Source organism: Engraulis encrasicolus, chromosome 17, assembly GCF_034702125.1.
Source record: "Engraulis encrasicolus isolate BLACKSEA-1 chromosome 17, IST_EnEncr_1.0, whole genome shotgun sequence".
NCBI classification, from domain to species: Eukaryota; Metazoa; Chordata; class Actinopteri; order Clupeiformes; family Engraulidae; genus Engraulis; species Engraulis encrasicolus.
In genome coordinates, this window is record NC_085873.1 from 15,611,021 (window position 1) to 15,682,505 (window position 71,485).

The 71,485-nt window shown below is 42.4% G+C and overlaps 4 protein-coding genes and 1 pseudogene across 6 annotated transcripts in view; 1 reads left to right on the plus strand and 4 right to left on the minus strand.

The window, feature by feature from the left end:
- hexd (hexosaminidase d) overlaps positions 1-7,653 on the minus strand; it is an 11,183-nt gene extending 3,530 nt beyond the window's left edge. The window contains exons 1-8 of the mRNA XM_063221174.1: positions 7,315-7,653; positions 7,082-7,197; positions 6,872-6,959; positions 6,630-6,794; positions 6,063-6,246; positions 5,284-5,355; positions 4,498-4,696; positions 1-77 (exon numbers count right to left, since the gene is read on the minus strand). The exon at positions 1-77 is cut by the window's left edge and continues 6 nt beyond it. Of these exons, the coding sequence (XP_063077244.1) occupies positions 1-77; positions 4,498-4,696; positions 5,284-5,355; positions 6,063-6,246; positions 6,630-6,794; positions 6,872-6,959; positions 7,082-7,197; positions 7,315-7,389 (976 nt within the window). The 5' untranslated portion in view covers positions 7,390-7,653. The remainder of the gene's footprint in view (positions 78-4,497; positions 4,697-5,283; positions 5,356-6,062; positions 6,247-6,629; positions 6,795-6,871; positions 6,960-7,081; positions 7,198-7,314) is intronic.
- A 3,242-nt stretch (positions 7,654-10,895) lies between these two features.
- On the minus strand, positions 10,896-22,581 carry LOC134467877 (E3 ISG15--protein ligase HERC5-like). Of its 2 annotated transcripts, XM_063221850.1 has the most exons (24): positions 22,336-22,581; positions 22,118-22,232; positions 21,945-22,021; positions 21,578-21,799; positions 21,342-21,433; positions 21,091-21,221; positions 19,440-19,567; positions 18,720-18,787; positions 18,035-18,153; positions 17,869-17,928; positions 17,658-17,763; positions 17,251-17,443; positions 16,890-17,047; positions 16,277-16,351; positions 15,715-15,810; positions 15,505-15,594; positions 15,177-15,284; positions 14,506-14,649; positions 14,012-14,178; positions 13,804-13,861; positions 12,683-12,753; positions 12,157-12,340; positions 11,765-11,867; positions 10,896-11,586 (listed from the first exon to the last, which is right to left on the minus strand). In XM_063221850.1, exons 1-24 carry the CDS (start codon positions 22,550-22,552, stop codon positions 11,375-11,377), a joined length of 2,994 nt encoding a protein of 997 aa, XP_063077920.1. In that variant the 5' UTR covers positions 22,553-22,581; the 3' UTR covers positions 10,896-11,374. The 2 variants fall into 2 exon arrangements, with proteins under 2 accessions (XP_063077920.1, XP_063077921.1); XM_063221851.1 differs by lacking the exons at positions 15,177-15,284; positions 15,505-15,594; positions 15,715-15,810.
- A 4,903-nt stretch (positions 22,582-27,484) lies between these two features.
- Positions 27,485-31,735, plus strand: LOC134467635 (uncharacterized protein K02A2.6-like; annotated as a pseudogene).
- A 1,796-nt stretch (positions 31,736-33,531) lies between these two features.
- On the minus strand, positions 33,532-53,743 carry LOC134467274 (circularly permutated Ras protein 1-like). 2 transcript variants are annotated; one of them, XM_063221175.1, is made up of 21 exons: positions 53,652-53,743; positions 53,052-53,121; positions 52,347-52,532; positions 50,028-50,210; positions 49,509-49,700; positions 48,477-48,557; positions 48,225-48,298; positions 46,926-47,120; positions 46,287-46,328; positions 44,507-44,596; positions 43,182-43,333; positions 42,309-42,390; positions 38,765-38,895; positions 38,126-38,210; positions 37,693-37,799; positions 37,146-37,264; positions 36,284-36,395; positions 35,388-35,528; positions 35,036-35,126; positions 34,794-34,826; positions 33,532-34,388 (listed from the first exon to the last, which is right to left on the minus strand). In XM_063221175.1, the coding sequence occupies exons 2-21, from the start codon at positions 53,110-53,112 to the stop codon at positions 34,263-34,265; spliced, it is 2,283 nt and encodes a 760-aa protein (XP_063077245.1). In that variant the 5' UTR covers positions 53,113-53,121; positions 53,652-53,743; the 3' UTR covers positions 33,532-34,262. The 2 variants fall into 2 exon arrangements, with proteins under 2 accessions (XP_063077245.1, XP_063077246.1); XM_063221176.1 differs by lacking the exon at positions 53,652-53,743 and having other exon boundaries at positions 52,510-52,532; positions 53,052-53,072.
- A 952-nt stretch (positions 53,744-54,695) lies between these two features.
- On the minus strand, positions 54,696-69,363 carry LOC134467878 (protein kinase C and casein kinase substrate in neurons protein 3-like). The gene is made up of 10 exons (XM_063221852.1): positions 69,012-69,363; positions 66,818-66,886; positions 66,206-66,362; positions 62,759-62,994; positions 61,648-61,803; positions 59,951-60,126; positions 59,513-59,633; positions 57,213-57,280; positions 56,687-56,766; positions 54,696-55,547 (listed from the first exon to the last, which is right to left on the minus strand). The coding sequence occupies exons 2-10, from the start codon at positions 66,884-66,886 to the stop codon at positions 55,435-55,437; spliced, it is 1,176 nt and encodes a 391-aa protein (XP_063077922.1). The 5' UTR covers positions 69,012-69,363; the 3' UTR covers positions 54,696-55,434.
- Between the last annotated feature and the right edge of the window lie 2,122 nt (positions 69,364-71,485).

Consider the following 71,485-nt stretch of genomic DNA (forward strand, 5'->3'; position numbering starts at 1 on the left):
TGAGTGTCTGAAGACAGGATGCCAGAGAGGGGAGGGCCACTGGCAGCAGCTCACAAAGCACTGATAGGTGGTCGTACCTGTGACAATGACATTACACAGGGGACAAAGGCAACCTTAGGCATGCACTATTACAGCAACTGTTGACAAAGCTATCATTATAGAAGGTCTGCCATAATAGGAGGAAATGGATGGAACATGCCCAGACTATACAGTAACACAGACGGGTCATTCCAGCTGGAATCAGCAAATTTCTGAAAAATCTCCCACTCGACCCCCTCGGATTTGCCTGAAAAAAATGTATGTGATGGCTTAAACATCCAATAGATCATATCCACAATATCAGAACTCAGCTCTGGATACTTTTGGCACAAAAAATCTGTAAATAAGTACACCCCCTACGCTTGTTTTAGCGACATTACATGAGTGACCATGTTCAGACTCAATTATCTCCAGAACTATTTGTGTCAGATTCATTATATTTTCAGGGCTAAGAGTCCCAGACCTGAATATCATATATTACAATTTGCAGCACTGTAAGTCAAATCACACCGTAATAATGTGCCTCTACTTTTTGTAGATATCATATGTTCTAGGGTTTCCAAATGTCTGTAAAAACCTCAAAGTTCTACATGTAAGGTTCATCCTTGGTAAATGGTCTGATATGTACCATGACTTCCACATCATAGTATATCTAACAAAAGGCTCCAATGGTTGTTGAGATACAGAGGTCCAAAGATGGGAACAAATTAATTTGCACCAATGTTTGGAGCAATATTTCCAATCTATGACACTAGTTAGGAACTTTCTGTTTGGTGTTTCTGAAAGAGGATGTTTTTTTTAACAACATATAAAAAAATTGGGATGGTGTTTTGCCTCATTCTTTTTATAACGGACTTCAAAATCTCAATTGGCTACAATTACTTGAAGCTATGAGGACCATGTCACCAACCGACTTGTCGCAACTCTCAAATCCATGGCTCTGATGTCACCTTAATAGTGAAAACAAGATGGCTACCCTGTGAATGACAAAGCAAATTCTAGGGAAACCATAACAATTTGTAAATGAATTGATTGATGCCACACAGCAAGAATAGCACATTGCACATGGCTTTGATAGACATTAATTATTTTAATTGTAAAATCATAATAATAATCATCATCATCATTTTAGTAGTAGTAGTAGTAGTAGTAGTAGTAGTAGTGGTAGTGGTAGCGGTAGTAGTAGTCTTGGAATAAAGTGATGAAATAGGAGAGGATTAAAGAATTGTAGCACTCTTGTTTGCAACAAGGACTCCCATCCTAACTAGTCTTTCAATCAGCACCTGTAACTTTATATTTGCTATGAAACTTGTGTCTTACTCGTTAAGTTATCAGCTGTATTGCAAAATAACTTAATTCATACTGGCTAGAGATTCCCTCAGACTGTTTTGACAGCATGGTCCTGGAGTTTTAGTTAGAAAAGTTTGCTTGCATGCAGTATTCAATATCTGGTGAATAGTGAAGGCACAGAAGTTCATATTGGCACCAGACAACCATGTGGTTCTTGTCGCATTGTTGCGATCTAATTCAGCTGCTTGCAAAATTATAATATTATACCACTGCAATGCTGACAAGTGGATTGCAGGTGAACAGCAGTAATTACAACAATCATGGTTTGGATATGTGTAGACAATGTTCATTACTTGTAAAGTTCAACATCACATTGATACAGGTGAAATGACGGAAGCCGAAAGGAAGCTTTGCAGCATGCAAAAGCGTTCAGATATGGTGGTGGATTGGGGGCGGGGCACAGTTCTACAGTCAGGGTACCTCTGTCGTGGTGACTGTTGGCGGGGGTGGGACTGTTTTATGGTCGCATAGGAAAGTAAAAGTTGATTAGAGATGACACATGGGAGGAGACGGTTTGTAAAGAGGTATCCTGATTGTAGAACTTCCCGCCCCCCATCATCCTCCCCTGACCGAAGTGCCCTGAGCATGGTGGTGGTATCCTTACTGAAATCAATACCTATGTTGTCATTGTCCTTCAAGGTACCAATTTCGTTGTACCTGTACAATGACAATAAAATTTCATTCAAAGTTTCATTCAGGTGTTCCTCATTGAATTGCCAATGATGGATGGTTGCACACAACAATATGAATGCAGATACCTAATGCACCATCAATGACAATGGCAAGCTACCTTATAAAGTCAACTCATAAGATGCAGCTAGTGATTGAAAGTTAAGTGTGTATAAAATCATTTGTCACAGGCCAGAGCATTGAAAGTTCCTGACTTGTTTAATACATTTCATTTTTTTTTTCAAATATTAAATCACCATCAAGGAAGTCAAGGTTGCATCAAGGAAATCATATCAACACCTTGTTTTATTTCCAGAGGTTGTTTTTTTTATGACTTCTCTCAAAATGGTACTTCTCTCAACCATCTTGAATTTATTGCTAACGTAGCGCCAGTGAGAACATGTTGCGTAGTCACTTGATCATCTGGCCGATAGTACACTTAAAAAGATGAGGCCAGAATCCCTGAAAAAAAATCAGAAATACTGAGCTGAACAAACAGCTTTGCCTGGGCCCGGGATAAAGTCGTCTGAAGAGACCCCTTCCCAATACATGCAATGTAATGAGTATCCAATCTTGATTCCCCCATGTCCTTGGCCCAGAACAATTCACCACTTCCGCTTCCCTCTGCACTATTTGATCACAGGCTTATGTCACACCGCAATGCGCTTTATGATCATTAAAAGGAATGAGGCAAAACACCATTCTATTTTTTTGCTATGTTGTTAATGAAAATATCCTCTTACAGACACAACAAAAAACAAGTTCACAGCTGGTGTCATACTTTGGAGGTATTGCTCTAAAAAATGGTGGGGGGGGTTTTCATGACGCCACTTTGGATGGATTTGAGGGATGCATGCCACACTGCATTGAGATTTGAAAAGGCATTATACAAATAAAGGGGCAAAACACCATCCCAATTTTTAGATATGTTGTTAATAAGAATATCCTCTTCGAGAAACAACAAACAGCAAGTTCACAACCGCTGTCATATATTGGAAATATTGCTCCAAACAATGGTGTTTTGTTTCCTTCCCTTGATGCTGACTTCCTGGAACTATTTTGGAACTATGCCATTGGCTCCATGAGCCGCCATCTTTGTGTGAAAATGGAACCGGAAAATCAAGGGGATTGGCCACCTTCTTAAGATGGAATTGAGGGTTAAGTGAGATATACTGAAATACTGAGCTGAACAAGTATAAAATCACCTATTTGGTATCAGAGATTTTAGGTTTTAGTGTACACTGACTTGGCTATTCATTTTAGGTGTAGTAAACCCAATTTTTTTCTAAGGTAACAGGGCTCCTAAGGTACACCTGCATGTCACACAGGAATGAGTTTTTAAAATTCATTATAAAAATAATGGGGCAAAACACCATCCCAAATTTTAGATATGTTATGAATAATAATATTATCTTTCAGAGACACCAAACAGCAAGTTCACAACTGGTGTCATAGATTGGGAATATTGCTCCAAATAATGGTATAAATTAGTTGTTGCCCATTTTCAGACCTCTGTATCTCAACAACCATTGGACCCTTATATCAAATATGATGTGATGTGAAAGTCATGGCACATATCTGACCATGTACCAAGGATGAACCTTGAATGTTGAAATTTGAGGTTTTTATGGACATCTGAAAACCCTTGCAATTTTAATTTCAAAGAAAAGTAGAGGGTCAGTATCAAGGTGTAATTTGACATACAGTGCTGCAAATTGTAATGTATTTTCATCAGGTCTATGACTCTTAGCCCTGAAAAAATAATGGACCTACCACAAATAGTTTTGGAGATAATTAAGTCTGAATATGGTCACTCAGGCAGTGACGCCAAATCAGGGGGAGGGGGTGTCCTTATTTACAGATTTTTTTGTGGAAAAAGTATGCACAGCTGAAATCTGCAATGGTGTTCTATTGGATGTTTAAGCCATCACATATATTTTTTTCAAGCAAATCCGAGGGGGTCGAGTGGGGACCATTTGCTGATTCCAGCTGGAATGACCCAGACATGTAAGGACAATTTTGGGTGTGCACACTGTAGACAAAATCCTCTTCAAATGTGATGTGATGTTCTGGGTGTTGTAAATGCCGCAGTGAACCCTACTACTAAAGAACTTGATTTTAATTCAATTTGAAAAGTGTAGTAGTATCAATTTATTTTACAGTGTGTATTTACATATAATATTGTGTAATTTGATAACACATACAAAACTCTAAACCTACGGTACATAATAGTGCATGCTGTTAAATATGTCCTAACACAGCATCTTATTAATGTATCAGAGACTAGGGGTATAAATAATAATCGATATGAATCGATGCATCCATCCTACAGCCGACGATCGAATCGAATCTTATTGTATCGTATCGTGGGGCATTCTTAAATATCGAAAATAATCCAATCGCTACCTTATGAAATCAACATTGAATCAAAAGCATTACCTCTGCCAGCCAGTGAGGGCGATGCCCTGCAGTGTCACCGCAGCTGGCCGGCTGGACGCCACCTTCAGCCACTGCAGGTGGTTGTCCACATGTCTCTGCGTGGAGGGGACGCAGGTGTGGACACACGTGGAGCCTTTGAAGGAGCTGGCTGTCCACAGCTGAGAGAGGCCAGACGAACTGTACTTGTCCATCAACAGCACTGGTGGAACAAGAAGAAGAATGGGAGGCTTCAGTTTAAAATGCAAGCACAGGCTGGTGTTGTGTTGATATGAGCCACCCTGTTGAGCTGAGCTACCGTGGGTCCATTTCAGTCTTGTACCTTCCATCCTCTCTTTTTTGCTTGTGGCCTCGAACTTCGCTGATGCCCCCTCTCCGTGGAGAAAACCAAGTTGAACTGCTAAAGTTAAAGTCGAACTGCTGTCAGCCTTGGCACGGGGCTTTTCCTCATTCAATAACTCGATTGGCAATGAGAAAATTATCTTTAAATTGTGCTTATATTGTCCGTGATGCACTGCCTGGAATCACAAGGTCACAAGCAAAATGAAAGGCCAGGAGGTACTAGACTGAGTTGGACCCCGAGCCATTAAAATGCATTACAGGCCCTCAGGGTTAGGGTTAGGGTTATGGTTTACAGCTATGTTAACAGCTGATTGGCAGGTCATCTCAACGAAGCAGTCCTATCTCGACAGAGCACCAACATTATGAAGTTCTTAGTAAAACACTAGCACCACAAAAAAATAGCCAGTCCGGCAAAATGTGTGTCTTCTTAACATACAGCATATCCACCTGTGTTTTCCACATCCAAAACAGGACTGTAATCCCAAATCATCGGCTGGACAAGTCCCACAAGACCGCTCTCTGTAGTCAGACAACAACAAGATATTTTTAGATACGTGTTCAGACTCCTGATGTGCTTTGAATTCATATGATGACATTAGTAGATCATCTGCAATGCAGACACTCCTTCATTTCCCTGGTACCTTGGCACATTCCACAAATATGATCGCCTCTCTTGAATTACATCGAAATAATTTATTTTCATAAGATGGATAAAGAAACCCTTACTTTAACTAGTGTTGCACCGATACCATTTTTTGGCCCCGATATGATACCCGGTAACCGACTGTGCAGTATCGGCCGTTACCGATACCATACCGATACTACTCTGTTTGAAATGTATATATATGAAAAGTTATATAGGCTACTACTTGGATGTAACATCATTGCTATTATGGCTTTGTCAGGCTGCTGTCTACTCCAGTAGAACTTTTTATACCTTTTAAATACCTATGATATAAAATAACTAAGTTCAAGGCTGTGTTTAAGAGTCATACGAGCATCTGTAAATGGTATCGGTGCCCTATTTGTTGGTATCGGCCGATACCGATACCACCATTTTAGTGCAGTATCGGGGCCCCGGCCGATACTGGTATCGGTATCGGTGCAACACTAGTTTTAACAAGATAATTTCAGATATGTGTTTAGAGTTCTGTTGTCCTTTGAATTCACTTGATGGCATTTGAAGAGCATCTACAAAGGCAGCAGCTCCCTCTGTTCCCCGTTACCTTTCAGCGTCTCCAGGCTCATTCCTCGGAGCATGTCGTCCCACATGATCAGACTGAGGTCCGGGTGTCGATCCCGCACCGCCTTGGCCACCCTGGTCACGTGACCCAGGAAGAGCTGGTGCACGCTGCGGTTAGGAGAGGTCAGCCACTGCCGCGACTCCTCTCCCTGGCCCAGCAGGTAAACCTGCAGAATTGTATGTGTTACTTACATGTAATGTTATCTATGGTGGTTTGCAGGGTCTACACTTTACATGAAGAAGGTTATGAAATGTCTCAAAATGGCATTTTCTTTTCATTTGTTGTCTGCTTGTGTAATTGTCCCACTACTAACATAACAGTCTGTAAATGCAGGCAGTGTCTATTCTGCTGCAGGGATACCAACATGAAACACAAAAACACAAAAACTTCTTGTTTTTGTGTTTTGTTTGTTTGTTTGTGCTGTTGTTGTTTTTTCCCAGAAGAAAACGCATATCATGAATATCCTGCCCTGCCCACATATGGTTCCATAATAAAAGTAGGCCTACAGCTAATGATAACACGGATAGGCTAAAATGATGCTGCTCGTACCTCGTCCGCTCCCAGGTGTAGGCTGCTGCTGCCGGGGTGGAGCTCCATCACCTGTCGCAGCATCTCCAGCACCAGCTGCACCGCGCGTTCCTTGTGCGGGTTCAGCGTGCCGAGACAGTGGCCGACCTCGCGCAGCTCACGGAACGCGCCATGCTTCAAAACAAACTGAGGACAGAGAACGTCATGAGACAAAAACAAGTCTTGGTGGTGGAGAATTATCAGGAAATAGCAGAATCACCCACCTCCATGTGTCCAAATGTTTGGACCAGCGGAATGACTTCCAGGTTTCTGGATTTGGCAGTGTCCTGCAAGATAGCGATCTCTTCTCGGCTGCATAAGACAATTTTATGATGCACATCTTATGAGATAATAATGAGCTGTGCGACCCTGAGCTACTAGGCTAAGCCAGAGTGGGGTAAATGAGACACTTATGAGACTTTGCCGTAGCCTACCTGTAAGGTGGGTGTGCCGAAGCTCGGATGCTCTCCAGATCTCCCTCGTAGGGAAACATGTCCTCATATTCAATTAGCAACCCATTCGCACCCAGGTCAGCAAATAAGTGAATGAGCTGTTGACATGAACACAGTTGAGAATTAAGATACAAATGACGGAAACGGGCAATACAGGCGAGAGAAGAACCACTGTACAGCTGTTGTCAAAAAAATGGATTAATAAAAGTTCATACCTTGAGCAAATAGTCAAATTTGGGGGGTGCGCCTTTCAGATCCAAATGCACAAGTTTTTTCCCCAGTGGCGACATGGTGTCCGCTGGTGATGAGGTCTGAGACTGGGCTCGGCTGCTCCTCTGCCTCAGTGAGATTCAGCTGCTGTGGCCAGCTTTCATTATACAGTTGCCTACTCTACAGACAGGCTGGTTGGCTGATGGTGCCTGTCACAGTCCACAAGAACTCCCCTTCTATTCAGTTCGTGTAGCCTACAGTCAGTACAGGCTGTAAGTGCAGCCGGGGTAGCTATACCCATGTGATGTTCAAAATAAAAGCATGTATGTCTCCATTCTATATCACACGCTCTGTTTTAGATCTACACTAATACATATTCACATTTTTTTTTAAACCACACCATAACAACAAAAGCTATGGTGGGTGCGTAATATGTCAACAGTCTACCCGTGTACCCAGGCTATTTTAACAAGTTTAATGCCAAGGCGCAACGCGAATATCTCACTTACCATTTTCTCCACCAGAGGGCCCGGTTTTTTAGTAGGCCTAACTACACTTTCACAGTGGATGAGCAATGATAGAAAACACAGAGAACACACACAAAAATCTAATCTGAATGCCACCTTTCATCCGATTTGCCTGTTCTCCAATAAGCCAAATGAAAGCGATCAGCTTTTTTTTAGAAGTGTGGAGACTGATGAAAAGTGCATTTTCCAAAAGGCACTATTGGATGTGGATGTTGAATATCTGGTGGAAAGGCCTACTTAATGAAAACAAAATGGCATTGAATAAGGCTTACATTCCCATTGATTGTTTTAATATAAATCACACAGGATATGCAATCATATTGCTCAAGTGTTTGAAGATTAAAAAAGAATTTAAAGGTGCACTGTGTAATGTGTTTATTTCCAGAATCCATGCTGCTCATTCACAAATACTTACCACCACCATCAAATTATATGGGAAAATTGCACTTTTCATACATGAAAACATGGATCTTCAGGTCTGCCATTTTGAATTTCCAGAAATAGTCATTTTTCTCTGATTGAAATTTTATGACTTACACTTTGCAAAATGTACCCAATCAACTTAGGGTGGCCAATCAGATCTATCCTTTGGATATCTCTTGAGTTAACGCCAGCAGTCACCGACAGTGCCAAAACCTTTAGTAGTTGTAAACTGGACTGCGTTTCCCAATAGGACTCAAGTAGTAGGCCTATGAGGCATGAGGTGCCCCATAGGCAATATATCACATCACTATGTTTATTATACATAAAATTATTCCAAAGGCCAATTTTTTTAATTGCATATGCAAATAAAATGTGTGGGCAAAGAGCATGTGTAACCGGTAGGAATTTCACTCTGCGTTGTATAAGTTGAGATGTAATAAAGACTCCAGACAAGATTGCAGATCCAAAGCTTTAGTGATGTGATCTTAGTTGCTCCTGCAGTCTCTGCTTGTAGCAAAGCATCTTCTGTGTTTATCTCATCTCGATAAGCATAGAAATATGAATCAGACAAACGGAAATATTAGAGGGGGATAGAAGGAGGGGGGCAGGAAACTCCATAGACACCCATGACAGGGAAGAAGGCTACTGTAAGTCTACTGTAACCAAGGTGTGTCAAAATAAAAACCCATCTTTGTGTAATTATACTAAATAAAGAAAGGGGCTAAAAGCACACTGTTACACATGTGTGTGGTAAAATAGTGCACCCCCCCCCCCCATTTAACCATCTGAGTACTCCTGATCCATGTTTTAATTACACATGCCCATGTTTGATACACAGACCTGAGTGGTGCTGAAGCTTTGACTGTGCACTGGTAATGAACCAATCTGAGACTCTGTAGAGTCCGTAGCACATGCACAACTCGTGAACACAATCAGGATTTTATGTAGATTGCATGTATATAGCACATACATGAAAAACATGGGTTAAAAAATCAGCACAGGGACATCCAATGCCAAATTGAGACTTTATTTTACATGGTGGCTGATACAACACTTGGAAAAGAAAATGAACACTGAGCACTAACACAAGCATACTAGCACAAATTATAAAAGTAAGTCATAAAAGACAACAACTGTGATATGGAAACCAAGAAAAACTCAACACTATACCGCTGATTCTGATGTCTCCATCTTCAGAGTTGGTCATCTTTAAAGGGTTAAGCCACTGGAATTTCATCAATTAACGTACCTTTTATAGTGTTAGCACACAAGATTTGGTGAAAATCCATTCACCTGCTCAAATGCAATTTCGCAACCATAGCCAGTCAACGGAAAATATTCCTCTGGCCCACCAATTATACAAACCCCAACTCCATAGAAGTTGAGACACAAGGTAAATTGTGGATAATATCAAAATACTGCCATTTTCAAAACAGAAGAACAGCACAAAGAAACACATCATCCATCGAAACTGACCAAAACCATTGTTTTGGGGGATATTCATGGCTATGTAAAAACAACACATCTCAAAAGAGTTGGGACGGGGACAATAAAAGGCAGCAAATGTCGAGGAAGACTAAGTACAAAACAAAAGACAACACTTAACAGTTAAATACATTAACCGATGAGATGATTTTATATAAAAAACAGTGTTAATTCCTATCTTGGACATGATTTCACCAGCTTAAATGGTGGGTGTATTCCTTGTAATGCTTTGCAATGTTTTCTTTTCTGTAGTGCTTACAGGTCTTGACCAAAAGCCCACCATTTTATCACCTGCTGGTCCTTATGATGGAGCCAAACTGTTAAAACATAGTAGAGAATGCAATTTGTCCTTACTATGTGGCAGTAATCGAAGATCTCCCTTCAAAATATAATGCATGAGTGGCTTTTCATGCTGTTTAAAACCCATTTATACCATTCAGCACTGTATTTAACTCTACAGATGAGTGAGAACATCCTAACCAATGCACTACTGCACCCGCATGCCATCATGGAGGCTGACTTTTGAAGCTAGCACTAACACAAGTTGGATGGTCCATTTTCACTGTAGCACAGGATGTGCAATACTCTATTATTGTCAAAAAGAATTGACTTCTACAACTTCTGTAAGCAAAGGACAGTTTCCCATGTCTTCTGGGTCTATTTCAATTGAGCTCGGGTGCATAGGAGAATGTTACACCCCTGTATTATTTGCACACATGAAACATTCTTACTATAGTCAATTTTCAATAGCTGTAGAGTGCTAGAGTGAGACTACAGCCAGTATATATTTAATGATGTCATGAACCTATACAATGATTTTAATGACAAAATATGTCTTATATACACTCAATCATGGTAAATCAAAGGGAATTCAAAAATGTATGTAATAACTATGGTAATTATTCCCTCTGCATCTTTAATTCTGAGTGACTCAGCCTCTCTGTGATGATCTTATACCTGGACACCTATATTGTCCGTCAGTACAATTCATTTTGAAATGTTCTTCTTTGTTGTTTTATCTTATTTGGATGTTTACTACACTTCACTGATCCCCGTCCCAACTTATTTGAGACGTGTTGCATTTATCAAATTAGAAATGAGTACATATGTCCCCTTAACACTTAATATGTTGTCTTTTCACTATTCTCCATCTAATGAATAGATTGAATGTTTTGAAAATGATAGCATTTTGATTTTATTCACTGTTTACCAAACGTTCCAACTTCACCGGAGTTGGGGTTTGTAGATAAAGATGTAAGATTATAGATATAGATAAAAGGGCAAGTCGGAAAACATAACTGCTCACCATTTAATTTTTAGTCACATTATATAGTATCTAAACTTAATATGCTTAATTCCTGAGATGTACAAAGTACTTTGTAGACATACTGTTACATATGTAAATGTAACGCCAGTAGTAGGATATTAGTTGCAGCCATGTAACATAACATCATACTACTAGTGTTGTATTTGCATTTCAAACAATATTTCTACTTCTACTTCAAGTCTGTTTACTTCATTGTTATTATAAGCCCAACTTCTGTACGTTTTCAGTTCCTTATCTTTAGTTAAAACTTAAAGTGCATTAATGAAAGCTAGTCAGGGAAGTGCGAGTTGGAATTTGTGGGTGTCAGTCCTCCCAAAAGCCTCTTTTGTGGTGCAGAGCATCAAGGAGCCTGGATCGCAGAGTGTCCTTGCACTCGTAAGGGTGAAGCATTAGCAGGGAATGGCACGTCAGAGCTTCTGGGAGGTGATCTGGCGAGGAATCTGGAAGGACCTGCACTCGCATCCTAATCTGCTTCATACCCAATATAGGCACCCGGTCAAAGCCTGTCAAGAACACTGAAGAAAGGTGAAGAGTGAGAGCTTATTGAGCATTTCCTAAATGGGTCTCTATGAGTGAAATGGGGCTGTGTCTATGAACCATGCTCTGGTCTTCTGATGTACCACAGGCCTCCTCTTTTACAAAACACGTGTGATAATAACAAGGAGAACAATTTTAACATCTGTCAGTACTCACAGAGAAATGCTATTTTGTCATCCTCAGAGAGCTCGTTGAACACCTCCCAGAACAAAACCATAGTTGGGTGACTTTCATTGAATCCATACTCGTACTGTGCATTCTACAGACAGATTCAGTAACATGTCAGCAACAAATGAGAAGTGACATCTCAGTGTCAACATCACCATCTCAATGAGTGAAAACAGAGAATACAAACTGATATCATATTAACTCTAAATTAATCTCTAATGAATATGGGAATGAATGGAGATATAGCCGAGGCCTGACTCTAACCTGGGTCCTCATGGGCAGCTGTTGTATAAGTGTATTGGGACACTGCACCCACAAGACCCCTCCATTCCCATTCATTTACATGTTAACAACTCCCCTTGTAATGTTTTTACCCTCACCTGTCTGAGTATGTCCCAGTCATAGTCCTCTCTGCCCACCAACATCTCCTGGAGTTCCTCGGGGTGGAACATCTCCACTGTGTCTCTGGCACACACTTTGAAGAAACCCCTCTTGAACTCCTCAAACACCTCCTCCACTGACTTGCTTAACGCATAGTCCACGTAAGCCTGCACAAACTGCTTCCTGTCAAATATCAATCAATCAGTATTATTATAGCATATTATCATACATAACTGTCATTCAATGTGCTAAAGAGTAAAAAAAAGAGAAGAGAGAAGAAGAAAAACACATTGTAGAAAGTATTATAGATAGCAGATAACTATTACCAAAGGCAGATGAAAATAAAGCTCTTTTCTTTTTAAAACAAGATTCGGTCAGTTTTGATTTGGACAGGAACCTGGTTCTAACATTTGGCAGCGTTGCCTGTTGTTGGAAAATCACAAAACCAAATAAATCTCATCCTGCTGAATCTTTTTTCTTTCAGGAGGCTTTAGGTCTCTGTGTTGTGCACTGTGATTTACTCACTTGTTAGAATTGGTGACAGGTTTTCCAGCTTCCTGAGGATCTAGCTCGACCTCTTTGTTATCCCAGATTATCTGGCAGAACAACATTAGACAGTTTGGAAGGAAAACACATATTGTTATCTACAGAGCCCGGCACAAGATGCGTCGTGTTTCCACGAAATTAAATTAATCTATAACGGTAGTGGTGCCGTCACGATAAAGCCCCGTTTTTCGTGGTTGGGCCACACTTCCGCGGCCAATGCATTTGAATGGGCTGTCCGACTCGTGGTTGATTTACGATTGATGGACCTGTCAAGCCTCTGGTGGCAAGCCACAGGGCCATTTTGGAAGACCAGGAAGATGTAGGTACGGTGTAGAGAAGCGAACATTGCATTGGAAAACACACTGTCCAACTTAATTGGTTTTACTTCATAGTGTGATGGGGCATACATGCTAATGTATCCCTTCACTAATAATCTTTCCCTAATCAGTCTTGTGTCGGAATTGAGTCATCAATCGTAAATCAACCACGAGTCGGACAGCCCATTGAAATGCATTGGCCGCGGAAGTTGGCCCAACCACGAAAAACGGGGCTTTATCGTGACGGCACGACGAATGTTATAGATTTTAGATCCGTGATTCGTGACCACGTGATGATATAGCGTGCAATAAGGTTATCTACACAAGGGTGAGCAATCGCGTGCCTTGTCCCCAACTCTAGTAACGCTACACTTGGCGTTTCTAAACTACCCAAGCAGCTCGCAGAGCATTGAAAGTCAGTGACAAAAAGGCAAGGCAGTAGCTACCCTTAGAACCTAGATCATACTAAGAAATAGGCAGTTACATTTTTTTAAAAATTAATTTGGAATTCGTCCTTTTGAAGAGTCTACTACGATACTGCAAAACACCTTATGAACAGTGGCAACAGTATTACCTGTAGCCCCTTAATGCACGCCGTACCTCCTGTGGCACACTGTAATAGACATTGAAAGTTAACTACTATAGTACTACACAACTATGGCTGTGCAAAGGGCCTTTGGTGATACATCACAACTTGGTCATTGCCATTCTAGTAACAGCTAATTTATAATGCCGCGCCTTAAGGGGTTAAAAAAGAATTTAAGCACTTTGGTCATTACTTACAGAGAAGACAAGCTCCGAATCTTCCACATCCTCATCTTCCAAAACATGCTGAAGACTCCTGGCAAATACAGCTCAAGTGAGTTTACTTTCATAACTGTGGAAAATTACTCATTCAGAGCTCAATCATTCATTGTGATCATTTAATCATTGCAATTGATCAAGTTTGCCTGGTTAATAAAGTATTATGAGCTTGACCTAAAACACTTACTTGGCAACAGATGAGTGTATTTCAGCCAGATCCTCCAGGGTTGGTGGAATATTTAGGAGCTTCCGGAATAGAGCAGATGGAAAGGGCAGGTGCACCAGGCTCTTATTGTACAAAGCCAGGCCGCAGAGGACACCGAACAGGAAATACATCTCCAACTGAACTGTGGGCTATTGGGAAAAAAAGAGTTAAAGGATGGACAGATTTTGATTAAAAATGAGGTTACAGTGATGGCGAACAGTTTGAGAATCTTGTTGCACAACTCCTTTTGACAGGTGTGTAGTAGCCACAGGGTCGTATATTTTACAAAGCAAGCTCCTGCACACCTTCCTTGATTGCAATTAGGAATTACTAGTCTACTTTTGTACTGACCACCATCAGGCAACTTTTAAGCTAAGCATTTCAACTGCAAATGAGGGCAGTGTGTGGATTCTTGCTATGTGAAATTAGTTATATAAGGGAAAGCAATATTAAACATGTCAAAATATTTGAAATACCTCAGAAGGGAACCAGACCAATGTTTCTTGGTCGTTTTGTGTAAACATGTTTGAGCTGTACAGTTCTCTAAACACATTTAAGAAGAAGTCCCTCTTGTCGACATCCGATATCTTCGGTTGCATGTCTTTCTCCATGAACTGAACCTACAAAACAACAAATATCTGTCACAAAGTATGTAAACTAAACTTCAAGTCCAGGATGAAAATTGCTCAGTGCTCCTATTTCATCCTGTCTTGGTAGATGTAGAATGGCCAGATTTAGGCTAATCAAGGCCCATGTATTTGTACTGTAGTTAGTAAGCTAACAAACTATTGACATAATACAGTCAGAAAGCAGAAGCAAATAATTAATTCAGCTTATGTAAGAGTCAAATCCTGGCAAGGCTGAGTCTACAGACACTAATACGCCTAGGAAAGGATTGCTTTACCAAAGCAGCCAAGCAGCGCTTTGTAGTTTCCCCCTTCAGTCATTCTACTTGTACACAGCTTGGACACACCACAGTCTCTCTAACCACTGTAGAGACAGACAGCCTGCTCCTAACCTTCTAGTGCTGTTACATCTTATGGATGAGGCAATTTTTTTCAGCATTTAATAGATTTTTTTTTAAATTACAGTATATGAAAGATAAAAACTGTTTAGTGTTGCTTTAAGATATAATGAACTGTCTTACCCCCAAAAATTTCCTCAGGTCACGTGAATTTGCTAGTTTTAACTGACTGAGGGCATCTTCCAGGAGATGTGTGCGTCTCAGATTAAGCACAAAGCACGATTCATTTGCCTGAAATTAATTTAAACATAATATTGCCTTATTTTTCCAGTCACTTTAATAATGTTTTTACAAAGGGTGGAAGAAATTTTACATTTTTAAGATATATTTTTGCAATAATATACCATACTATTTATACTAAATACAATATATACAGTACATGATAAAAGTCTACCTTGCATTCTGTATCTTTGATTACATTAGAACAGATGTAAAGTATGGATGTACTTACGCTCATATATTGAGGACGAAAGTCTAAAAGAGTTTGCTTGTCCTTAATATTAAAAATGCATGGGCTGGACATCAAGCGAAGCATATTGTTCTGAAATGTGGTAAATATTGCATTGAAAAAAAACGTTTCCATTGTAATAATATTATAATAATATTCTTTAATAATATAGTACCTATGATAACTGTTGAACATTAAAATCAATCAGCCTACCAGATATGAAGCCATCATGTTCTGTACTGAGACAAGTTCATGTTGCCACCATGGTAACATAAGATGAGCTTGGCAAGCAACCCATCTGTCTGTCAACTGGGAGGATAAACAACGCTTAAACTACAACCCAGAGTATTTTAAAGGCAAGAAAACCCAACAGCAACTAAAATGTGATTCCCCTCACATTACAGGTTACTGGTTGGCATGGTATTGTATGACATGATATATGGGTCAGTGATGTTTCAGCAGTAGCACATGTCAGGGCTGCGCAACAGCCAGTGCCACTACTGTATGGATTTTGTTTGTCTGTTTTTAGTGGACTATCTAAGAAGCATATTCATTGCAGCATATCAACTAGTAATTCATTTATGGGCATTAGATGCCGTTGCGCCACCTGACAACTGAACCCAAAAAACGCCTTTGACCCATATGCAGTTTTTAGAAAATGTAATGCATTGAAATACATTTAGCAAATACTTGTTTTCAGAGATTAGTAAACTCCTCATCACAGAGTAGGAATAAGTGTATTGTTTCGTAATGTTATCAAATCATATCAAATTACCTCTTTGCCGAGAGAGCTAAATTCCTTGACACGGAAACACTGATCTTCAATTCTTCTCTTTCCTCTGCGCACTGTCTGTTTGAAGTTGAAAATGGGAGAATCATATAGATTACCAATTACCATTAAAGCAACTAGTACTTTAGCCTAGTAAACCAGCGTCACCCGCTGGACGCCAAAATTGTTTGGCTGCGAGTGGTCTGGCATCGCATCGTTTGAGTGGTCTGCCAGGCTTGCCAAGAATCTGGCAAACCAATCACAACACAGAGATTTGTTTTGAATTTGTTTTGAATCAAAGCGGGCAAGGTTTTGAGGGAGTGACGACGAAGCTTGCAACGTTGGGAAAGCACATCAACGAGAAAGATAGCGCTGATCGGTCAGAGCGCCGGCCTATAGGCACAGGCACGGTTTGAAAGACAACGGGTTGTTGTCATCAACAATCTTCGGATGTATCGTTCATCGGGGCCAGACTAAATCACACATCCAATCTCACATTCAGGCTGGTTTATCAAGCTACCAGTACTTGTCATTTCTGTTTTTCATTTTGTTAACCCTTTTTTAACACTATTTTCCAAATAGAAATGATACAAGTGCATAGGAATCTATGCTTATTCACCTCATAGACCCGCTGTAAGACAGTTACTGTTGGTTGTAATGCCAGTATGTTGCTCTGGGCTTGTTTTACCCCGTCTTCAAAAACTTTTCCTGCCACTTTTCGGAACACCTTCAGCAGTGTTCTAAGGTATGACCCAGGAAGTTTGGACCAAAGCCTCTCTGCAGGAGAAAAAAACATTGTCCTGTAAGTGGTGCATAAGCTGTTTGTTTGTTTGTTTGTTTGTTTGTTTGTTTGTTTGTTTGTTTGTTTGTTTGTTCAAAGACATGTCTGAAGGTTAGGTCTAGTTTGTGATGTTGACATTAGATGTAAACTTGATGATGACTCAAGCCTGAGTCTCACAGAAATCTGAACTGCCATTCACCAAGAGCCTTGAGCGAATCAGGATGAAGCCTGAGAATGGCCTCGGCCAATGAGACGGCGAGCTGTGTCCCCTGCTGCTGTTTGAGCAGCACCCTGAGCAGTTCAGGGAGGATGAGGTAAACCCTGAGGCCCTCCACACCTGCTGGCCTGGAGCTCAGAGACGGAAGCAGATCCTGACACACCACCCGCTCCACCTGACACACACACACACACACACACACACACACACACACACACACACACACACACACACACACACACACACACACACGTACACGTACACAAACACACACACACACACACGCACACACGCAAGCGCGCGCAGACACACAGCATTTGTTAGTAAGCTGTAATGCTGAACCTGCGCTAAGCTGGTCATAGAGATTGTATGCGTGTGTGGACACCTACTTCAGTCAAGACATCTTGCTTTCCCCCCAGTTTTTCGAAAGCCAGGCGTGCAATGGACAAGTCCAGGCCAGAACTGTCCTTATTGGTCAGGAAATGTTTGTCAAAGCTAAAGAAAAGGTTTACTTAGTTTCAATGAACTTGACTTGGACAACAGATTAAAATAAATTAAAATATTTCTTTGGCAAGATCTTTTGCAATCCATTGTTTGTACCTTTTTTCCACAAAGCTTCCATTTATGCATGATGCGGACGAAAATACATTCCTTATTTCCCTGAAAATGAGGAAATCTGGGTGAACCTATTGCACTTCTGAAGAGGGAAATCTTGCATTTGTAAAGGACTTCTTACAACTGCAAATACTTATCAGGATGAACTTACTTCATGATTTTCTTCCATGTCTGCAAATTAGTTTCAGAGGTCCATCTTGTAACTATTTGCTCATCTAATGTCAGCAAACATTTGCTTTCCCAAAGATGATGAGATTTAATTGGGCTTGACTGAAAAAAAAGAAAAAATATAAAATGTATTTTATCAACATGGCCATAATTTGGGAGATATGCAAGACCCCCACCCCCGCGCCTCCTCTCACACTTCTAATAGGGTAGTTTATTACCATCCAAAAACTATAATGATTAAATCCTCATAAACACACCCCAGACTTCCCACACATTCAGGCCATGCTCTCCACTCACAGTGCTGCATGCACACAATACATGGGTTCTAAATGTTTGTTTTCTCCTGGCTGCGTGACACTAGCTGCGCACAATTCAATCTCTGATAGTTGAAAACCACTGTCGGTCAAAAAATTAGCTAACATGGTTAACTCAGGTTAACTCACGTGGTCAGCGTCTTGCCCCTCCTCACAATATTGTGTTTATAAACACGGTAAACCCATGTATAGAGCCCAGCTGTCTTAGGCCACTTCACATCACATACCGATACCGGTATACAGTACACACAGTACACATAAGCTTATAGCCTTATCACAACCACCATCTTCACAACACTCACAGTACTGAACACATTCTCCCACAAAAAAAAATAATACATATTTAGGTCCTACCTTAGCGTGGCAGAAGGCAAAGGAACAATCCCCTCCAGCAATAACTTTCCCAAATAATTCAGTGTGCTCTGTTAGATTTGAAATAACAAAACGAGCATGAGGTCCATAGCAGGTTAAAGTAAGGACAGTAGGGTTTCCCCCAGCACTTTATAGATAAGGTGGTCACCTTGACAACAGACACTGTGCCTACCACACAAATCCTCCCCAGGTCCCCGAAATGATCAATATTTTATATGTATAAGATACAACTTTTGCATTTCTGAAGTAAAAGAAAATCTCAAGTGTGAGATAAATAGTTTGTATTGTGAAGGTCATTGGTCAACAAAAATGGCATTTGTTTCCTGGGGTTTTCCCATCATGCTGAATGTCATGAAACTGCACAACACAGGCTTTCCAAAGTTGATTAGGCCTATAAGTCCAATGTCTCTGGTATGTGGAAAGAGCAAAACCATCCACAGGTTTGGGTGTTAGGTGAATTATCTGTAAATGCGCTGCCCATATCGCTTGTCGTGAGCAAAATGAGAATTTTTCATTAAGAGAATGCTTGTCAGGCGGGCTATCTAACAATGGACTGACTTCTAAACATAAACCACATAAACATTGGTTGACAATAACCACAAATGAGATAAACATATATATATGATATTTGTTTTTAAGTATATTTCCCTCGGACTAATGAATGATACTCTCCTACGGTCTATATTCCAAGAACGCACTTACCTGGGGGAAAAGAGACATACTGAGGGACAGAACAGGTTGACCCCAGTCCATATCCAAGCTGCCCCTGCTCACCACGCCCAAATGTGAGGATGGAATTGGTGTGTCCTACCACTGCTAATGTATGGTGCCTTGGTGGAAGAAAGAACATTTAAAGATCAGTTTCAAAACTAATATTTCGGTACAGAAAAGAAATGCACTGGAGTGAATACAAAAGCGGATTCCAAAAAAGTTGGGACACTTTGTATTTTGTGAATAAAATCAAAATGCTGGCATTTTCAAAACATCTAATATGTTAATAAGGTATAGCATTATGTACAGACAACATATCAGTTGTTAAAGTCGAGCAGAATTATTGTTTTGAGGTAATTATGTGATCATTTAAAATTAGACCCATGCAACAAATCTCAAAAAAGTTGGGACAGGGCCAAAACATGTTGTAATAGTTGGATAATTCTAAAAATTACACAAGGAAGAATATTTTAAAAGGAACTATATTGACTGCCAACATGAATGCACAAATAAAATACCATCACAGAGACGCTGTGGCACTCAGCAGCAAATATTTTGAGGGACTAATTACTTATCTATTACACAGAAAGATTGAATTATCAAAATTGCAGGCATATAAGGCCTATTTCCATAATGTAGAGTTCTGTGTAATCATTGCACGAGTTATGAGATCATGACATACTTGTGGTAAATAAGCAAACTATGACACTCCAACAATGACAGCTCTCGAAAAATTGACCATAAACACAACACTTGATTAATGCACATGATGCAGACATCAATGAGTGTTGCGTGCAGAAAAGTTCATTCTATGGACCTAGTAGACATGTGAAACTGTCCTCTGATTACAGAATGGAAAATATTTAATCCTTTTTGAAAATTATGGAGTCATGCACCCTCCAGGTTATATAGAAAATGAATACTTCAGCTTGATTTAGTGGTCAGTCTGAAAGACAGCAAATATGATGGTAAGGGGGTGCAGAGGTGACTTGGTTAGGGTCTTCTTACTCATGTAGAGCATTAAAATGAATGTTAAATGATACATACAGACTTTTAACAGCAGACATAGCTACCAAGGCATTATATTTTTAGGCACCGCCTTTAGATATTGCCCCATAATGGTGGCAAATTTCAATCTCTACTATGTTCCAACAGTGTGGTTCCATCATAAGAGTAAACAGGTCACAAAATTGTTTTCTTGCGGTCAGGATATGCCACATATTAAGCATAACAAAAAGGTAAACAAGTTGAAGAACACACCTATCAGTTGAGCTGCTGAAATCATGTCTCACATATCAAAATATCTAATTTTTGAATAAAATTATGCCATCAGTCAAAGTATTTAACTGTTCAGTCTCATCCCTTGTGTTGTGTTTAGTCGTATCCAATATAAAAAGCATTTTATTGGCCCTGTCCCAACTTTTTTGGGATTTGTTGCAAGGGTGAAATTTCAAATGATCACATAATTACCTCAAAACAATAATTCTGCTCGACTTTAACAACTGATATGTTGTCTGTACATAATGCTCTACCTTATTAACATATTAGATGTTTTGAAAATGCCAGCACTTTGATTTTATTCACACAATATTAAGTGTCCCAACTTTTTTGGAATCCGCTTTGTATATTAAAAATGCATTACCTGCCACAGGCAACCTGGGAGACCTTTGCACCCCAAAGTTCAGCCACCAGCCGTGGCCGCAGCTCATCTCGGAGGGAGTTGTGGCCCAGCTGCCCATAGCGGCCTGATCCACACGTAAACACTAAGCCATCCTACACACAAAGAGATATACGAACACAATAGTGAAGTGCAACTTTGTTCAAATTCACTAAAGGAAAACCCCCATCACAGACAATTAGACTATTTAAAGCAGCGTAAGTCAAAGGGCCTACCTTGGTAAGAACTGCTGTATGCTCATCTCCACAGGAGATGTGGACAGTCTTCTTGCAGTTCAGACTTGTTACTTGGACCGGTTCAGGGACGTCTTTTAATTAGAAAACAAAGTCTTTAAATGTGCAAATAACTGATAACTGATAATTGATTGTTAACCGAAACTGATGTCTCAAAAATAATAAGTCCACAATGGGCTATCATCAAAAAGGATTTCACATCACATGAGTTGACAAACCATTTTTGTTGCCCAGTCCAAGCTGCCCAGCGGAGTTCTTGCCCCAGCCAAAGACGGCTCCTGAGAGGGAGAGAGCGAAGCTGTGGTCCCCTCCAGCGCTGATCTGAGACAGGGGGATGCCCGCCAGAGAGTTGAGGGGCTGGGGGGACAGCGTGCTGGGCTTCCCCTTACCCAGGCCCAGCTGACCATTGGAGTTGTGCCCCCACGTGAATAACTGGCCATCTGAGGAACATAGATCACACAGGCAAAATTGTGCATTGTGGAGGGCTTGTTTTATTTTTTAAAGTGCAATATCACCTTACACTTGATCAGGGTATAAGGGTGGGTAAAAGGGTGGGATCTGTAGGGCCTACTGTCAAAACCATACCTGTACAAAGAGCCAATGAATGGTGATTTCCACACACGACCTGAGCAATGTGTTTATTGTGTGGCATCGCAAGAGGACTGTAATAAACAAACAAACAAACTATAATGAACAAACTAGGTCCACGTGAGTCCATGTGTAGTCATCTGGAGATATAGGAACTAAGTAATTCGAACCTCAGCTTATTGTTGATATCCAACGAGATCATTCTTCCTCCCCGAGCGATCAAAACAGCAGTGCGTTCCCCACAAGATACATGGTCAAACATCTCTTTGAAGTCATTGAAGTTTTCTACATGATTCAATTAGCGTAATTAGCAATGGAGCAATAATAGTCACAATGAAGAATTGAAATGTTGAAACGTTGGCTTGAAGGTAGGCTACTGTGTACTTACTCAGCTTTCCTGGTCTAGTACTTCCATCATCGAGTTCCTGCATTCGTATGATTGACAGTTTGCCATCACCGCGTAAAAACGCAGTAATCATCTTGCCAACTGTCACAGACTTAATTTCATTTTTGGAGCGAACAAAGTGAATAGCGTCATTTGTGTCCAGTTCGTCTGACCTCGTAAGTCCACTCAGTGAGTGCAAGCCCCACGTCAATAAAGTCATGGTGCGTGCGGAACGACGCGCAGCGCAGACGACAGACCTCTGTGTGTGGCATGTCAAGCTGGCTGGCAGGACATGTCATTACATTCCAACAAATACTGCGTCAGGTGCGTGACGCGCGGCGCCATCTAGCTAGAAATGAAACCGAAACTCAAATGTGGAAAACACCCTTGATAAAACAAAATCGAAACTGAAGCACTCAGAGTTAGTCTAGAGGATATGTCAGGATTTTTGGTAAAGATGTTCACTTCCGGAAGAAAGCATGAAAATGTGTATACAAATGTTTTCAGGTATGCTGATTACGATAAGAAGCGGCTCCAAGCTCAAAAATCAAGGGATCACCCTCAAAATGGACAAATCCAAGATGGCCGCCAAATTAACAATTCTTCATTACTTGGGTTGCATATGTCATATAATCCTGACCTCTGCGACTAAATGTGGGTTCTTGGGATTGCTGAATTAATTCATGAGCCATTTAGCTTTGCAAAACCTAGGTACCACACTGAAAATCGAGAAATCCAAGATGGCCGACATCTCCGATGGCCAAATTTATAGTTATCCACAACTTTGGATGAATATGCACTAGAATAGTGATCTTGACGACTAATTGTAGGTTTTGGTTATCGCTGAAGTCATGAGTAAGCCATTTGAGCTTCAAAATATTAAGGATTCACCTCAAAGTTGAGAAATTGAAGATGGCCGCAATTGCGATAGCTATATTTTCATACTTGTAGATCCTTTTAGTGGGGTCGTATTAGGCTCAGTCATTTCAAATTGGTGTTAAAGTTTTGTTTTCACTTCCAAGTTGAAGTTTAGGGTCTATAGAACAATTTGAGTTCGAGTGTCAAACACACAGATAACAAAATGGCCTGCGGGGGGCGCTCTAAAATATATAAACTGTTATTACTTTTGATTAGTTAAACCAAATTTAACATATGAGATATGTATGGATTCAGCATGAAGAGGAGAAACCGGTGAGCTAAGTATTTGGTTACCAGATTAACGACACACTATGTAATAAACACACTTTTAGCCAATGGACAGCTAAATCCTGACTTTTTTAAGATAAAGGGTGGAAATGCCCTCAAAGTTGCAATGAAACACAACTTATTGTTACAAGTTATTGTAAATAAAGCCTGGGTTATCACTTAACTTGATTTGTTCAGAATATCCCTGAAGCAGACGGATACTTAGGATAGGCTACCTATACACAAATATGGCTGCATAAAGCCGATGTGATATTTAGCACCCAACTTGCATCTTTGAGTTTATGAATTTAGGATCATGAGTACCAGCTTTTTTTTCAGTCAGTCCATCATTTTATTCACAACTTAAAAACTTTATATCTGGAAGAAATCAATAATAATAATGATGATGATGATGATGATGATGATGAATACTATGGGGAACATGTTTTTTTTCCTGCATTCAAAAAGCAAACAGAAGACCATAGGGCTAACACGTAATAATCCACTCTACAATAACTATGACAGATGCAAAAACAGTCAGTGGTCAGTTTTAGAAATTGCATGTGCACTTGCACAGACGTGCGCACTTTAACTCTGCCTCCATGCACTTGCACCGAGATCTGGCAGGTCTATTTGTACAAGTACTAGTACAGCTGCACTTCACCTCTAGTTGGAATACATCTTTGGAAACTGCATCTTTGGTAGTGTAGTCCAAATCTGGGAACTGTTCATTTGTTACCAGATTGGCAGGCATTTCTAGTAAATGCAGAGGACTACGCTGGTAACAAATGGAGAGTTCCCAGATGACAGAGATGTCCTCATAACAGCAGATGATTGTGTCTACCATGTATGAAATAGTCCTATAGTATTATTTAGTATGCTTGCCAAAGGCCTCTGCTTGCCCCCAGCAAGCATACTAATTGTTCTCCAACAGTTTATTTAGTATGCTTGCGGGAAAGCATACTAATTGTTCATCAAGAGTTTATTATTATTATACATTTTCCCATTCACCTCGGCCTATGGGAATCGCCATTCATTAGTATGGCGGCTTTGAATCGTTGCAGCGTTCGAGATAGAGACACGGTTCGAGTGCCAAAACGAACGGCTCGAAAAGGGCCCAGGGTGGAGTTTTTATTTGCGGGCCTACCCCCTTTCATTTGTTCACCAGACTTGTTTTTCCTCAGTTTTCTCTCTGTTTTCCCCCTCATTGAAATGAATGGTAGAATGGTCAAGATGATGTCACAAACTGTGGCAGTTAGAGTGAGAGGTGACCTGTGCTGGGGTTTTTAACTAGGTATCAACTAGGTAAAGGCATTGTCAGAGAGGTCTTGGCTCTGAATACAAACTGTGTGAAGACACACACACACACACACACGCAGCCTTGTAGAACTTTAGACCTCTGCTGTCACCTGGGCAACCGTGGCCTAATATGCTGCTGTGGGCACTGTATACAGTAAGTGGCAGTGGCCTAATGGGTAGGGTGTTGGTCTGTCACAGGGTTGCAGGTTCGAATCCCACCCTTACCTCTCCCTACCCACCCATTGCTGAAAGGCACCTGAAGCATGTCCATACATGCACACACACACACACACACACCTCTCCCTCTCTGTCTCTCTCTCTCACACACACACGCACATCTCTCTCTCTCTCTCTCGCACTGACAGACACACACACACACACACACACACAAACAGACACAGACACACACACACACACACTCAGACCTCTCTTTCCCTCGTATTTCTGTGTGTGTATACGACAGCTCTGTGTGTGTGTGTGTGTGTATGCATAAGCCGCAAGCATACTAATGACGTTACGTATGACGTCACAGCATCATGCATGCAGCGCGAATCTCTAGAAAAGATGTGTGCACGGCTACGCAGAGCTGCAGTTATGTTGAAAAACAATGATTTTGTCACTTAAATGAAGAGTTTTTCAAAGTAGCCAGATTCACCAAAAAGTTGCCAAAGTCGCCAGATGTGGTTTTTTTTGTCGCCAGGTCCAAAAGTCGCTAAATCTAGCGACAAAGTCGCCAAATTGGCAAGACTGTATTTGAGTCCAGGAACATGAATACATACTTACAAATCCCTAGTACCTTAGAATAGGATACACCAAGCCTAACATAAATCATCATGCCTCGCTTTCTTAAATCAGCACAGTTCACACAAATGCGTCAATGTGATTGCTGCAAATGTTGCACCCTATATCTTTGTCATATCTTTAGTTAGAGGCTTATATTGCCTTTAAATGAAATTATTGGGCCACAAAACCTACATTTTGACACCAAGATCATGCTCATATAACAACCAGATCCAAAGTTATGGCTCAAAACAAATACAGTTTTTTGCGATGGCGGCCATCTTGGATTTCGTGTTTTTGAAGTAGATCCCTTCGTTTGCGAGCGTGGAGCCGCTTCTAATTGGAATCAGCATCCCCAAAACCCCCTATATACCAATTTTCGTGCTTTCTTCCGGAAGTGAACATCTTTTCGACATATCCTCTAGACTAGTGGGTTAGGCTGACGAAGCAAAATGAAACGATCATAAAACACAATATAATATAATATAATATAATATAATATAATATAATATATTGTAATATAATATAATATATTCACTGTTGGGTGAAAATAAGTAACAGCAGCTGATATTGATTCACATTCAAAATGTGTGATTGACGAGATCATCCAAGTAGGCTACTTTATTTGATTCAAAATTTCAATAGAGTTCTTCAGTAACGCGGAAGCATGTAGTAGATTGTAGTCTTTCATGTTAGCATTTAAGGACTTCCTGGTTCATATCGGCTTCCGGCCTCCATTGGGAATGAATAGGGGCCAGTTTCAAATAAGCTCCGAGTGCAAGCACGCGCTTAGCGAACCCCCGCAAATAGGGGTGGGCGATATGGGCAAAAAAAGTTATCTCGATAATTTTTAGAATTTTCACAATAACGATAATTTGACGATAATGCTGTGCTGAAGAGCTTTCACTTTTTGAATTTAATAATATGCATATGCTGGACTGTAAAGTAATACTTCATCACTTGTCATGAAAACATATCCATGTAAATAAAAAATAGGTTTATGATGTATTGCTAATGATTCTGTTAGAGGACAGTCATTTTTGACATTTGTAGATCTGTGCATTTGTAGATAGGAATCAGAACCTAACTATGGCAGCTGCAAATAGCATGTGTTGGATTTCACACATTGTAATTTAACTCACTGCGCGAGTCTAACTTAACATTACTTGTCCACCTAAGCAGTTATGATATCTATACATGCAGGTGGGTGTTTGAGTAGTGAGTAACAGCCAATCTAGTTGTAGAGAACAACATTGCTTAGCTTAGTTCGCTAACTAGCATGCTAACGCGATTTCTCAGACCAGAGACAAAGCTATTTCTCTTCCTAACTATTTGGCTTTCCATAATCACAGACAGTTGCTGATTAAAGCACATAGTTCCAAAACGCCCTCAGCATCATGCAATGGCTGGTTTAATGGTTGAATTCCTCATGTAAATCCACCATTTGGATAACAGCAACTCTCCTTCACTGCCCAGCAGCAGAAGCGCTGCACGAGTGACACGACGAGACCTCTCTCTCTCCGTCTGCTGAAAACGCTGCAGCCCGCCCCCTCAGCTCATTGGTTCACAGACTTATTCTCCAGTTCACAACAACATTACTATTGGCTCAAAGGCTTGGCTGTTGTCGCTGTCTGGAGGAGTCCTGTCACAGCGCTTTGTTGAGTTTAGCGTCTTCATAAAAATATCTCGATATTGCAAAATTACTCATCGTCAAAACAACATTCACGATAACTTCGCAGACGATATGTATCGCCCACCCTTACCCGCAAACTGTCGAGGGTGTTAAAAATAGGCTGTAGGTATTACATGGTTGATCATTTTGTGTCAAACTTCGACATAAATACGATGTTGCGTCTGTTATATACTGGGAAATATTGGGGTAGGAACTTATGTTAAATTGGGGTTGCCCCACCGGGGCTAGTTAGTGTGGGACGTCCCAGTTTGTCCTGTGGTTTTGCCGGTTTACTTTTCTTCACTAAAAGAATGACTAAACAAGTGACATGTCTCCGTCTGGATTAATTGGATGTACACTACACACTCGGTTACTACACTGGCGACGAGGATAAAACTTTGAAGCGGACAGAGCAACGCATAAAAATGTCAACTGTCGGAACGCTCAGTGAGTATGTGGAGACTGACGGGGATTGGGTGGAATATGTCGAGAGACTGCAACACTTTTTCGTGGCAAATGACATTAATGACCAGTCCAAACAACGGTCAGTTCTTCTCAGTGCATGCGGTGCCAAGACCTACAAACTCATCCGTAACCTAGCGTCCCCACGGAAACCGGGAGATTTAAGCTTCCAGGACATAGTTAAACTGGTGCAAGACCACCATAACCCCAAGCCATCAGTGATAGTGCAGCGCTTTAAATTCCACACGCATTCACGCAAGCAAGGAGTGTCAGTGCCTACGTTTGTGGCAGAACTCAGGGCATTATCAGAGCACTGTGAGTTTGGAGATGTACTAAATGACATGCTGCGCGACAGGTTAGTTTGTGGAATTAACGACGACAGTATTCAGCGTCGGTTGTTGAGTGAAGCCAAGCTCACTTACAAAAAAGCACTGGAGATCGCGCAGGCAATGGAAACCGCGGCAAATAACTCCAAAGACATTCAACAAGCCAGTGGGGCGGCACAATCTGACGCTGTTCATCACGTGGCCAAAGAAAGGAAGGGTAAACAACAAAAGTCCGTGGAATGCTACCGTTGTGGGGGACCACACTTTGCAAGTGACTGTGGTCTCAAAGACTCTGTGTGTCACAACTGTCAGAAGAGGGGCCACATAGCCAAAGTGTGCAGGGGCAAAAACAAACAAAAGAAGGAATGGGGTGAAAAGCCAGGCAAGGCTACACATCACCTGCAGGAGGAGGAGGAGCCTCAGGAAGAGGAATGCTCTTTTAACATGTTCAATGTCCATGCCATCAGCCAGCCCAGAGCAGACCCCATCTATGCTACATTGAAAGTGAATGGTGCTGATCTGAAAATGGAAGTGGACACTGGGGCTTCTGTGTCCGTGCTGAGTGAAAATGCATATCACCAACTGTGGAAAGCAACAAAAGCACCTGCTCTTAAAAAGTCAGCCATAAAACTGAGAACATACACGGGTGAGTGCATTCCCATCATTGGGGCAATTGAGGTGGACATTGATTATGAAGGACAGAAGGCAGCAACAAAGCTGTTAGTGGTCCAGGGGGAGGGGCCTAGTCTGCTGGGTCGAGATATCCTACAAAAAATTCGCTTGCAGTGGGGGAACATCTGGGGAGAAGTAAAGCACATGACAGCAGTGCAAGACATAATGGCCAAGTACTCAGATGTTTTCAAGGATGAGTTGGGCACCCTCCGTGGCACCACAGTGAAATTATCTGTGGATCCCAAAGCTCAGCCTCGGTTTTACAAACCACGTCCAGTGCCATACGCCATGAGGGCTAAAGTGGAGGCAGAGTTAGAGCGGCTGCAACAAGCGGGGGTGATCGAGCCGGTGGAATTCTCCAACTGGGCCGCGCCCATAGTACCGGTGGTGAAGGAAGATGGTGGAGTGCGAATCTGTGGAGATTACAAACTGACAATTAACCAGGCCTCCCAACTCGACACATACCCTCTGCCTCGAGTCGAGGATTTGTTCGCCACATTAGCGGGGGGTCAAACATTCACAAAGCTGGATATGAGTCATGCGTACCAGCAGCTGATGCTAGATGAGGAGTCAAAACAATATGTGACCATTAACACACATAAAGGGCTATTCAAGTACAACCGCCTGGCATTCGGGGTCGCATCCAGCCCAGGTATCTTCCAACGCACGATGGACAAATCTGCTTCGAAATCTCCCGCACGTAGCGGTGTACCTGGACGACATTTTGGTCACAGGAAGTACAGAGGAGGAGCATTTGCGGAACCTTGACCAGGTACTGAGGAGACTGTCTGAGGCAGGACTGCGCCTCAAGCGTAGGAAGTGCGTTTTTCAAGCTCAAAGTGTCACATACCTGGGGCACCGGATTTCGGCTCAGGGGCTGTCTCCAGTGGAAGAGAAGGTGAGGGCGGTAAAGGAGGCCCCATGCCCGAAGAATGTAGCAGAGCTCAGGTCCTTCCTGGGGTTAGTGAACTATTATGCTAAATTCTTACCTGATCTCTCCACTGTGCTGTCCCCGCTCTACCAGCTGCTGCACAAAGACAATTCGTGGAAATGGCAGCAGGCCCAAGCGGAGGCATTCCAGCAAGTAAAGAGACTGTTACATTCAGACCGACTGCTGGTGCACTTTGACCCTGCGAAGGAGGTTGTCCTATCTTGCGACGCGTCCCCTTATGGCCTGGGGGCGGTCCTTTCACACCGACTGGAGGATGGAACTGAAAAGCCCATTAGCTATGTATCACGGACACTGACCACAGCAGAAAAAGGGTACTCACAGTTGGAAAAAGAAGGACTAGCTGTAGTATTCGCTGTGAAACGTTTTCACCAATACCTCTATGGTCGCCGTTTTTCGATTTTCACAGACCACAAGCCCTTAATGGGTCTGTTCAGTGAGTTAAAAGGCATTCCCCCCATGGCATCTGCAAGAATCCAGCGGTGGGCACTGACCCTGTCAGCATACCAGTACCACATAGTGTACAGGGCAGGTAGTGAAAATGGAAACGCTGATGCTTTCAGCCGCCTACCACTCCCCGAAACACCCAGATACACCGGTTTTCCACCAGAAACAGTTTTCCTGTTGGACAGACTGGCAAACTCACCAGTGACCGCAAAGCAGATTAAAACATGGACTGAGAGAGATCCGGTGTTATCACAAGTAAAGAGGTGGGTGATGCAGGGCTGGCCGGAAGCAGTAGGGGAGGAGAGATTCAAGCCATATGCAAAGCGCAAGTTAGAACTGAGTGTTCTGGATGGCTGTATCCTCTGGGGCTCCAGAGTGATCGTCCCCCTACCCGGGCAGGCACAGGTGATGGAGGCCCTGCACGATGCCCACCCGGGAGTTTCTCGAATGAAAAGCCTCGCCAGGTCATTCGTGTGGTGGCCTGGGATGGACAATGCTTTAGAAGAGGAGGTCAAGGACTGTTTTCCGTGCCGAAGCAACCAGAAGATGCCGCCGTCGGCCCCACTGCATCCGTGGCAGTGGCCTGGCCGTGCTTGGTCCAGGCTCCACCTGGATTTTGCAGGTCCATTTATGGGCCAGACCTTCCTGGTGCTGGTGGATGCACATTCGAAATGGCTTGAGGCACATATCATGTCAAATATCACAGCGGCCTTTACCACTGACAAGCTCAGAGGCATCTTTGCCATACACGGCTTACCAGACACAGTGGTGACAGACAATGGTGCCACTTTCACCAGTGCCATTTTCAAAGAGTTTATGGAGAAAAATGGGATCAGACATGTCTGCTCTGCCCCCTATCACCCCGCCTCAAATGGACTAGCTGAGCGAGCTGTGGGAACACTGAAAGATGCATTGAGAAAAATGACAGGACATTCTCTAGAAACCAAGCTCTCTCGTTTCCTTTTCCAGTACCGGATCACTCCACACACCACGACAGGGGTATCCCCAGCAGAGATGCTTTTTGGGAGGAGACCAAAGTCACACCTCGATCTTCTTCATCCAGACATCGAAGAGAGAGTGGTCCGGGGGCAGGACACACAAAAGCTGAGGCGTGATCAGCACGCAAAAGACAGAGTCTTTCAGCCAGGCGATCATGTTTATGTCAAAAACTTTGCTACTGGTCTGCCCTGGCTGCCCGGGGTTATTCAACACCAAACAGGGCCTGTGTCCTTTGTAGTGGATTTGCTGGATGGCAGGCAGGTGCGGAGGCACCAGGATCACCTACATGATCGCTATGATGCAGGAGGGGAAGCGCGTCAACGTGGGGCACACAAGGACCGTGCATTCAGCCCTGCAGGCTCAGTGGAAGTTCCTCAGACACCGGAAGAGGACCAAAGCACGCCTGAAGAGCCAGCAGCTCCGGGCACTCCGCTGGCTCATCCAGCAGCTCCGGGCACTCCGCTGGCCCAACCGGCGGCGCCGGGCACGCCGTTGGCCCAGCCAACAGCTCCGGGCACTCCGTTGGCCCCCAGGCCAACCCAGCTCGGGGGAGCACCAGAACCGAGGAGATCAATGAGGCCACATAGGCCTCCAGACAGACTGACCTGGTAACGCCGTATGGTGAATTGAGAAAAATAAGTTTGTGTCAGGTAACTGCCAAGGCACTAAGTTTTAAACCAAAGTTAGACAGAGAGGTACAACTTTTGTTGTGTTAATGTGTGCCATAATATGTTTACAGTTAAAGGGGGAGAAGTGTTATATACTGGGAAATATTGGGGTAGGAACTTATGTTAAATTGGGGTTGCCCCACCGGGGCTAGTTAGTGTGGGACGTCCCAGTTTGTCCTGTGGTTTTGCCGGTTTACTTTTCTTCACTAAAAGAATGACTAAACAAGTGACATGTCTCCGTCTGGATTAATTGGATGTACACTACACACTCGGTTACTACAGCGTCCATATGCTAAACCCGGAAACTTTTGGCGACTACAGAAGCGGCGCCGGCATGTACGTGCGGAGAGTTGTACCCATGGCAACCAAAGGAAAGTATGTAGTTCGGAAGTTTTAATGATCAGAAAGGGGTTAGCAATATTGAATTAAAATCATCATGATTTAACATGTGAATACACCAACATGATGATACGATCCGTTCCACTAATGAGAAAGGGATGCGGGGACACGCTAATGTTCGTTGTTGGCGTGCAACTTATATTTTTGCCAAACCTGAATCTCTATGGCGTTTTGCAATGTAAAAAATCGCCATGGAACCGGAAGTCCAAACGCCGCATACAAGTTGACGTCAACGCTGAAGAGCTCTATCATGGCAAACAAAAGAAAACAACATGCCCCGGGTGGATGGGGTCAGCCCAATGTTCCCACGGCCCATTGGTCCCACAGCCCATTGGTCCCACATTGCTAAGACTTTTGCATTTTTTCAAAATTAGGCCCAATGGTCCCACAGCCCATTGGTTCCACAGCCCATTGGTCCCATATCACTAAGATTTTTTAATTCAATTTTAGGTCCGTTGGTCCCACAGTCCATTGGTCCCACAGTCCATTGGTCCCACATCACAAACACTTCAATGGGCTGTGGGACCAAGGGACCCACTAGTTTGACGCCCTCTCGGTACTTCACATGGTAATCAAACATTTCAAACAAGCAATTTAAGGTTAGGTTTAGGGTTAAGGTTAGGGTTAGGTTTAAGGTAAGGGTTAGGTTTAGGGTTAAGGTTAGGGTTAGGGTTTAGGTTTAGGTTAGGTTTAGGGTCGTATGACGTAAGCGGTAAGTACCGAAAGGGCGTCGAATTAGTGAGTTCCGTGGGACCAATGGGCCTAAAAATTCAAATAAAAAAGCAATGTGGGACCAATGGACTGTGGGACCAATGGGCTGTGGGACCAATGGGCCTAAATAATGAAAAAAAGTCTTAGTGACGTGGGACCAATGGGCTGTGGGACCAATGGGTTGTGGGACCAATGGGCTGTGGGACCAGTGGGCCGTGGGACCAATGGGCTGTGGGACCAATGGGGCGTGGGAACATAGGTACGCTCCCGGGAGGATAACTTTGTAGCATTATTATTATTTGTATACATACAAATACTGATATATCACCGGTAAATATTGAAGACAAAATCATTCCATTACAGATTTACTGTTGTTAATTTCTCCACTTCCAAACACACATGTACAGTTCTATTGTGCTGTCTGAGTAAAATGACTTAATGTCTTAACATGAGTCTTGTGTTTGTGTGCCAGCACACAATCCCACATATTCATCTAAATGATGACTACAAACATTGTCTCACCAGAAGACACTGCAGTGGTTCTTAAGTGGGGTCCATTAAGAACCACTGGCATACGGCACTGTACAACCAGTTGATATGGGCTTTAGTTTATGGGTATAGTATGATTGATTGAATGAATGAATGAAAACCTTTATTGCCCCGAAGGGAATTTGTCTTGCATTTTGGGAGTCATGCAATGAACACTTGGACATACAGACAATTACAACAGTATAAAGACAAGACTAAAAAGCATACAGAGTGGACAAAGGGGACGACAAAGGGGTATGTTGTCCCGGGCCCATGGAGATAGGGCATCCCATTACCATTACATTGTATGTATTGGGTAGGGGGCCCTTTCAGATGAATTTGTCCTGGTCCCAGCAAAAGCTGTCAGCGGCCCTGTGCACAAGGCACAGGCTTTTGCAGCCTGCGCCATCACAAAAGAGCTCATTGTTTCCTCCACGGGAGGAGGGCCGACACTGATGCTGTCTCTCAGATGATGCACTTGTGCACTTCGGGCACAAGGAAATGTATACAAGCACGAGATGCTGTGCAATGTAAACAGTAGCCAACCGATATTTTGGCAATGCTATGTTCACCCGTCACTTCCAGTGAGGGCACAGTGCATAGTGTTCAAACATATTTACGACACAATGCACTAAAGACCTCAGTGCACTGTGTGCACTATGCACTAACCGCCGGTGCACTGACCCTAGATGGTGCACTTGTGCACTTCGGACACTATGTTTCAGTGCGTAATTACAGTAATACACCATACGCACTGACACATGAACACATTTCAGACATAGCATGAGGCACACGGCCGGAGGACATAACGGAGAGGCCGCCATGGGGGACAACTAGGCGGTTTGACTTCCTGGGTCAGAGGTCATCAGTGAGGGTTTGGCCACACTCCTGCGTGAGATGGACATCCTGTTCCCATGCTTCATCCCAAAGAGCAGAGCTGCCCCTTTATCGGTCAGAGGCTGAGATAAGACAGACAGGGATGCAGAGAAGAAGGAGCATTATTACATTACATTACACAACACTTAGCTGACACTTTTTTATCCAAAATGACTTACAGTTATTTTAGGAACAGGGTATTAGTTACATTCCCCGGTGCAATGTAGGGTTAGGTGCCTTGCTCAAGGGCACTTCAGCCATGGATGAATGTGCTGGTAATGGTGGGATTTGAACCTGCAACCCTCTGATCTAAAGACCAGAGCTCTAACCATTGAGCCATGGCTGGAGCAAGTGCTAGAGCAAGTGCAGGCAGAAGATCAGGGGTGTTGAGAGTGTATTGGAAGAGATGTATATTAATATGACAGCATACTAAGAATGCAACCTAGTTTCACATGTGTGTTTGTATTATTTTGCATTTTGCATTTTACCTTTGAGTTTACACTGGTTAACACTGGATTTCCCTGTGAATGAGAATGTTTGATATCAGCAATTCAATGATGTACCGGTACGTAATTTCACAGTGATCAAGCATTTTGACAAATTTGGTGTAAATACTAAATACACTTAGTATACTAAATGCAATACTAAATAGTATGTATATGATGTATATTTATGTGGATAGATTATGCTGATTACAGCATCTGTGTTAAAACTTGGAAGTCTATCATACCCGTGTGTATTTGTACATGTTGAACAGAGGATCTGAAGCCTTTGTCCATTCTGTACACACCAGTTCATACAAAGAGCTTTGTTGATAGTCACTGCACAAGAGCAAAATCAAGTTAACACAAATTTTACTGAATCTCCCGTTAAACTGACATTACATAACTTAAATTAAATATCTTACAGTAAAAGGAAGCATAAACACTGAAACATATATTTCATACGGAACCATTTGCTCTCACTCTTACTTTTAGTTAACTTTACTTTTCACACTTTTACTCTGTCAATTTCTCTCGCTCGCACGCGCAAATGCATACGCACTTGTTGCACATATACGTACACTATATAATAATACTCACGCAGCTTGCTGTATGAGCTGTGCCTGTGTTTCCTTCTCTTTCTGGGCGTCCCTCAGTCGCCCCCTCACTGCCAGAGCTGCACTGCTCTGAATAGAGTTCAACTGCAACACACACAGACTCAGAGAAGACAGCACCTGGCAACTGAGAGAGAGAGAAAGAGAGGGAGAGAGAGAGATAGATAGAGAGAGAGAGAGAGAGAGAGAGAGAGAGAGAGAGAGAGAGAGAGAGAGAGAGAGAGAGAGAGAGATTTTTTTTTGATTTTTAGGAATACTTTATTATAAAACAATGAGTTATCTTACAGGAGGTTTAAAAGTATTCCAAAATAAAAAGTATAAAAAAACAAGGTTATTCATGATAACCATTGTGACAACACCAATTCATTGTTTACAACAGAGCAAATGGCATTGCCATAGCACCAAACACTTTCGAATACATCAATAGCCTTTGTAGAACTGTAAAATAAGAACTCCATTTGTATTCTGGATTTCACAAGTCTCAAAAATATGTCCAGTACATTATAATCCATGTCTTGGTCGATTTTGTTTTTTCTGCTTACATAGACAGCCAGAGAGAGAGAGAGAGAGATAGAGATAGAGATAGAGAGAGAGAGAGAGAGAGAGAGAGAGAGAGAGAGAGAGACAGAGAGAGAGAGAGAAAGAGAAAGAGAGAGGGAGAGAGGTGCTTTCATTGATAGTGTGAGCTTACACATGGCACTGATCATTCTTTAGTAGTGATGTGTGATTTAAATATGAAGAAACACTATTGACTTCATTGTCAGGTAACTGGGAGAACTCATTGAAGGAAAGTCAGGACATTGGCAAATATAAACATATAGGATCACAGACATCTGCACACTGTTCAGTGTCGTATTGCATGTATCTTCATCATTACTGTACCTGTTGCTGGTGACATCTCTGTAGGCGGTGATCACTCTGAGCATGCTCAGTCCATCCCTCGTTCGGTACTTCACCTGTAGCTGTAAAGATACGCCCCCTGCAGAGAGGAGAACTGACACGCACAAACATGCCATGCACGGACGGCCGCACGCATGCATGTGCACAAAAGCATGCACACACGCACGCACGCACGCACGCACACACACACACACACGCACACACACACACACACACACACACACACACACACACACACACACACACACACACACACACACACACACACACACACACACACACACACACACACACACACACACACACACAAATGATACTGTACCATGGGACTGCACCTTACCTGCACTACATCAGTCCTGGAACATAAGACAATACAACATGCTGCACACAATGTCTACTGTCTACTTGCTACTGTCACTGTTATTATTCTATTATTGTAATGTCTACATTATTTTTTATCTTTATCCTATCTTCTGTTTACATGTTCAATGTTAAATGTTGAATGTTAAATGTTAAATGTTCACTTGTACTGTATTTATTATTGACCAGTCTATCACTGTTACCTGTCCTGTCTTGCACTTTATGACAGTCTGTAAAATGTCAGTCTTGTATATGTCTATGTCCTGGCATGGTATAGAGAGAAAACGTAATTTCATTTTCCTTGTATGACTTGTGCCTATGAAGACAGTGACAATAAAAGCTGACTTGACTTGACGTGACGTGACACCTGTACATGCTTATCTGATCGCTTGTCAACGTACAGCATGTCTCCTCTCTGCTCTGTGCAGTGAGTAGTACAGTGTCATCATGCTATAATGCAAAGTGACCCTCTATCTTAGCTTACTCTGGCTGTTCTCTCTCTGTTCTCTCACTCCGTACTGGAGAGTGAGCTCCGTGTGAGGCATGATATTCCCCACCATTCGCACTGCACGGTTCCCCGTCTCTCTCTCTCCCTTCAGGCACCTATGGGACGACAACACAGGCAAGTAGGCTACACACACTCATGTTCAGTTATACAGTGACATGATTGAACAATGTACCAATCTATCAACCAATCCACATTTAATTGACTGACTGATCAATTTATCTGTCCATAGTGCAATCATCCATCACAAACCAACCCCCCACACACACTCACACACGCACACAAGCACACACACACACACACACACACACACACACAAGCGCACACACACACACACACACACACACACACACACACACACACACACACACACACACACACACACACACACACACACACACACACACACACACACACACACACACACACACACACACAAACAAACAAACAAACACAAACACAGGCACACAAACACACAAGGATTGAGGTGTGGTGGGATCAGAGTGGCAGGCTGTCCAGATCTTACATTGTGGTGGGGAGCAGCAGCGTGACAGAGCAGTGTGTGGCCTTGGTTCTGCTTTCAATCATTCCCTGGAAGGCACTATACAGTTTGTCAGGGCTGGAAATAAACACCTTACAGAACAAAAAAAGAACAAGGACAACACACACAACAGAATGGCATTAATGGTACAGTATAATCAGGGCTGGATTATCCATAAGGGCCAGGGGCACCAACCATTTCTGATCAGTGAGGGGGCACCACAAGACACAAACGTAACAAATATTGATTATAAGGGGGACACCAGTGAGGTATAGTGCCAGGGGCACCACATTAGCCTAATACGGTCCTGGGTACAATGTAATGGTGCTACTAATAGCTAATCAACAGGACTAAATGACAAAATCAGACATAGAGATTGTACACCCATACCCACCCCACCCAGCGCCCACCCACACACCTCTCCTCCTGTGAAGTCTGCCAATCTCCCCAGCTCATCCAGCCGGCAATCTGTACCTTCCAGAGACATCACCGAGACAGTCACCCTGGGAACACGAGGAGGAGAAAGAGGAAGAGGAAGAGGAGGGGGAGGGGGAGGAGGAGAGGAGGAGAAGGGCGGCACGGAGGAGGGGGAGGAGGAAGAGAAGGAGGAGGAGGACGAGGAGGAGGAGGAGGAGAAGGAAGAGGAGGAGGAAGGGAGGAAGGGAGGAAGAAGAAAAGGAGGGAGGAGAGGAAGGGGAGGAGGAAGAGAAGGAGGAGGGGGGAAGGGAAAGAGGAAGAGGAGGAGGAGAAGGAAGACATACAGTATAGCATGATGGCACTGTAATACTCACTGCACAGAACAGAGAGGAGACATGCTGTAAGTTGACAAGTGATCAGATAAGCATGTACAGGTGTGTGTGTGTGTGTGTGTGTGTGTGTGTGTGTGTGTGCGTGCGCGCGCACATATACGGTATATATCTGTGTGGGAGAGAGAGAGAGAGAGAGAGAGAGAGAGACAGGGAGAGAGAGAGAGAGAGAGAGAGAGAGAGAGAGAGAGAGAGGGAGAGAGAGAGAGACAGCAAGAAAGAGAAAGAGAGAGATTTTGAATTGTACCAACCCTCTGTTGGCCGCGTACTCTCCCAGGTCCCTGTAGAAGATGGTGGAGGAGACGCTGATGCAGGAGTCCTTGTCCTCCGCCTCCAGATCCCCTAGGTCAGTGTTGGCCCTCCCGTCCGTACAGATCAGCACCTGCTCATCGCACAGGAAACAGGTTAACCCATTAAAGGGACAGTTTGGTCAATTTCAACATGCAGTTGTATTGCTCACGCTTCCCTTGACTTGTCAGTACCTGGTGATGCCACATTTTTCGGCTCAGCCCTTTCCGAGATATGAGCAATTCTAATGGGGGCAGCGTTTGTTTACATTTTAAAAAAATGAAACATAGGCCAACTCCAAATATTTTCCCAAAAGGTACTGCTGTTTGCTAGTTGTCTGCTGATGTTTTATAACCTTTTGGATGTTTTTGGGAATAAATAAAAATGTTTTTTTGAAATGTAAACAAAGAGCTGCCCCCATTACAATGACCAGGATCTCGGAAATGGCTGAAGAAGAAGAAGAAAAAAATCTCAGGCACTGACAAGTCCAGGGTAGTGTGAGCATTACAACTGCATGTTGAAATTGACCAAACTGTCCCTTTAAGACACGGCGTTATAAATTTGCTGTGACCAGAATGATGTGGTAGCAGGTTCGCACACTAAACTAAACTAAACTAAACATAAACTAAACACTAAACATCTAGAGCGCAACAATACCCTTGCCTCCTGTTACCAGAACGGCAATGACGTTGTTGTGCATTGCTGAAGGCCCTGTGTTATGTCATAGTAGTACTATGGTAGCTAACTTTTGGTGGGTTGCGAAAATATTGTTAGATCCAAAAAGCTTTGGAGCCACTGGGTTAATGCATGTTGTGACACCACAAGAGGCTGCGTCCTGGAGGGGCGCTATGTTCCACATAAATGGCTCCAGTCACAAGCAGCTTTGGCCCCATCTGGTGGTCAAGTTTCACCACTCAACACAAGGATTATTTAGAGAAGAGGATTCCCTGTGAATATCTGTTCCTGTAAATACTTACCTTTGGACCGCCTTATTACTACTGCTAACTGGACTAAGAATAAGGTTGAACATGTCAGTTTATTTTAAAGAGGATGCTTTTGTTGAGGAACACTTGCCAGTAATTGACTGTGAAAGAGACGACGGCCATTGTTTGATTATTGAAAAGAAGCCTTAGTTGAACTTTTGAACCTTGACACCGAACATTTTGTTAAATCCTCAATACCTAATACATTTTTTTGATTTATTTTAAACTTGTGTCCTTACACTGATTGAAATGTCCCGCTTAGAACCAGTCAACATCGGGGGCGCTGTGGCGCAGCCCCAAATTTGGACTTGCATTACAGTTTTTCTCGATTGGTTTGGCTAATTTCTTGAAACCGAGATGACATTTCTATACATTTTGGGTCATTTGGCTAAACATTCTTACACTTCTGCACAACAGTTCAGATAACTAGCAAAATGTCATATACCTCCCAAAACAGCTAATTCTTGCATCAGCACTAAACCTTCTCCCACACAAATAGTCAGTACCATAAAAATTGCATATATCCTTCTCAATTGGTTTGGCTCATTTTCATTCATTTAGTCATTCTGTGAAAATAAACTGTATGGTTCAGCATAACGCCATGGATCCTCATCACTTGCTCATATCACTCCAAAAACAGTTTACCCGTGTGTCGAAACTAAATTCCTTCCACAGAATGCCGTTTGAAAAAATGTCAAGAAATTAGCCAAATAACAGAGGAAACTGTAGTATACATGGTGGTAAAATTATTTTCTACAAAATAATAAAGTTACAATACCATCTGGCCTGAAATTCTTAAAATATTATGTCCTTGACTGTTTTGACAATTGTGTAGACTACTTTGCATATCATGACTCACACAATGAAATCATGCTGACATGTTTTGGAGAGGGCAACCATTAGACTGAGAATTGTCTAATTCGTTTAGATAAGACAGGTCAATTTATTTGGAAAATGTGCTAAATGTATGCTCAATGTGTCAACTATAGGGTACTTGTATATAGCCATCTGCCGAGATGTACTAAACTTTTGAGACATGCATAAAGCATTTGAAATTTGATGAAAGCAATGAAAAATGCCATTCTGTTGTGGGAAATTGCAAGTTGGTTTGGGGATTTGTCCGTGTTGTTTTGAGAATGTCATCTCAGTTTTGAGAAATTAGCCAAACCAATTGAGAAAAACTGTAACGTGAGTTAATTCTGAATTAAATGTCTCATGTAAACGTAGCAAATATGTAACAGATGCCAACTAAGAGTTCGACGGTAGAATGTTACTAAACCTTCCCTTACTAAGCCTCATACAGGTACGATAGCACTGAGCAATCGGTCTGGACCTTTATCTCAGTGGTATCGTGCTGTGTCTTCCAATAGGGGAGACTGGGGTAAGATGAGACACTTTTTACATTTTTCCTCACAGCCAAGCGACGAAGGCGTAGTTGGTTAAAATGTTCACATCATACCAAATTTCAAAGTGTCCTGTTACTATGTTACTGTCATGGTTAAAATTATATTGCCTTTTCAAAATATTTTTTCAAGATGAGCCATTGCTTGGGGTAAATTGAGCCCAGGCAAAAATCACAGATAAACAAGTTTCATTTATTATAACAAATGTAACTAATGAATCTGTGAAATAAAACAACTAAAGCAACAGAACTATGCCAAAAAATACATATTGTGGACCTTTACAGCTTTGTTTGAATACAGTGGCAAACAATGTAGAGTGCAATGTAGAAAAAAAGTAAATATTATTGTTTGAGTTGGCTGAAACATGCATAAAGTCATTCATCTCAACTCACCTGGGTATGATATGAAAGAAATTATCTGGTTATGCTCAAAAATCATAACATGGTGTTCAACCATTATACATCCCATTAGGATAAGCGGCTCATCTTCCCCCATATCGAAAGGCTCATCTTACCCCAATGCCAAAAATATGTAAATAAATGCTTATAAAATTATCATAAAAGTGCCAAAAGACTTTAAATATCACTCATATAGTAGCTTATTAAGTCACATTTCAGATATGATGAGACCAGAAATTGTTCTATTTTTGTTTTCTCTAAATCATCCATGTTTTCAATATACATGGAATTCACTTAAAGAGCAAAAAAAACACATTTTCACAAATATCTCTCTTGCCAAATTTGGAACATGCTTCCCTTTTTCACAGGCTTTAGAAAAGGATTTCCACCACCTTAGAATGTGGTGACATGTTAAAATTTATTCACCATTTTCGAGAAAAAGGGGGTGGCTCATCTTACCTCGTGGCTCATCTTACCCCGGTCTCCCCTACCGAATTGGAGCGTTCATGGGCAAGTCGCGGGTTCGAGCCCTGAGTGGCAAACTAGTGCAGGAGGACACTCACACACTGCCACATTAACGCAAGCTAGAAAAGCTACTTAGATGCAATTTAGAACTAGCTTAGCCTAATATTATCTGATTTTGCCCTTACCAATTTCAAATTACAAACAAGTGATTCACAAAAAAAGATATATTCATTTGGATTGATCAGCAACGGACAGCACCTTTGATCCTGGCAGTTGAGAGGCCATTCCTATGGCAACGACAGCTGCAGGACCTAATGCCGTGGCTCCGCCCTCTTCAAGGCTGCAGTTGGATGATAACCATAGCGATACAGACTAATGAGTATGTGGTCAGGCTACTATCTGGAGGATCAGAGCAATAGATCCATAATTCAATAGAACACACACATGTGCTTTCATTGCTATGCTACACATTGTTAAAATCATAGACTACTGAAGTCTGCATGATGTATAATATTGTGAACTTAATCAATTTCATGTTTAAGTCGTATCATGTATATATTCTATATGACTGATGCAAAGTTCTTGTATATACTGCATCCATGGCTTTTGGGTTACTGCTCCTGAAACTCAAACCCAAACATTTTTGCTGAGGAGTAAGATCATGATGAAAATGATGCATGTATTTACATTTTGTGTAGTGGTAAGTAAATGTGTTGATGTTTTAAACTCAGAATTGTCAGAGGCTCAGGCCAGACCACTGTTTCTGGGTTTATTTCCAAAATATTCCCCTGATCAGCTGCTACAACCAAATTAAAATAGCCTACCAGGGTATTTTGCTACGATGTTAATCCAATGAGCTAATGCAAAAGATCTACTTTCCATATTGAATAAGGGCTGCTCACTAGTTATTCTGAAAATGCACTGTATAGCCTCTTTATATGATGCCATTTTGAATAATTCTCTGTCTCTGTGAGATCTGATTAAGCTGCTGGAAAGAAGCCATTAATCATTCTTCACATGCCCTCTGGCCTGTACCAAGTGAGCAAGTGATGGGGTACGTTTAAAAACCAAAATGAACCCAGTGTATATTAAATCAAAACCCAAGAGTGTTATCCATTAATGATCTATTACCTGTATATTGCTTGTTGAAGGTAGTCTTTTGTTTCACTGACTGGGGGTGGGACTTCGAAATTCAAGCCTGCGTTTTTCAGGAATTCAGCATCCTTTAACTCCTCCCCGCATATTCGCCAGGATGCCACCTCTCCATGTCCATGCAGCGTAACCTAGCAACAAAGACACAGGTAGGCCTTTAGTTTGTTATCATGTGGAATTGTGACAAAAATACTGTAAATCACGGTGAGGAGCAATGAGTCATGCAAGTGCTACAATAAGCCACTTCTGTTCTTCTATATATCACATTAGATACAGCAAGTTGACTTTCACAGGGACACTATGCCGTGGATAATGGCATATGTGCTGAGGTCTATTCATAATTAATGATAATGTTAAATAATTGCACAGCCTGTGGTAAAGTAGCTCACTCCGACAATCCGTGGCCGATTTCAGAAATGTGGCTTCAAGAGCACTTTGCAGCATTTAACACTTTGGAGTGTAGGCCTACTAACAGAACAGTGGCTACGGTGCTATGGCATATGACCATGTACTGAAAGGCTAACAAATCCATGACAGATTTCATAATGTGTCACAGGGGTATTTAGATGTAGCCTTAGATGTAACACTTTTGAATGTACTCATAATGCCTATGTTGATGATGATATGTGATATGTTTCAGCCAGGGGTGTAGCTGGCAACGTTGGGCCCAATGTACAATCAGCTGCAATGCCCCCCCCCCATTCTGTATATCTTCGCAAATCAGACTGTGTGTGGGCCCCCTATACATGGGGCCCTGGTGACTCACACGTTACTCCCCTGAACCACACCCCTGTTTTCAGCTGTACAGGTATGCACCAACTAAGTCACTAAGATCAATGGAGAAGAACTTGCTGGTAATGTCAAAGGTCAAAACAAAGTGTGGACTGGCAGCCTTTAGCTGCTACGCTGCAAAGCTTTTGAACCTACTTCCAGATGATGTAAAAAATGCACACACTATTAAATCCAGACTGAAGACAAAGCTGTTCTCAGGTGCTCTTGTTCTCCAACCTTGTAAACTCCAAACTGTAGGTGCTCTTGAAGTAAGAAGATTTAAGTCCTTTCATTCGAAGCATGGTGGCACTAGGGCCAACTTCAGGCAACTCCACAGGTCGACAAGGATTGTCCTTATTGTCAAAAGCCCTTTATTTAGTCTGGGGCATTGTTACAGGAGTAATACACCCTGCTGAAGACCCAGTGAGGGTTGAAACCAGCTGGCGGTTTTACTCCTGTAACAATGTCCCAAATGAAACTTGCCTTGCCTTGCCTATGTACTGAGCAGCAATAGAGGAGTATGGAAAAATCACCTCGTTGTTGAATGTGACGAGGGCCACTCGAGCGCTGGGCTCGGTCTGACTGAGACTCTGGACACACTGCAGCACGGCTTCCTGCACAAACTGTTGAAGATGGAATAGCAGAAGGGTCAAAAGTAAAAGTAGAAAAAACTTTCAACACCGGTATAATTTCTGAGTAACCCAATAGACCTGTGTACTTGTCTTATGATAAGCTGTCTCTGAACTTGTTGGATCAAGTTTGTTGGGGTTCATTGTTATGTTTTTAGGGTTTTTCAGTAACAAGTCAGTGTATCTTGCCCAGGAAATCCCATGCCGCTTAGCACAATCGCTCCGTTCTCACTTATGATTAGGTCTGGGATAACCAGGCAACAGTTATCTATCTCATTAGGTACAATGGAGTAATTGGTGTAACAGCTATGTTATATCATGTAATAGTGTTGTACTTACACTATAAATTTACTTTTACTTTTGACACCTCTGTGGACTACAGGCATCGCACGTGTTGTTTAATATATTATGCTACATGGCATGGGTTTGTACATGGACATCTAGAACAGAGATGTTATACTGCACACAGTAACAAATGCAGTCTTAATTCATTTCTTGGAGAGTAGTCTGGGACCAAATACACTGTAGTACAGGGGGGGAAATGCATTCGAAGGGTCACCTCAGATTTCTAAGGGCTGCACTATGAACACAAACCAGGATTTCTCCCTGCACTTTGGGCCTGCATTGAAGGCAGCCACATATACAACAGACCCCATCTTCATTAGGTCCCTGGAAAATATAATTTTAATTAATTGTATTGCAAATAAAATTTCTAAGATTGCTCTACAAAACCATGAATCATATTTGTTTCATGTGAAACCGCTTAACATTAAAATGATATCAGGGGCCAGATAAGACAGCCTCACAGGCCATAAACGGCCCACCAGCCATAGTATTCTCCCCCATGCTCTAGAACAGTGTTTCTCAAACTTTTTCAGATCGAGGACCACTTTGTCCCCACAAAAATGTTCACGGACCACCTTCCTACTGAATTGACAGTTGACGGGTGCTAATTTTTATGCAGATCACTTACTACTTATTCACATTTACAAGCCTGGCTTATTGTGGTGAAAATGAGATTTCAACTATGTTTAGCTTTGTAATAATATTACAAATATAGTCTACTACTTGCTTGTCTTGGAAAAGTAGAAATCCCCTTGCGGACCACCTGAGCTCGGTCGCGGACCACTAGTGGTCCCCGGACCACACTTTGAGAATCAATGCTCTAGAAGACGTTAAATCCACTTCATAAGAGTTGAATTAACATTACATTATGTACTGAGTATGTTCACTGTAGATACAGTATGTCCCTGATAGGTTCAGTTCAATGATGTATGGAACAGTACTTACAGTGTACCAGGTTAAGGTTCGGGTTAAGTTTAGTGTTGGATACTGTATGTAGAATGTACTGTATTGCTACATGTAGTTTGCCTGGTAAACACCAGACCTAATCACAAGTCTTTCAGATCGAAACGATTGTGTAGAACTAAAGGCAGTATGGGAGTTCCCAGGCTAACATGTAGTATAAATACAGCGAAAATGAAACCATAGAATAAAGTGTTACTATGATTTGCGTAGGTGATTGTGGATGAAGGTGATTTTAGTCTGACTGCTAGAAGACTGATGTTGAATTTAACGGTCTCCTGAGGCAATACAAACCTTATCATTCCTCACCCCATCCAAACACAAAAGAGTTCTGTTTCAAAACAAAACATAATAACACAGATGTGAATACTTTTCTCACCTCCAGGCGTGTTTTCCATACTGGCCTGTCAGTTTCTTCTACCTACAACAGAAATCAAAAGCCACAATACAATCACAGATTATACACAATGTCTTTCTTTCTCTGCCTCTCTCTCACACAAACGCGTGTACGTACCTCATTAGCAAGCACAGACACTTTTATACTCACTCACTCACTCTCTCACTCACTCACTCACTCACTCACTCACTCACTCACTCACTCACTCACTCACTCACTCACTCACTCACTCTCTCTCTCTCTCTCTCTCTCTCTCTCTCTCTCTCTCTCTCTCTCTCTGTCTCCTCTCTCTCTCTTCTCTCTCTCTCTCTCTCTCTCTCTCTCTCTCTCTCTCTCTCTCTCTCTCTCTCTCTCTCTCTATATATATATATACATCTCTCTCTCTCACACACACACACACACACACACACACACACACACACACACACACACACACACACACACACACACACACACACACACACACACACACAGGCAGGGAGAGAGAGAGAGAGGGGGGGGGACTGAAAGGAGAGAGAAAGAGGGACAGTTGCACACATGCCAATGACCTCAGGGGAGGACATGCTGTGAACATAATTGCCCCATGGTCTGTGCACTGTGGTTAGTCTCCTACAGTCGTACCCGGGAGCTGATGCTCATCGAGCCGGAGATGTCGATGCAGAAGACGATGAGTGTGTGGAGGGCCTCGGCCGGCTGGTCTGGGGTCAGCAGGAAGTGGGTATCCTGGTAGGGGGCCGAGGAGGAGCAGGGCTGGGGGTGCGTGGGGTCGGCACCAGAGGACTTTACCCACGACTGGCAGAAGTAGCAGGAAGCCACCTTGCACGCAGATCGGAGAGGTGGTCAGAGGTTATCAGGGATGCGGTGAAATGATTGTTTACTGCGCAAGACTGCCGTACAAAAGCAAAGTGCAGTAACTACATATTTTGTCAGAAAAATTGAGTTTAGACTCAAAGTGGTCTTCATAACACCTCCTTTACAGTGGTGTAGTATATGAAGAGCTCTTTTCCAAAATGAGATATATCCATTTTATAGAATGTTGGGAAATTGACATTTTTGCATTGGACATTCACATTGAACTGCATTGTAAAATGCATTTTATAGAGGTTTAAAAAGTATGTTCTCCAAACATTTGAATGGCAAGAATTCACACATAGATGATAGGACTTCTTAACAGTAAATTACAATATTAAAATGCAAAAAGTCAAAAATGGTGGATATAGATTTTTGGAAAAGTATACCCACTTCAAAATGTCATGGATTTCAGTATACCCACTTAAAATTGATTGATCCATTATTTAGAATAGCACAAATATAAACAGTATACCCACTTCAAAAAATGCTCAAATATACAATATACCCACCACAAAAAAGTAGACTACACCACTGCTCCTTTATCTTGTAATAAAGGACTTATGGTCCACATGTGTCCTGTTTTAGAGATACTACTTTGTCAAATTTGCAGTAATTACACTATGCAACCTAATGTCAAGGCTTTGAAGGCATATCTCTCAGTTTCTGTGTTGGCGCAGTTACTGCACTTTGCCTTTGTAGGGCAGAATAGCGAAGCGGCATGCTGCGGCTTGAAGTTTATTTTTAAAAAAAACGTGTGTCCACCAGAGAACAACTTCAGTCCACACCAACTGCTTTTTTATCTGCCCAAAAATGCTGTGTCACGAGTGACCACTTTTGTGTATGTATTTTGTAGGCCACCCTAGACTAGATGTTACTGTCCATGTGCAATATGTACAATTTAATTTGAATTCAAATTGACTGTATTTGTACAGTGCATGCTGTAGGAACACAAAATACTGCAGTCGTTATGTTTAATTTAAGACTGATATGTAATTTGAATTTATTTTATACATCCGCTCAAGTAACATTGATGTGAAGTAACATTTATGATGTCAGTGTGCTCATTACCACATTGTCATAGCAGGTGTCCAGAACTGAACCACATGCATCACATGCTGTGGGCTCTCCTTCCATCAACCTGCCTAAAAAAACATGCTATAGTAAATTATTAACCACAGGTTTTGTCATTAATATAATTTAAATCTACCACAACTTCCAGTTTCAGATTATTCATACATTCATATTAACCAAGTTCAATTATACTACATCATATAAACCAAAGGAATGCATGTTACACGGAATCTGCGGTTGTATTCTTACCACTGGGACGTGATACAATTGTATCAAGGTCAATGAGTATGACATTGGGATTCCCGAGCAAGGGCTGTTTCTCCACAGGGCCTGTGGCATGGAATAACACTAATGAGTCACTACACACACAGACGCACACACGGACACACAGACACACAGACGCACACACGCACAAGCACGCACGCACGCACACACACACACACACACACACACACACACACACATACGTCGCTGACAGCATTTGCTGGGCCCAGGACAAAGTCATTTGACAGGACTCCCTACCCAATACATACAATGCAATGGGGGCCCCCTATCTCCCTGGGCCCGAGACAACATACCCATTTGTCCCTGCCTGTCTGCAGGCCTACACACACACACACACACACACACACACACACACACACACACACACACACACACACACACACACACACACACACACACACACACACCCTAGGCCGTAAACGTTATTGTATAACCACCATTAGCATGAGTGCCACAAGGAAATCTATGTCAACAACAAACACATCTCTTGAAGAAGTCATTGTTGACACTTGCATTGTTGTTGCCAATGTCAACTGGAGTTTCACAACTGGAGTTTTATTGATGCTGTTCATGTTTATCTCTGTAAATAACGCTATTACCAATTGTCATTTTCACAGTTTGTACCACTTTGCAGTAAAATTGTGACGGTAGAACTGTATTCATAAGAGTTAATGATTTTGAATTTGAATCTGATTTGAATCAGATCAAGTTTTAAAGTGGTGGTGCATTTTTTTTCTTCATTCTTTATTTATTAACAATTATACTGCTGCTGCACTCCACTCATTTGTCTGCAGTAAAAGTTGAGAAAGCCTTATTTAGAGAGCACAAAAGTGGGGATGCAAATGCACCACTGCATCCCCCTTTCTGGCACCTATGAATCAGATCATTGGTTTAATTACAAAATGTTCCAGATGATGTGACAGATGATATTGTACTTTCCTTCACTGACATTAGCTATATGAAAAACACAAAAAACCTGAAATGCACAATACACACCGGATGGTGGTGAAGAATCAGGCCTTGTTGTGAGCGCGTGGTCAGTGTTTGAGGAGAGAAGGGAGGATGGTGATGATGATGACGATGGTGAGACTAGAGAGGGAGAGGGGGAGGGAGGCTCCGAGGGGAATACTATGGTGTACTCTGGGAAGGGCAGGGAGAGGAAGGCTGGCCGAGGTGGAAGAGGAGGAGCTGAGGAACCACGAATGTAGAAACACATTATAAACTCTCCCAATCATGGTGGACCAATACAATTTCTGTTCTCCACAGACATATGCCTCTTTTCCACTGCCAGTTTTCTGGTAGGCCTACAGCTCGACACAGCGTGACTCGGACGGCACTTTTTGCTTTACGATTGAGCTGTGTCGTGCCTATTCGAAAAGCAAAAAGTGGCGGCCGAGTCGAGATGTGTCGAGCTGTATAGCCTACCAGAAAAACGGCAGTGGAAAAGAGGCACTCCAGTACATGCAGATAAACACATGCCACATGGACTTCCCCTCAACACGCACACACAAATACCTGAGAGTGGAGGGGCTCTGTTATTGTTGGGGCTGAGGCCTGGTGTAAGGGTGGTCTGAGGAGCTGGCAGGATGGTGCAGTATTCTTCATCGTCCTGCTGCTGCTGTTCCACACTCTTACTGGGGGAGCTGAGTCTTCGTCCTGACATGGCAGGGGTCCTCTTCAGCCGGGGGGATGGAGGAGCTGTAGGCATGAAATGAACTGTATTTGTACACTGACTGCATGCTGTAGGAACACACAATACTACAGTCCATATGTTTCATTTAGGACTGATATGTAATTTGAGTTTATCTTATAAAATAATATTCAATGAGTTACCTAGAGAGGTATGGGTACCCAAAGTCCCTACTGCCTTCTCTTGTAGAAAGCAAAAAGTAAGGAAGCCTATGTAGCACATCCAAATACCCTAGCAAGCTTTCAAACAGGAGGTGCAGGATATCCAGATGACTTTCTATACATGGTCATACAGTATTTGCAGTAGGCAAACGATGGTTACTTTGCTATTTCAGAAGTCCGCGGGTGCTTGACAACTGTACAGCTATTGGTCATTACCATCAGCGGCGGTCCCCCAGGAGCCGTTCCGGTTCAAATGATGGTGCTGTTGTACATCCGATTTGTGCTAGTGTTTGGCTTTCTACATTCATGATGGTGGCAATTTGCAAATATATTTACAGTAAGACGAGGGTGGTGTTGAAGGTGCACTGTGTAGGATGGCGATCAGAGTAGGCATTGCAACTATGCTGATCTTTTGCTGAATATTTACTAAATAATGAACTAATATTTACAAGCACAACCAAAGTACAATAAGTTTTGCAGATAAAAATGTCTATTTCTGGAAATTCAAAATGGTGGACATGGAGAAGATCCACCGTTTTCATGTACGAAAAGTGTAATTTTCCCACTCACAAGGAATACTTGGGATTTGATGATGGTAAATATATATTTTTTTTGTGATCAATTTTTATTTATTCAACAACATCAAAGTAAATGGAACAACACATGTACAACAACATAATGATGATGGTAAATATTCATGAAAAGGTAACATTTGTGGATGGGAAGCATGTATTCTGGAAAGAAACAGATAAACATATCACACAATGCACCTTTAAACATTATGAAAAAGGTTTGTAATGCCATTAGTGGTTTCAGTGACAATGGACGAATGCAGGAAGTGGTTGCAGGGGTGCCAGGAACTTTGCGTGTATACCAAAGGAACTAGATGGGGATTCCCACTCTCATAAACGGGTCCTTTATCACACAGGAGTGGCAATTCCATCGAGCAGCATGACATACCCAACCAGTTGTCAATTGTTAGTTTGGAAATAGGAGAATATGCTGCTATTTTTAGATTTGGGCAACTGTCAGTTTGGAGAGGTGTCTCCTTCCTCATACCTTCTCCCTGTATCTAGGAGATGCCTAGATGTGTCAACATAATTAATAACACAAAGAGAAGCATCAACGTTTAGTGCTTTTCAACATAATTGCATAAACACATTGTAAAATATATACGTTAAATATGCATTTATCAGAACTATTTTCTAAAATAGCTTAGAAAAAGATAAGTAGTGGAAATGTCTATTGGCGTGCAGGTTACTGTCGCATTGAGACAATTGTGGCAGGACCAGCAATCAGTTCTCCAATCACAACTCTGTTGATATGGTGACTTTTTCTGTGTAGGGAGTCGCTTTGGCAGGCTTTGCACAATGACAACGATACGATACGATACGATACGATACGATACTTTGTCAGTTTACACTGAAATTAATTTTGCATCCCTGAGCAAGACTTGTTTAAGACAGGTGGGGGGCCCTAGGCTGTAACCATATCTAGCCTGTGCATTAAACCAGCCCTGCATACAGCCCACATACAGTATCTTGAAGATGTTACCAACATGGAGTGATAGCACTATGCAGTCTGACAACTTATTTAGCAGAAGAATTGATTGATGTATGAAGGCTTTGGCCTATTCATTTCATGTTATAGTCTGAGTTCTGCAATTGTTTTTAAATTCATTCCTTGTTTGCGGTCTGCTTTTTAGCTGTCTGTGTACACTCAGTTTTAATGTGTTTATTTCTGTTTAGATGTGACATGGCTGTGGTTTGTCTCATCTCTTGTGTTTTTTTTTAATATCGCAATGTCAATTTTTAAGCCGCCTCTTTGCCAGGACTCCCAGGCAGAGGAGTTATTGTAACTCAATGGGACCACTTCCTGGATAAAAAAAGGTTACAAATAAAAATAAAATAAACTTGCCAGGCTAAAGAAGAACCACAGAGTACAAGTGCACCCTGTGGTCACTGCATTTCCTCCTTCTCTCACCTGAGCGCGCATGTGGGTCTGGCCAATCCTGAAATGGCCCCACCACCTGCAGAGTATTAGCCGAAGGGGATGGCGAAGGTGAGGGAGAGGGGGTGGAGGCAGAGGTGGTCCTGACGTCCCTGAGGGGTACAGGTGGGGGAGGTGGTGGGGTGCGTGGACGTACCTTTTTCACAGGTGGCATCAGGGCTAGAAAAAGAGACATGTAGGCCCAATTACTGTATTTACTGTGCAGAGAGGATACTTACTGCACTTATCGTAAAACCATGTAGTCACAAACATTAAACAGGTTCATAAATGAGGAAGATTTCAGGGACAATTGCATGCCCTACTGCAGTGGTTCCTAAACTGGGTGGGATCCAGGGGGACGCGGAGTTACTGCAGGGGGGTCACGGGCAGAAGGGACTGATTGCAAAAAAAATTTGATTACATAATGCTTTGTTAGTTACTATATTCCCCTCAATGGGAAACAAATGCATTTACCCTGTGTACCTTGTTAAACTTTAACCATGGCCCTATTGTATATAAAACACAAGAATGTGACCATTTAGGCTACACAGACTCTGTCTCACTGACACACAGTAATTGTTAAGTTACTGAAGACAAGACATAATTCCCATTATGAAATGCCGTTCATACCTGCTGTTGACACATACATATAGTATCTGCACATAGTTATGTAATACAATATTAAATGCAAAGGCATACCTGAACGTCTTGGCTTCTCAATCAGTGGCGGCACATAGACATATTTGCATGCAAATTCCATCCTTCATTCCTACGTAGAGTGAGTTCAGATGAAAAGATAAACACAGTGTGAATCTGACTTGCACAGCACCGGCACAATTACCAGTTATAAACACTAGTAAATACTGGGGGAAAAGGCTTCAAATGGGGTCTCATGAATAACATTCACAATCCCTTTAGTGCAGATTCATGCCCAGTCACACGATGTTGCACTTCAGTGATTTTAAGGTCATACCAGTTTTGTTCAAAGAATGAAAGATTGAAAAAAACATTCATTGGTTTGTTTATCCTCATGTGTCATGAATAAGCTCACCACAACACCATAGTTGATGCTGTGCACCTACCCTATTTACACTTATAGTAATATAATGTCAATGTGTTCATTGTGTACGTGACCGGTGAAGTTTTTGTTATAACCATGGCACCTAGTGGAACAGCAAATCAGAACATGCACTACCCCGTCTGACAATACCTAAGAGGAAATAAATAAAAGAGAAGGTCCCACAGAAACATGTGTGGCTTCCATTGCACCAGTCAGCGGAAGATGATAGAGTGTCTTACCTGTCTGGGGAGGTGAGCCCCAGTTTTGTGATTTTTCCGTCAGAGTGGTCGATGAGCACGCTCCCAGCTGGGCGCAGACTGAGCTCAGACTCAACCAGTCGAGCCAGTTTCTCAACATCTGAGCATAAGACGTATACACTCCAACTGGCGTAGGCTTGGGAATTGTGTGTGTGCGTGTGCGTGTGTGTGTGTGTGTGTGTGTGTGTGTGTGTGTGTGTGTGTGTGTGTGTGTGTGTGTGTGTGTGTGTGTGTGTGTGTGTGTGTCTAGGTATGTGCCTTCTGTTAGAATAGCCTTCGATGCATTGACATGTGAGTTTGAAACACAAGCTCAACAATATTAATAAGTGTTGCTAACACAACCTTGTGCTTGAACTTCGCCCCCCTCCCACTAAAAGCAAAGAACACACCCAAACCTGTAGGAATACAGGTTATTGCAATGTGTTTCTAAATATAGTTTCCGATTTGAAACCTCTTTACAAATTTCACTGCGCCTCCACCCACCAATTGTCATTGACAGGATGCCTTCATATTTCAGACAGTGACAGACATCTTAAAGGTGCACTGTGTGAGTTTTTTACTAGTTTATTTCCAGAATTTATGCTACCCATTCACTAATGTTACCTTTTTCATGAATTCTTACCACCACCATCAAATTCTAGTATTCATTATGACTGGGAAAATTGCACTTTTCATACATGAAAAGGGGGATCTTCTCCATGGTCTGCCATTTTGAATTTCCAGAAATAGACATTTTTGACTGCAAAGATGACTGTACTTGGGCCATACTAGAAAATATTAGTTTATTACTTAGTAAACTTTAATGAAAAGATCAAATTTGGCAATAGGCAACCCAGTTTCAATGAGCAGCATAGTTGCAGCACCTCTTTTGACCATTTCATGCACAGTGCACCTTTAAGCAAATCGTCAAATTCTTGAACCAGAGCTTCCAACAAGCACAGAGAAAAGTTAAATATTTTTAAACAACCTCCTCCAATCCCAGAACTCTTGAATACAAACAAAAATAACAACATTCAAGACACTGAATAAATGTACAATGCTTTAGTGTTTTTATTAGGTAGAGAAGTTGAGCACCATGCCCAGTGGTGTTCACACAGTAGCTTGTGTGCCAAAGACATTCCTGACAGCCTTTGAGAGGTGACATCACAGCAGATAACACAGGCAGTCTAGAGCAGCACCTCAGAATTTTCACCATCTCTTCAAGGCTATAGAAACAGGCGTGGCCGAGCACCGATTTGAACACACCTTCCACGCCACATGCCACTCTGACACTGTTGTTTTCTGTCACATTATTGTTGTACACAGGAAAAAAATAACTTGTTTCACATTGCCATACATGTTCGCATGAGATTCTGCTAGCGGTCTCTAGCCCTCCATTGTCAAACATCTGTGCAAATAACTGAGGGGGAAATTTTATTCATAAACTCAAGTCAAACCTTACCTAGTACGTTTAAAGTCTATTAGGCCTCATTGAAATTCAGAGATGGAAATGAACTGAATTGAAACAAAAAAACCTGAAAATAGTGTACCATTCAGAGCAATGACATAAATACTTGTTTCAAACCTTTCAATGTAGTACTAAATTTTGGTTAATGTTACGGCATTACCCTCATGAAAGAAGGGGGATAACAGTCTCTGGGCCTCCAGGCACAGTGGTGCACACAATCAACTGTCCACATTCTTTTATTCCTGGTTGCTATGGTGACAAAAGACCAACTTTTGCAGCTGCGTATTGAGCCCTCTGGCTCCCCTGGTGGGCTGGAGGTCAGTCTGCAAGCTCCGCGTAATTGGCAGGGAAGAATCCCTCCACCCCGCCTTCCTTCATGCCTCTGCACCAGCCCTGCTCGTCTTCCTCCTCAATCTTCAGGAATTGCTCGCCTGAACAGACAGGGAACAGAAGGGAAACCAGTGAACCAAAATAGAACAAAGAATAATCTTATTTGATCAAGTATTATTGACATTATATCGAGGTTCATCGGGCATGGTTGAATATTTTCATTTGCAACATTTTCGTTGCAAAATGATTTAAACATCATTTTTTGACTTTTGCATTTTATTATTGGAAATGACTTCAGATGTCCTTTAATCTATGTGTGAATTCTTAGCATTCAATGTTTTAAACATATGTATTTTTTAGGGTTTTTTTGTGCCTTTATTGATAGGAAAGCGTAGTAACTCAGTGCCCTATCGTTAGGCCACGGCAGAGCCAGCATTCAATTATTTTGAGAACATACTTTCTACCCCCTTAAGAAACTACCCCCTTTATAAATAAGCTGTTACCAGAATTGTAATGACTAAGTCGTAATGTATTACTAAAGGCCCTGTGCACTGTCATAGTGGTGTAGTACTGTTTTTTCAGTGACTATTAGAACGCCCCAATGGTGGGATGGTGTCTGGTAAGGGGCTACCCCTATGTAAAATGCATTTAGCAATGGAATGCAATGCCCAATTAAAAAAAAATGTCTATTTCTCAAAATGTTCCAAAATGGTCATTTTGCAACGAAACTCTCCAAATATACATTCTCCAATGAAATACACACACATTGAAAGTCATAGCAGAATTCAATCACATTTTGAATTCCATCAAATTTTCCTCCAATTTGTGCACCTCAGATGTGTTTTCTAAGCTTTTAGCATTAGCTCCCATCTCTGCGATTGCACAGGAGAGTAGGCCTATTGAGCAAAGAGAAGTTGAGATGAGGGGCAACGGAGGGAGTATGAATACCAGAAGGGAGACAGAAGGATGATGCGCTATTGCTTTTCATCAGAGCCTGAGTGAGGAGGAGAGATGTGGGATAATGTGCTAGGACTTAATCTGGAGAGAGAGAGAGAGAGAGAGAGAGAGAGAGAGAGAGAGAGAGAGAGAGAGAGAGAGAGAGAGAGAGAGAGAGAGAGAGACTGGCACGCCTATTTCCAGAGGAGAAGAAGAGATAATTGATGAAGATAGCCAGGGGGGTATACAGTATGGGCTTTCTTATTTCAGATCCTGGCTCGCCACATTGCACTCAGAACTATACCTGCTTTGAAGGAGAGCTCATCTTCTTCCTCTCCCTCGTAATCATACAGGGCCCGGACTTTCACCCCTCCAATCATCACTCTGAGGCGAAGAACGATAGAGAGAGAGAATGGGGTGGAGGAGGAGGAGGAGGAGGAGGAGGAGGAGGAGGAGGAGGAGGAGGAGGAGGAGGAGGAGGAGGAGGAAGCGAGTGGGGGACAAAAGAATGATAAAAAGTGATGGCATCTCAATGGAACACACAACTAACTCCCAAATTGCCTTTGGGGGTTGAAGTGTGTGTGTGTGTGTGTGTGTGTGTGTGTGTGTGTGTGTGTGTGTGTGTGTGTGTGTGTGTGTGTGTGTGTGTGTGTGTGTGTGTGTGTGTGTGTGTGTGGGTGTGCGAGAGAGAGAGAGAGAGAGAGAGAGAGAGAGAGAGAGAGAGAGAGAGAGAGAGAGAGAGAGAGAGAGAGAGAGAGAGAGAGAGAGACAGAGACAGAGACAGAGACAGAGACAGAGACAGAGAGAGTGTTTGTGTGAGTGTGTCTTACGTTCGCTCCTCCAGGGATTTCTTGGGTTTCTTGCCTCTCTTTGGTTTGCCCTGAGGATTAACCCACTCCTGTTGAGAGAGAAAGAGCGCTGACCGTCATGCACAGCCCATATAAGGTGAACACTGGGCTCTTTTGCCTTTGATGAGAAGGATAATGGAGAGTCACAGGACAAGACAGGACAGGACAGGACAGGACAGGACAGGACAGGACAGGACAGGACAGGACAGGACAGGACAGGACAGGACAGGACAGGACAGGACAGGACAGGACAGGACAGGACAGGACAGGAGAGACTGCTGGGAATTCAAGACTGAGGTAGTCATGGGCAGGTGGTTGTGTAGTTAGACCTGTTGGCGTAATGTACCCTGAGAATTATGGCTCATTCTTTTGAAACTTAGTTGTCAGTAGACCCTGAGTTCATTCTCCCGACATCCATTGTAAATACATTCCATTGCAATGGTTGGGTGACAATACAAACACTAATGTTTAACAAACTCGGAGTACACCGAACTGAGTTTGTATTTCTGAACCCATCTGAGTACTCGTTCTATTGCACTCGTTCTATTGCACTCGTTCTATTGCACGTTCTATTGAGGTCGGGCAGTGGTGCTTCTAGACCAAAATTACCAGGGGGGGGGCAAAGAGGGGCCAACATGTTTTGAGGGGGGGGCCATACACCTTTTTCGTTGACCTAAACTTTTGCCAAATATCTGTCTTTGCCTAGAACACCTGCTTCAGCATCTGAAAGGCATGAAATTAATTGTATTAAAAGCTGAGAACCTCATGTTGCATTAGAACATGTTCATTCAGCTCTAGTATACCAAGTTTTTTCATTAAAAAAAAAGAAATTTCATGAGCCTATAAAGCTACATCGTACAGCTGCAGGCACTAGGGTAAATGAACAGTGGTTCTCAACCATTAAAAAAAAAAAAAAAAAAAACGGCCCCTTGGCCTCATCACAAGCTTCCCAATGCCCTCTTGACCTCATCATAAGCCCCCTTAGTATTAAAAAATTAAATGGACTAATGCCCCCCAATGGCAATTAAGCACCACCCCCTCTCAGCTGCATCCTTCTCAACCCCTGTCCTGATCAATTGTACTGTAGCTTTGATAATTAGCATATAGAGGCATTCAATGAAGCTAGACACGCCCTTTGAATCTCCCTTGGAGAAATGGGTTGATAAATGGGTAGTTAGCCAGACCAAAGTCTTGAAGTGACTTGCCATTGTGATAGCTAGGTAACAAGGACCAGGGCTACATCAACTTGCCAGCCAAATATGTTTTAGGCGGGTTTGTCTAGTTCATAAGGCTAACAGAGTATGGTACCTTTGGGGCACGCAGGCAAATGTAATGTCGTCATCTGCACTGTACCGTATGGTGTACACAGTGACAAATTTGAGGGTTTTGTTTGTGTGTGTGTGTGTGGGGGGGGGTGTCAACTTTATTTAGACAGGACAGTGAAGAGTGGGACATTAAATGAGTGGGAGAGAGAGACAGGGGAGGATCGGGAAATGACCCGAGTCGGGAATCGAACCTGGGTCGCCTGCATAGCAGTACAGTGCCCAGCCAACTAAGCCATGGCTGGGCCACAAATGTGAGATCTTGGGTCAAACTGACACCTTGATCTCTGGAAATATGGCATGCGTACCTCAGGCAACAGCAAAACAACACTTTGTACGTGCTGATATAAAAAAAAAACCAATTAATTTACAGCAACAGCCCACAAGCAAACACCTATTAACATAAAGAATTGCAAATATGCATGTATCTTTGTAAAAGTCATTAATAGTTTATTAAGAGGCCCTGCTTAATAATCAAGAAAGACAATGACGTGCGGGAGGACATTGCCAACATCACTTTGACAGAGTCAACAAAATGGAAAAGGATGCATAACTAGAAAGTTTAATTGCTGGAATGATGAATAGCTGGTACCTCTAGTCATGGCCAATAAGTGGGCACAAATGAAAAGAAATAAGGAGGCTACAAAATTAGCATTCCTATGGATAGATTGCTATAAGGATGGACTAGTGGGATGGATAGATGGGGGGATGGCTGGGTAGAAGCATGAACAGGTAGAAGGATGAGTAGGTGATACCTTTAGCCTGGGTCATTCAATCAGGGGGCATGAATGCAAAGAAAGATGGAAGCTACAGAACATGGATGGATAGCTATGATTGATAGAGAGGAAAGAAAGAAAGAAAGAAAGAAAGAAAGAAAGAAAGAAAGAAAGAAAGAAAGAAGCTGATAGCCTAGCAGTGTTGTGGATGGCCAGCTAGAAGGATGGCTAGCTGCTGCAGTACCTCTAGTCGGGGCCAGTCGGTGGGCATTCCGGGGCCGTGGTTGTTCTTCCACCAGCGCAGATCATCCGGCTCACTTATGGACATGAGGGTGTGATGCAGCTCACTGTACACAGCCTTCACACTGAGAGACGAGAGGGAGCGTTACTTGGCCAATTTGATAGAGGAACACATAGCGAGTTCATTTACTCTTGAATTAAGGTATTGCTCACAGTGAAACATTTAACCATGCCAAAATACAACAAATAGGCCTGAACGTACAGACATAAAGACTGCCATTCGATGACTATACATTGTCTTGTAAATGAGACAAGCGTACATGTCCATATCAATGTAAAAAATGCAGTAATGTACAGTATGTACTGTATATTGTATACGCATAAAATTCATAAAAAAAGAAGTATACAAAAATGCTGAGAGCAGAGAGCCTCAGACAGCCACCTCTCGTTATTGGTGACGTCCAGGTGGCGGTGTATCGACAGGAAGGCCTGTTTGAGAAAGCTGATGCGTTTCCTCTCCTCCTCCTGGGCCTTGTCAAAGATGGCCTCCATCTCCTCCATGTAGCGTGGGGCGTACGCCGTCACGTCTTCCAGAACCTTCTCATACTTCCCCCGGGTCTGCAAACACATCAGACAGAAAATCCTTCTATGATGTTCATTACAGTATTAAGTGTGAAGAAATCTTGAAGAAACTTTATGTTTCTGTTATCCGGCCTTCTTGGTGGAATGGACAGTGTGCATGCAGGGTTTCTTTACACTTAATTGACATTCACTGGGATAATATCCTATGCACCTGACCTGTCCAACTACAGAGGTGTGCAAAAGCGTCATTTTGAACTGCTCTTTACAGTATGACTACTGATTGGCTTACCTGACATGGTATGCCATAAAAAATGTCAAGTAAACCAACAAACACGTTGGTCCAATGAGATAAAATAAATCATTCAGTTATAAAACAACAGCTCTGTCTTAACTCTCAGGTCACCACACGCTCACATATTCTGTTACTGGACATAAAAAATCTATTAACATCTTCAGAACTGAAACCATAATTCTGTCTTGTTCACGACATACTGCATATTCATCGGCTTGATGTTCATAGTTAGTAGTGGTTACGCATTCCCATTTACTTTACATTCATCAATGCAAGTAACAGCTAACATCATGAACAGTTAAGACATGGCCTGTGTCTCAGGTCCTTTTCCATATAAAATACCTTGGTGCTAATTCCTCATGCACTGTGGATACAGCATTAGTTCACAGCTTTTGAAATGTACATGCAGAGCATATCGTATTCCTACATGCATATATATCTAATCGTTGTTGGAGAATGTATATGGGGCTCGACTCGTTAAGAAACTCTGTTGTGGAGGTGAATTCAGGGTGAGAGATGTAGATTTAAGCCGTCAGCTCTGTGCCTCTGCCATCAGGTCGTTATCAAAAAGGACATACATAACAATTACCTTTTTTAAAATTATTTCTTGGGGGCTTTTCACCCTTTATTGTTTTTTTTGTGAGACAGGATAGTGGAGGAGAGACAGGAAGTGAGCTGGGAGAGAGAGATGGGGAAGGGCCGGCAAAGGACCCGGACCGGGAATCGAACCCGGGTCGGCCGAGTGGTAAACGTGTGCCCTACCATATCAACCACGGTAGGGCCTACCTTTGAGTCAATTTATCATGCATTGCAGACACATCATTGGTTCACAACTAGGCAATCAAACTAGGCAATTACCTAGGGCCCCCAGTTGAAAGGGGCTCCCCAGGAAATGACTGGCTATGTACTCAGAGTTAAATGGCAGGAATGACAACTGGCAGTGTGGCAACACCTCCCTACACTGAATGATCGAAAAGTGCTACTGCTATTGAAATATTTCTTGAGGTGCCCCGTCCCCAATAATTTGAGGAGGGGGGACAGGCAAAAAGGACATACATAACAAATACCTAAGAGTTAATTTATCCTGCATTTCAGACACAACATAATTTTACCGGTTTTAATTTAACATGCATAAATACATGCATACATTAGATACATGCTGCATTGTTGTTAGAAAATACATACAGGACTTGTTGAGCAAGGATGTTGAGGTTGGCGAATGCAACCCAAGGGATGAAGGTTATGCGTTCAGCTGAGTGCCTCACCTTCTCGCGGTCCTGGCTTGCCGCTTCCTTGGCCTTGGTGATCTTGTTGACTTTGGATTCGCTCAGGGCAGAGTTGTCCTTGGCGGCCTTCTCCTTGTCAATGGCCGCCTGCTCACGCTGGCTGGCCTTGTGGTAGGCAGCACACACCTCATCCAGCTGAGTAGAGCAGAGTAGAGTAGAGTAGAGTAGAGTAGAGTAGAGTAGAGTAGAGTAGAATAGAGTAGAGTAGAATAGAGTAGAGTAGAATAGAGTAGAGTAGAGTAGAGTAGAGTAGAGCAGAGTAGAGTAGAGTAGAGTAGAATAGAGTAGAGTAGAGTAGAATAGAGTAGAGTAGAGTAGAATAGAGTAGAGTAGAGTAGAATAGAGCAGAGTAGAGTAGAGTAGAGCAGAGTACAGCAGAGTAGAGTAGAGTACAATAGAGTAGAGTAGAATAGAGCAGAGTAGAGTAGAGTAGAATAGAATAGAGTAGAGTAGAGCAGAGTAGAGTAGAGTAGAGTAGAGCAGAGTAGAGTAGAATAGAGTAGAGTAGAATAGAGCAGAGTGGAGTACAGTGGAGTGGAGTAGAGTAGAGCATAATTTATGAATCCCGAGGGAAATTAAGTTGTCCCTGCAGCATACATAAAAAAGTAGCATGCAAACATAACAACAGAATAAACAAGACATTACACATATAATTTCACATATATTAACCATATATAGCCATCACATATATTAACCCCTTAGCGCAGCACCTATGTTATAACCTGTCACCAAAATTGTAATGTCTATCTTAATCTGTTACTTAAGGCTCTCTGCACTATCATAGCAATGTTGTTATGATGTAGTTGAGTATTTTCAGCAAATAGTGAATAGGCCCGCTGGCGACCCCATCCGCAGCAAGAGGCTACCCATATAACCATTTAGCCAAAGGCAGATCACACATATACACACACAAACAAACAAACAAACACACACACAAAACACACACACACACACAGCTGTGCTCAAACAAACAGGAGTGCACTACCAGGGATAAGGTCAGGATACTACTGAGAACGCAATGTCAAATACTGTATATAGAACTGCACTGGCTATAGTATTACAGCAGAATAAAATAGTACAATATATGCACCTTCTTGAGTTTTTTGGCCCATGGCTTCTGTGCGCGCGAGAACTCCGTCTCCAGGTCGTGTGACTCTTTGAAGCCGTACATCATCTTCCGGGGGAAGGTGTCCTTCTGCCAGGTGCGCACACGCTCCCCCTCCTCGTTCACCAGCGCCTGGGAGATACTGGAATGCTGGGCGGACAGCCGCTCGGTGGAGGTGAAGAAACACTGCCAGGCCCGCATCAGGGAACCGTACAGCGGCCCTGCAGTCGGTGGATGAGGAGAAGAACAAAGACAGAGTGAGGATTAAAAATACATTACAGTACACCAGTGCTTTTTAACACTGGGGTCGGGACTCCATTTGGGGTCGCCAGGAATTCACATGGGGTTGCGTGAAATGTCTGAAGGTGTGTGAGAAAAGAATACTGATAAATATTACTAATTAATATAACATAACTATTCAATATCCTCTTTGATACACTACTTACAATCTTTGATCGTCCTAAACATCTATAGATTTAATAACCTACAACCTATGTAGCTCAGCCATGTTTTTATTTTTGTTGTGAAAAAAAATGTGTATGGGGTCTCCAGAAATTTGGGATGTCAAAATGGGGTCCCATACAAAGAAAGGTTGGGAACCACTGCATTACACTTAGGTGACGCTTTTTATCCAAGGCAACTTAAATTTTATTGCAGGGTAGTGGTTACAGTCCCTGAAGCAATGTGGGGGTTAGGTGCCTTGCTCAAGGGCACGTCAGCCATGGATGGAGGTGTAGGGTGAGGTAAGGGTGGGATTCAAACCCGCAACCCTCATCAAGACCACCTTCCTAGCCACTAGGCCACAGCTGCCCCATAATCACAGACTATAACACAGTACAATACCATACATTACAAAATGTATTCATATAGCGCAGTATCACAACAATGAAGTTGACTCAAAGTGCTTTCAAAATACATATACACATACACATTCCCACACCAGCTCTGGAGGCTGCCGTACAGTAGTCCAGATTACAGTACTTTAGAAGTGACTGTAACATCGCCTAATTTCATATCATCAAGACCTAGCCTACTAGGATAGCGCTACATACTGTATCATGGTAATGGAATTTGGACCTCAAAAATTGCTGCTCAGACATGCATTATTATAAACCAGTCCTCACAATACATTCATTATTTGTAGTTCAAGGCTAAAACCATGAACATGACACTGACCTTAACAGTAAATGTATGACAGAGGATATACAAAACACAATGTTCATTTATGGTGGTTTCCTCAGCCAAAAGTGTTTTCATCATGCAAATGTACAAAGAAAGGCCTAGGTTTTTGTATGTCAAAACATTGGAGCAACACTGTCAATGAGCAGTCTCTTCATAGTGTTAAGCTGTTCAGACATGGCTTCTGTTATTAATTTGCTGTTACCAGAATAGTAATGACCGACTTGTACATGAATCTCCTATGACTCTGTTTAATGTAGTTGTAGTGTAGTGCTGTGCTTGTACATGTAAGTATTTTCAGTGGGGGAATGGTAGGCATTAGGAGGCTACCAAATGATCTCAACATTCATCATAATAAATAAATATGATTATGGACACACCACCATCACATTAATATACTGTTTGCTCCTGGCATGCTGTATGATGTCAAAGTACAATCAGGGACAATCAGAGCTTAACTGGAATCAAAAACAGCCTGGGCACTTTTGGCACACACTGGTACATCACACAGCCCCCTGCTATTTTGATTCTATTTGATTTGAAATCGTATTGTATGACATTATGAATAGCCCAGTCCACTGTCTATATTACTGCAAAGATAGGCCAGTGGGCTGTCTCATCTAATTTGTGAGCCAGTATTTAAGGGAAACAAACAAGTTAACAAACTAACTAACAAAAAACAAATACGGCCCCTGAGGACTGTTGGCCCACTGGCAGAATGCCCTGCATGCCACATGACCAGTCCACCCATGTGTACAGTACACTATGCATGAAAAATAAGAGCTTGTGGGGTCATGGCACAACATGGCAGGGTGAGGGAGATGAGACACCGCTATAGAAGCATTCATGATTGAGCTGCGGAAATGCTTTCGCCCCAAATTTCCGAAAGAGTACATTAGCAATGCTGAGAACAAGCACTGATAGGCCAATGACCCCCTGCTCATTGCATTTGACTGTCAATCAAAACAATCTTAAAACAATTCTAACTGTCAATTAACCCATATAACAAAGCTCACTGGTCATTTAAACAACTTAACAGCTCTCTATAAAAAAGGGTCAGCCTGAAAAAAGGGCTGTTTGAAAGGGACAGGAAACTACCTTTTGAGCAAAACAGAGGTGACTCGGCAGGAATTTCAAAGGAGATAAATTGTTTCAAGTCTCCCATAGAGATGCATGGGAAATGGTGCTCTACTTCCTTGTTCCGCCCCTGGCCGTTGCTTTGCTTATGAATCGAACACACCACCATAGTAACCCGTTAAGACACGCCATTATACATTTGCTATTACAAGAATGGCAATGACCAAGTCATAGTGCATTACTCAGGGCCTGTGCTGTGTCATAGTTGTGTAGTTCACTTTTCAATGACTAGAACTGGGCATAGTAACATACAGTTATTGACGCTGCAGTGTCTTAAATGTTGGGCAAACAGTGTTAGCGTTGAGCACATTGTTGTTGTCAGCCTTATATTATAATTACTTGGTGTTGTTAGCTTGTGAGCTTGCTTTTACTACTGGTCAGGCTTGCATGACATCTCTATTACTTCTCACCAAGCCACAAAGCAGTACTGCCAGAAAAAAAGACGAATCTCTCCTCATTTGTTCCTTTATTTTTTTTAGCTGCCACTGGTTCTCACAACTTGTTATCTGCCTCCAACGCGATCAAGAAAAACAGCCAAAATTTCTAAACGAATCCGCAACTTCACATTCTGGGCTAAACCAAGTTCACAATGGGGACGGGGGTCTCAATTTTTTCTTTTTCCTTGATTGCTTGGTTTATTTGCTCTCTTGTGTTTCCCACATTGAAATTAAATCTGATCTTGGAAAGAAGAAGGACTTCTATATGCCACATATTTGACAAAATATTGGAGGGGACAGATTGGTACTTTCACAATATTGGGGGGGACGTGACCCCCCCAATGTGTATGGTGGTTACGCCCCTGACTATTACAGCATGCAGGAAGTACGGCGTGCATTATGGGGTTAATATTGATGATATTTTGGACCAGATGGAAATTAGCCCTTGGGCTACAATCTGGCATATTTACATATATGTGCATGTATGTATATGTTCATTAATGTGCAATGTCCTGAAGAAATAAAGTAAAGTAAAGTAATATACTGTTTGCTCATGGCTTGCTGTGCGAGGCTGAAGTACAGTCCACTGTGCATGTAAAATACTGTAAGAGCTCGCGGGGACATGACATGGCATGGCAGGGAGGTGAAGATGAAGATGAAGATGAAGATGAAGACTGACTGTTCTCTGTGATCTTCTTCCACTTGGTGCTCCACTGGTTGAGCTGCTGTGAGTACTGCTTCTCCACGCGCGCACGCTCCTGGAAGCAGGTCACCAGGTCATTACACGCCTGGAACGCATCCGGGGTCCGCTGCACCGTCCGCTGGTAGTTTCCAGGCTATGTGACAGAATGACAGAGAGGGAGGGAGAAAGAGAGAGGAGGGGGGGGGAGAGGGAGAGTAAATAATTCTTTATTAATAAAACAAGCGAGGATGAACATGTGCATCTGTCAAAGACTATTACATCCTTTCACAATAAATAGCAAGGTTGTTGTTTATTATAACCATTATTATTATTATAACACCAAATCATTGCTCACAAAAGAGAGAGAGAGAGAGAGAGAGAGAGAGAGAGAGAGAGAGAGAGAGAGAGAGAGAGAGAGAGAGAGAGAGAGAGAGAGATGAATGAGAGAGTGAGAGAATAGATAATGGACATGCAGTCCACAAGGCCATCACACTTCATTAAATAAGAGGGGAGGTTGTAAAAATAAAAGCTCATTATTGCCTTAATGCATTATCTACCGTCATGTCCCCAAGCCCCCTCCCCTAACGCCTGTCCCTGCTTAGTGCTTACCATCCAGAAGCTGAGTTTGTTGACATCCTCTGGAGCCTCAGTGGGTGGCCCCGACTCTTTGGCATCCATCTGTGAAAAAAACAACTCTGATGACTGCAAGTGTCCACGTGATGATCAGTGTTCTGTCAAAATGGGCTGCTTCGTCAAAATGAGCTACCTGTTCACATAGCGCAGGGTTGGCTGTAAACATAACATAGCCTTAACCCAAACCTTAACCCTCACCCTAACAACCCCTGACCCCAGGAGCAGGTTATACGTGTAGCTCAGCTTGATAGGGAGGGAGGCCATATCGACAGGAGGACCAAAGCTACTAACAGCCTTCACCGGGTATGGGACAAAATCATCTGTAAGGGCCCCCGCCCCTCTCAACAAATATGAAATGTACAATGACATGTCCAGCGACAGAATTCCAAGATAGGAATAACATATTTCTAGAATTTTTTTTCCCAATACTACATCTTGTCACGGCTCTGCACACCCCCAGCCCTCCCACATCCCCCTTTGCCCAACCAGGGGGCTCCTGGCAGGTGGGGGCCCCTATAGGCTGCAGCCATATCTAGCCTGTGCATTAATCCGACCTGGGACAGGACAACCAACTGGCCAGCCAGCGGCAGGCACACATGCTCAAGAGTGTCCATCTGCACACGGCCGCCCAGACCAGAGCACACCACCACCTGAGGGGGTTTTCCTGGTCCCACAGCCATGAGTCATGGCCATGTTTTGCTGTGAGTGTATTTGCTAGCTTATAGCCCTATAGCCCGGGCCTGGGCAGCGGCAGGCCATTTAGGCTTATTTTGTGCCTACTGTACACAGGCCCAGTGATCCACGCAGCTGACACAGTTGGCATTCTGAGTCTGGAATCTGTCAGAGGGGAACAGAGACCCAGCCCCCCCACCCCCCCACTGCCTCCACATTCCGCCGTGTGAGACAGCAGCCAGCCCAAAATAAACAGCGGAGGAAAGGTTAGATGGCTCTCCCTCGCCTGCCGGTCTAAGGAAGACTCTCTCTCTCTCTCCATTTTTCTATCTCTCACTTTCTCTTTCTCTCTCCCTCACTCATTAAATCTCATACTATCTGCCTCTCTGATATCACTTTCCAAACTCCGCCCAAGACATGTCTCTCTCACACACACACACACGTGCGTACACACACCCCACACACGCACACACATACACTTTCCAGCTTATTTTCTTTTTTTTGTCCTGATCCTTTTGCCCTGCCCCCTCAAGGCTGGACCAGCCATGTCTGTTTACATTCGGTATTGAGAGCTAGTGGACTGAGTTGGCCCATTAGGAGCAACCCAAGCACTCTAGGCCACTGCAATATCATGTATGTATATTAAAACTATTTATAGATGAATGCGTACAGCCTCGTATCAACACAGGCACAAACTAAGGTGGGGCAAAACAGTTGGAAATGCGTTGTTCGTCATGACACTGGAAATAGAATTTAGAAATATATATTTGTTCAATCTTTTTTATTATTTAGTCCATTCAGTGCCTTCAAGCACTTATTGCAAACATGTTTGTATCATTGTATGACAGTGGACACTGGACTAATAACCATCAATCATGCCCAGTTGTAGCGTATTTAGGTTATATTTATAACGCACTCATGTTTCATTTGAAACTGACTTCTGTATACCAAGTCTGCATAGAACGTCTTCATGTCCCATGCCATTACACTTCACAAGGAAAATCAGACATTTCCACACCACATAATGTCATTCATATGTTGCAGTACGTTTTTTTCCATTGACCACTACGGCATGAGTGTTGCAGGAGAGATTCAAACTATTTAAGCGCTTAAATTAGCACATAGGTGCCCCTCCCAGCAACGGACTACACACATTCACAGAGATAAACAGATGCACACACACACGCACACGCTCGCTCACTCAGTCACACACACACATGCACATTAATAGTCCTTCATACTTCACAAGAGGCTGCATGTTCACTTCAAACGACCTACTTTTCCAAACAGAGTGTACACTCTCACGGACCCACACACAGTCCTTAACACACGCTATATGGCTGTGGGAGTGAAACAACACATACTCCATTGCAGTAATAACTCAGATTACCATCAGGGCAGCAGCATGGGGATCTGACGAGAGAAGCAGGGCCGCCTGACTGAGCTTGAGGGGGGACAGCGTTGCGTTGGGGTGCCAAAAGACATATGAAAGTCTTACCTTTCAGTTGTCCCCTGAACACAGGTGTGGAGGCTTGTTACTTTTTACGAGGGTCTCTTGTTTTCCTCTGTTGGTCGCTTCTTCTTCTTCTCTCTCCACTTCCTTCTATCCCCTCATTTCTGTCACTCTGTCGCGTCTCTCTCCCTTTGCAGCAGTTTGCTTCTCAACTTGGCTCCGTCAGTGTCATATGATGGCAGCTTTCTCTCTCTCTCTCTCCCTCTCTCTCTCTCACACACACACACTCAGTCAGTCTCCCTCTCTCTTACGCGCACACTCTATTTAACACACAGTTACTCACATGTGTCCTCCTGTCACACGCACATACACACACACATACATGCGCACACACACACACACTTGCAGGGGTGTGTTAATGAATTAGTGTGTCCTCACATGGGGTGGTGTGTGTGCGGAAATGTGAACTTCTTTTCACCCCCCTCTCCCCTAACAAGAGAGTGCCAAGTGACGCCCGGTCATGCAAGCCAATTAGTGTGCATGTGCCTGCTTTTGTGCTGGTGCTAAGTTATGTGTGTTTGTGTCTTGGTGTGTGTCGGGGGGGCAAGGATTTCCACTGGGCAAGTTCAAAGTTCACACGCAGCACTGTACAGTAATAAAACTTTCCCTAAAATAACAACATGCAAGTAAAAATAATAAGCATATCCAACCAATTTTCCATTATTTCCCCAAGTAGTATGCAAGTAAAACAAAATATATTTCTGATCAGTTTTACTGCATAAAATACAGCCCTGCAAAGGAGGTAAATTTCAGGGTCCATCATTTGAGTGAAACCATAATTGTTCCAGTAACAGCACACACACACACATACACACACACACACACACACACACACACACACACACACACACACACACACACACACACACACACACACACACACACACACACACACACACACACATACACACACACACACACACACACACACACACACACACAGAGAATGTTTTAATGACTACATGAATAATACAAGCCATGCAATTACGTTCAGTGAATTATTTCACTTTAAATGCATTTAGTGCCTAACTAATAATTAAACGCTTACTCCTTAATTGGACTGCACTTGAAATAATAGACCTGGAGGTAGCACTGTTCTGTCAGAGCAAATGAATCGGATAAGCAGCGCACCCTCGGGGAAGGGAAGGCAAGCAAGCGTCTCATGGACCTATATAGAAAGTGTGGTGGGAGACGGATGTTTATTCAAAATAGCGTGGCTCGTACATGCGAATGCGATAAACATGTAAACATCAGACCAATGATAGTTCACTATCATTTATTCAAATATCTTAATAATAACTATATAGCATTATTATCTTTCATTTAAAACAATAGAAATTCTGATATATTTCCTTACCTCTGCATACATACGATCATACTGTATATTGTCTTTATATGTCATTTAATTTATAGATTTGACTATTTTCTAAAATATTCTTTTTTTAAAATATATTTATATATATATACGCAGATGCTCTCTACAGAATCCATTTAATGGGAAACCTCCATTAAGACGGGACATGTAAACACCATAAGTCCACATATTATTTTCCTTTTATGTGTTTATATGTGTGTGTAAATTTGGATGTGTGTTTTTGAAGTGTTTGCAGGTACTGGTAATGCACGTCTCAATGTTCATGCAGAAAACAAGTGTGTGTGTGTGTGTGTGTGTGTGTGTGTGTGTGTGTGTGTGTGTGTGTGTGTGTGTGTGTGTGTGTGTGTGTGTGTGTGTGTGAGTGTGTGTGTTTACTACTACATGTCCAGTGTATTCACATCAAGCCGATTATGTAGAGAGCATCTCGAAGAGAAACTTAAAAGCCCAACAGAGCCCCGCAGGATTTTCAGACTATCTGGAAGACAAAGATCCCTTTTGAGCTTTGAGAAAAGTGTACAACATACTTAACCATTATTACTATGACTTTAAACTATAGTTATCATCACCATTATTATCATGATTGCAATTTATGTCTTATTCCTCCCTCAGCATAGTCGCCATCACCATTTACCACCAGCAACACTGTCCCAGTGTCATCATCCAGAGCATCAAAGATCATCACCACCAACCCAACCCTCCCAATCCTCAACATCACTGCTCCTGTCATGATTACTGTGCTGCCTGTCAGCGAGGAGCATCAACAATGATAATCATAAGGAGGTCAATTTAAGGGTACCAGTAACTCCCACAATATCCAAAACACTTTCATCACAAATAACAAATTCCACAAACTTAAAAAAGAAGTCGTCACCCAGACCATAAGGAGAAAGAAAGAAAAAAAAAAAGACAAAGCAGCGCCTAGGAAATTGAAAATGGCTTGAAGCTTGAAGCTCTCCCCACCCCAACGTGCATGGCTTGGTATCACCACCAATGGTCAAGAGTCTTTGTCTGTCAGATGGAATGATGTCCACTGATTGGATGGGTCGGATGAAACCCCGTCGATTGATTGGACGGCTGATTCTTG

What these genes read in the sequence shown, in the direction of transcription:
- LOC134467878 (XM_063221852.1), bottom strand. Translation starts at nt 66,886, where the DNA reads ATGGATGCCAAAGAGTCGGGGCCACCCACTGAGGCTCCAGAGGATGTC. An exon ending in GAAGAAGATCACAGAGAACA is followed by an intron (nt 62,995 to 66,205) that starts GTCAGTCTTCAT and finishes CACCGACTGCAG; the next exon opens with GGCCGCTGTACGGTTCCCTG. An exon ending in CCGACTGGCCCCGACTAGAG is followed by an intron (nt 57,281 to 59,512) that starts GTACTGCAGCAG and finishes CTCTCTCAACAG; the next exon opens with GAGTGGGTTAATCCTCAGGG.
- LOC134467274 (XM_063221175.1), bottom strand. Translation starts at nt 53,112, where the DNA reads ATGGAATTTGCATGCAAATATGTCTATGTGCCGCCACTGATTGAGAAG. An exon ending in CTGCTGCTCCCCACCACAAT is followed by an intron (nt 37,265 to 37,692) that starts GTAAGATCTGGA and finishes GTCGTCCCATAG; the next exon opens with GTGCCTGAAGGGAGAGAGAG. An exon ending in ACAGAGAGAGAACAGCCAGA is followed by an intron (nt 36,396 to 37,145) that starts GTAAGCTAAGAT and finishes TGTGCGTGTCAG; the next exon opens with TTCTCCTCTCTGCAGGGGGC.
- LOC134467877 (XM_063221850.1), bottom strand. Translation starts at nt 22,552, where the DNA reads ATGACTTTATTGACGTGGGGCTTGCACTCACTGAGTGGACTTACGAGG. An exon ending in TCCCAGGTTGCCTGTGGCAG is followed by an intron (nt 19,568 to 21,090) that starts GTAATGCATTTT and finishes TCTTCCACCAAG; the next exon opens with GCACCATACATTAGCAGTGG. An exon ending in TGATTCGCTCAAGGCTCTTG is followed by an intron (nt 17,048 to 17,250) that starts GTGAATGGCAGT and finishes TTTCTCCTGCAG; the next exon opens with AGAGGCTTTGGTCCAAACTT.